The sequence below is a fragment of the Silene latifolia genome, chromosome 10, assembly GCF_048544455.1.
Source record: "Silene latifolia isolate original U9 population chromosome 10, ASM4854445v1, whole genome shotgun sequence".
In the NCBI taxonomy this organism is placed as follows: domain Eukaryota; kingdom Viridiplantae; phylum Streptophyta; class Magnoliopsida; order Caryophyllales; family Caryophyllaceae; genus Silene; species Silene latifolia.
This window is the reverse complement of record NC_133535.1, coordinates 13,506,241-13,578,329: the sequence shown is the minus strand read 5'-3', so window position 1 is coordinate 13,578,329 and position 72,089 is coordinate 13,506,241. Positions and strand designations below refer to the sequence as shown.

General features: G+C 38.8%; 5 protein-coding genes and 1 non-coding gene across 6 annotated transcripts; 1 reads left to right on the top strand and 5 right to left on the bottom strand.

Annotated features, from left to right (window-relative positions):
• The first annotated feature begins 1,112 nt into the window (after window positions 1-1,112).
• Window positions 1,113-3,147, top strand: LOC141607497 (3-ketoacyl-CoA synthase 11-like). Its single transcript, XM_074426851.1, has 2 exons — window positions 1,113-1,200; window positions 1,703-3,147. The coding sequence occupies exon 2, from the start codon at window positions 1,732-1,734 to the stop codon at window positions 3,139-3,141; it is 1,410 nt and encodes a 469-aa protein (XP_074282952.1). The 5' UTR covers window positions 1,113-1,200; window positions 1,703-1,731; the 3' UTR covers window positions 3,142-3,147.
• Window positions 3,148-4,280: 1,133 nt separating this feature from the next.
• Window positions 4,281-6,978, bottom strand: LOC141607128 (glycerol-3-phosphate acyltransferase 7-like). Its single transcript, XM_074426488.1, has 2 exons — window positions 6,427-6,978; window positions 4,281-5,213 (listed from the first exon to the last, which is right to left on the bottom strand). Exons 1-2 carry the CDS (start codon window positions 6,964-6,966, stop codon window positions 4,281-4,283), a joined length of 1,473 nt encoding a protein of 490 aa, XP_074282589.1. The 5' UTR covers window positions 6,967-6,978.
• An 8,970-nt stretch (window positions 6,979-15,948) lies between these two features.
• Window positions 15,949-16,055, bottom strand: LOC141610377 (small nucleolar RNA R71). Its single transcript, XR_012528285.1, has one exon. It is a non-coding gene; the product is annotated as a small nucleolar RNA R71 (small nucleolar RNA).
• A 14,016-nt stretch (window positions 16,056-30,071) lies between these two features.
• On the bottom strand, window positions 30,072-57,916 carry LOC141607127 (uncharacterized). The gene is made up of 7 exons (XM_074426487.1): window positions 57,679-57,916; window positions 56,376-57,325; window positions 31,475-31,667; window positions 31,183-31,386; window positions 30,954-31,050; window positions 30,648-30,828; window positions 30,072-30,557 (listed from the first exon to the last, which is right to left on the bottom strand). Exons 1-7 carry the CDS (start codon window positions 57,914-57,916, stop codon window positions 30,072-30,074), a joined length of 2,349 nt encoding a protein of 782 aa, XP_074282588.1.
• Window positions 57,917-58,018: 102 nt separating this feature from the next.
• LOC141607125 (uncharacterized) lies at window positions 58,019-58,501 on the bottom strand. Its single transcript, XM_074426484.1, has one exon. The coding sequence runs from the start codon at window positions 58,499-58,501 to the stop codon at window positions 58,019-58,021; it is 483 nt and encodes a 160-aa protein (XP_074282585.1).
• A 4,774-nt stretch (window positions 58,502-63,275) lies between these two features.
• On the bottom strand, window positions 63,276-63,923 carry LOC141607124 (uncharacterized). The gene has a single exon (XM_074426483.1). It carries the CDS (start codon window positions 63,921-63,923, stop codon window positions 63,276-63,278), a length of 648 nt encoding a protein of 215 aa, XP_074282584.1.
• Between the last annotated feature and the right edge of the window lie 8,166 nt (window positions 63,924-72,089).

Sequence of the window (72,089 nt, the reverse complement as noted above, 5' to 3'; positions counted from 1 at the left end):
CTCTCAAATCCTCCTAAATCAGCCACCACTTGCATATATGACATCCTAAGGCCTCGTTGTTTGGTTGCCCGTTGGAATACAATTTTACCGAAAAATAGAATTCATGAAAATTAAACTCCCACGAGAAATTCATGTGAATTACCAAAATTCGTTTGGTTGACGATGTAGCAATTCAATTACACCGAAGTTTACAATTACTTAGAGGGACCTAGGTAATCCAACTCCTCCACAACTTTTCCATTGTGGAGGAGTTGAATTTGAACTCTCATTGGAAAATGAAATGAAGGCATATAAGCGAAAAAAGACAACCAAATAAGTTCCAATTTTGTAATTTATGGGATTTTCCAACTCCTATAATTTATAAGGGGCAACCAAACAAGCCCTAAAAAATACGTGTATTGACTCTCTCTTCTAAAAAAAAAATGATAAATCGAATTCATGAAAATTAAACTCCCACGAGAAATTCATGTGAATTACCAAAATTCGTTTGGTTGACGATGTAGCAATTCAATTACACCGAAGTTTACAATTACCTAGAGGGACCTAGGTAATCCAACTCCTCCACAACTCTTCCATTGTGGAGGAGTTGAATTTGAAAACTCATTGGAAAATGAAATGCCTATATTATGGTGAAAAAAGGCAACCAAACAAATTCCAATTTTGTAATTTATGAGATTTTTCAACTCCCATAATTTATAAGGGGCAACCAAACAAGCCCTAAAAAATAGTGTATTGACTCTCTCTTCTAAAAAAAATGATAAATCCTCCTAATCCACAAACGACGTGCTGGTTGCAATCAATATTCGGAGAGTTTGTCACGTAATTCTCACAACTTTGCCACTCCTAATAATTACTCGATCCATTTCGGTTATTTCTTTATTTTATTTTTTGATGTCTCGGTCTATTATTTGTCTTTTAATTTTAAAAATACTGTTGATAAGTAATTTGATTTTCTACATCCAATTCGATCTTGTTATTTAATAATTGACTCTCGCCTCTTTCCAAATTAGTCATTGTGACAAATCAACAATAAACAAATAACCGAGACGGAGGAGCTACTTCCTTTATTTAAAGTAAGTTTATGCTCCCATAAATCAGCATTCCTATAATAACCTGCAACTTTTATTTTGGTCCGCACCAATTCTGTTGATGCAAGTATTGAAAGTTGAAACCAATTTCTTTCCGGCTCGAAACTTTCAGGTTTTGCACTCATTTATTTTTCACCAACAATTTTGTTGTACTCCGTCTTTATTTTGCTACAACAGATTAATACTTTAGGTTTGAAAAAAAAGAATCGTCATTTCCTGAACTCGTAAACACAAACTCAAATATCATTATACCTCCAGTGGTACAATAGCATCGTACAACCAACCCACATCTAACTGAATTTAAGTGTAACTTTTTCTGAGTTTTTTTAAGGTTTATTATTTTTATGTCTAACTAGGTCAGTTCAGAAACTTTATGATATAACTCGAATTCTTTATTTATAAAGCTCGGATTCTACACCACCAGGTGGTATAGTCTACTAACTGAAACACAAAATATGGTTACTTAAAGTTTTCCAGTTGAAAAATTAGATATTTCGCGCAAAGTGTCAAATCTCCAGGATACCATGTGAATTTTCCGTAAAATTTTAAATGGTTTATTTGAATTGTGTTGTATAAATAGACATTTAACATTCTTACTCTGTATTTGATTTCAGATTTGTGATTTCAGACAACAAGAGTTACAATGGCCATACTATACAAAATAAAATCAACCACCACTTATTTATTCCTAATCCTTATCATCACCATGTCAATCGATAATTCCTACTTCCATTTCCAACATCTTCGATTCGACTCGAAATGGTTGATCACTACCTTGATCATCCTTATTTTATTAGCAATCCTCTATTTCCAAACTCAACCTTACCCTGTTTATCTACTAGACTTTTCATGTTACAAACCCGACAACACTTGCAAATGTTCAAAGAAAACCCTAATGGAATTATCTCAATCTTGGGGCACATTCTCGAACGAGAGCCTCGAGTTTCAAAAAAAGGTTCTAGATCGATCAGGACTCGGTGATAACACATACTTACCCGAGTCGCTCTTACGCATTCCTTGTAATCCTTCCTTTACGGAGTCGAGGAAAGAAATCGAGGTTCTTATGTTTGGGGCTATCGACGATCTTTTTGCTAAAATCGATATTAACCCAAAAAAGCTCGGGATATTGGTTCTAAATTGTGGGCTTTATAGCCCAACTCCGTCTTTATCGGCCCAAATAGTGAACAAGTACAAGCTAAGAAGCAACATTATGAGTTACAATCTTAGTGGAATGGGTTGTAGTGCTGGAGTAATATCAATCGATCTTGCGAAGGATCTGTTACGGGTTCACAAGAACTCGTACGCGTTGGTTGTCAGTGTCGAGGCGGGGTCCACCAACTGGTACTTTGGGAATGAGAGGTCAATGTTAGTTTCCAATTGTGTGTTTCGAATTGGTGCAGCTGCAATCCTGCTTTCGAGCAAGAGGTCCGATAAAAGGTGGGCCAAGTATGACTTGGCCCACACGGTAAGGGCCCACAAAGGGGCCCACGATGAGGCCTTCGATTGTGCCTCTCTGAGGGAAGATTCTCAAGGGAAGGTAGGGATACGTTTGTCTAAGGATTTAATTGGTGTAGCTGGGAGTGCTCTTAAAGCGAATATGACCGTCTTAGGCCCATTGGTATTACCTTTGTCGGAAAAATTGATGTTTTTCGGAACTTTGGTAATAAAAAAAGTATTCAAAACGTCGAGGGTAAAGTCGTATATTCCGAATTTTAAATTAGCATTTGAGCATTTTTGTGTTCATGCTGGTGGCAGAGGTGTATTAGATGGAGTCCAGAAGAATTTGGGGCTCACAGATTGGGATATGGAGCCTTCGAGGATGACGTTGTATCGATTTGGCAACACGTCGAGCACTTCGATTTGGTATGAGCTTGCGTATACCGAATCAAAAGGGCGAATTAAGAAGGGTGACCGGATATGGCAGATTGCATTCGGGTCGGGTTTTAAGTGTAATAGTGTTGTTTGGAGAGCTTTAAGGAATGTGAATCCTACCCAAGAGAAAAATCCATGGATGGATGAAATTGATTCTTTTCCTATTGATGTTCCTATGTAATCTTTACATTAATACGAAGTATACTACTAGTTCACTTCTTTTTGGCAATGAGCGTATTATGTCGTGGGTGAGAATTGAACCTCCAACTTTATGGCTGGGATAAAAAAGCTCTTACCATTTGATCTAACTCTTGTTCTCCACCTGTGATTTGTTTACCTCATGAAAGAAGCCTTTATACTATCTGAATTACTCTTCATACTATCTGAATTACTACGTCTTAATCATGGGTCTTTTGTCAAAATAGCCATTCAATCTAAAATATATACCAAAATACCATATGTTCCCAAAATGACCATGTTAACTTAGTAATATATGAATATAAAGGTTGGGTTCTATATGGGTTTTTTTGTTAATTATGTGGCTTGATTTGGTCAACAATTTAATATGGTTATTTTGAAAAATATAATTTTGTATTGATTATTTTGGTAAATAGTTTGGAGCAAATGGCTAATTTGGCAAAAGACCCCTTAATCATCTATTTACTTTGATATTTCAATCAAAGGTGGACAAATGATTGGATGAAAGAAATATTTATTAAATAGAAGCACTACATTCTTCAAGCGTAATTAACGTGCGTGTCATGTCATGAAACCAAAGCTTAGTTTAAGTTGATGGTTGGAGTCCTAAGATCGGTTTTATACTCTAACACGTCCCCTTACACGAATGTTCTTTGGGCTTAAATTGTGGATGCAACTGCACGCCTCCCCATACCTGGTGCTAATATTCCACTTTGGAATTGAGAGGGTGAGATTCGAACCTGTGACCTTTTGATCACACTGGCTTTGATACCATATCATGAATAAGTTAATGGTTGAAGTTCCAAGATCGGTTTTATATTCTAACCGTGTGACGCCTAAGGGTTAGCAAAATTGCATTCAAGATAAAGTTTTGCAAATTCTATCAACATATGATTCTTAAGGTCGTGATACGACACGGTTTAATACTTCGTACGTGTCTTACCTGTGAAACAATCCAGATGGGGTTCAATTGATTTTGGATAATGAGTTTCTATATAATATCGCTTAACGGTCATGGTGGTCTTAAAAATCTAGATAAAATAATTTGAAGAAAAAATGGACAATAAAAGTGGAACGGAGAGAGTATAAAATTAATAAAATGCGTACAAAGTATAAGAAATATCACGGTCGAAAACTCCAATGCCTTACGAACTTCCTTAGAGCAAACCACCAAGAATTCGTAGTACTTGGCGATGGAACAATTCCATCATTCTCGGCTAACATTCTATATTTATCCTTCCGTGTGTAGTCCGTACATTGAAACCCCAATGCGTTACCCAATAAAGATTGAACATAATTAGCGACTTCGTACGGAGTTTTACCACGAATATCTTTAGCTTCCAGCTTGTCTAAAAATGTTACCTCATAGAGGGTTGTAGGGTTCATGCAATAGAACATTAAATCCATAGCCTTCCACCCTCGAGCCGTTGTCGAGTGAAAAAAATAAGGATGATAAATTAACCCCACAGGCACAATTTGATCAGTTAGCTCAGCGAATAAGGCACTAAACCTTAAAAGAAAGGGTTCACGACAAGTAGTTCCCTCAGGACAGATCACCAAGTCACCTTTCTCCAACTCTTTTCTCATTATCTCGCCGTCCATAAGGCGATTTCTAGTTAGTCGCATGGTGGGGAACGGTGCCAAAACCTCGGAAACACGTGAAAGCGAGTATGTTACAGCAGTGATCTTCCGGTGGAGGAGGTGGGATATGATGGCAGGATCGACTAACGTACGGTGGTTGCAAACAAAGAGGACCCCGCCACCTGACGTGGCAGCATTATGCCGTTGGGATGGCACGGGTCCCTTGACCTTGAAATGTGTGCCAGCAATTATATGTTCGAAAGGAAAGACACCCATTGGTATAATTAACGCGCATATAATACGAATTATTCCAATTAACACTCCCAACGGAAACCATAATATAATTACGAGGGCTGTGCTTGGTTTTGGCTTCTTAGCAAGTCGACCGTCGTGAAATATTACGGGTCGTGGTTTACTACTAGCGCCTTCAGCGTGGTCTTCCAGCGGCGGATTTTGTGCTGCTGCTGGTGCTTCCTGTTACAAATAATAGAAGTCATTAGGGTTGATAATGAGACGAGATATCCAACTATAATAGGAGGGTAGTATTAGGTGGGTAGTATTAAAACGCAAAATGATGTTGATATCATGACTTTGTTTAGATAATGAGACGATACAACTCACGAGCAGCTCAAGCTCAAGCTCGGATTGGTTAAAGCTCGATCAAAGCTCGGTTCTTGAGAGCTTGCGCTTGTCTCGATAACTTAACGAGTCACGCCAAGTTAACATTAATTCGGCTCAAAAATCCCGCGAGTAGCTCGAACTTATCTGAAAATATTACCTTGCTCTTATTTTATAAAAATATTTATCATGATTATATCTTTATTTATAATCATATCAAATATTTTCATTGATTTGGCCAATATTTTATATATAACATCTGAATCCTGTTATATGTTCGACATAGTAACTTTACGAGGGAACCCCAATGACAAATACTCGCGAGCATGGTAATAAGCTCGGGTGAGCTCGAGATCGACTCGAGCTCGAGTTTTATTTCATGAGCATAAGCTGAGTAAGGTCAATCTCGTGCTCACCTCGGCTCGTTATCACCCCTAGAAGTCATGTTATCATGTGGTTGATAATAGAAAAAAAAAAAGTGGAAATTGGAATACTCACATAAATTGCAAGAAAGTGAGCTGTATGAATGTTTGATTGCATTATTCTCAAGGAAAAAACTTGTTAAAGGATTAACCACTATATGTCCGACATTGTGACTTTATAAGGGAACCCACGATCGCTATTTTTGGTGTGCATTGGATAAACCCTCGGATACACGTAATATACTGCAAACTACTTATTGATTTGTGTTTATTTATATACAGAGCAATTTCACCATATAGGACATCGAGTTTGTTCTTCAAACCTACATAAACTCATTCTCTACAAATAGGTTCACCCATCCCCATTTACAAATTCTTATTTATTTGTGCATTAAAACACCATCCAAATTGTTCGAAAATATATGGAAAAGGATAATGATAAGGCGACACCCGGTGGCGTCGGAATTTGGGGTCACCCTCTCACCCGGTCACCACTTGGCGCCACTGGGTGACACCCAATCTCGGCGCCACTCTCTCAAATGCAATAAGTGGGAACCCCTTTAATAAAGGATGCATGTGAAAGGGTGACACCCAATTTTAGCGCCACCGAGGGCTGACGCCTTATCATTATCCAAAATATATCTGACCTGAAATGTAGTAGAACCAAAGAGGCAAGATCTTCCCAACAATAAGCAAGACTGGTGATCACCAATAACTTTATCAACCCGGCTATCGTACGAACCAACTTGCATGACAAAACCCGTGGCAAAACCAAACCGGTTCACGACTAACTCACTCCCAATAACATGATCAACCATCAAATGATCCTTAACAAACCTCTCAACCATGACCCTTGGGGTTCTAGTCACCACAACTTTATTACCATATTGGCTAAAAACTCCCCATGCACTCATATCTATATCTTCCATATAAAACTTGGGTAAAATAGCCCGACCCACGTATTCAATCTCGGATATCTGAATCCCGGCTACCGCGATAAATATAGTGAGTCTCAGCGCAACGTCTTGTTTACCCAACATGTCAAGCAAACAAATGATGGGCCAAAATAAGAGAAGTATTGCGAACCGGATTGGACCCGAGGCCTCGAATGCAATTAGCATGAAGTATGCAAATGGGTCCGGATCTTTCAAAATTGTCCTCTCTAGCTCCGCCACCACAAACCCCATTATAATTATCGTATTCAAATACGGTTTAGTTAACAAATGGGTATTCCAATTTTGAATAATGTAAGAAAATTTTAAATGGCTATGCCTACATTCATCTACGAGTATGAAATAAATGGTTTCTTAAAATGAAATTAATTTTAAGAAATTGGAATTAGTTCATGGAGGGATAATGCTGATTAATTAATTATATCAGTCAACAACAGCTAGTTATTATCATCAATCATGCGATAAATAAATTATTAAAGAGAATAATATCGAAAATAGTCGTGTTAGGCACGACTGACAATGTCTTCTAACATTATGGATGTCGTAGTAGTTTACTAAGTCAATAGGAGGGTTTTGAATGTAAAAACCATGGAGGTGCAATGATTACCAAGCAAGTCATTATACTCCAATAGACGGTATTTACTCGTGGGTTTCTACATTCATCTACCATCATGGTCTTCATCTTGTTTGAGTTTTCGGATTTTATTGTTAGAAGTAATGCAAAGGCTAATAATGTTATCTAAATATATTACTCCCTCTGTCCCGGTCATTTGTTGTCCTTTTTCATTTTTGGGTGTCTCAGTCATTTGTTGTTCTTTCTATTTTAAGAATGAACTTGATAAGTAATTTGATCATTCTCATTCAATTTGTTCCACTTGTCATTTAGTTATTGGTCCTCTCCTTCTTCCTTGGTTTTTGTGCCAAAACCAAATGACAACAATTGACCAGGGCGGAAGAAGTACATCATAGAGAAACCTTCCATTTTTCTGGTAACATAATTTCTACACTTTCTCCACTACTTGCATGATTATAGTCACTAACTCCATATTTTTGGCCCATGTTAATGGTGATGGTTAGGCCACTAACTTTATGGTTATGGTGCTAATTAACCACTATAAATATGAGAAGTGTAGTCATTTGAGATAAACATCTTCTATATCATTTACTACTTCCATATGTTAATTTTGAGCATACCATATGATCGAGTTCTAACTCTTAATAGTTGAGTACACAACTTTTAGGAGTGTTGCGTGACATTGGAGGACGACGCCTATATCGATTTGTACCGTAGTCGGGGCGATTTCGTTTCTCATTCAGTGGCCTCCATACTACGACAGAACAACATATATTCTCTCAATATATTTCGCCCCAATAGTGACCTATATTTCCAACAATTGAGAAACGAAATCTTGCCACTATTATTGTTGTTGTGTTCATCATTTTTGTCATTGGAATTATTTCTATTGGCAAATATATATGTGTTTTCGTGTATAAGATTCTGTCTGCGGTGGGTGAGACAGCACTTCGGTATTTTGGCATAACTTGATCTCTAGACCTTTGTTTGAGGCGGCGTGTAATATGCGTTGGAAAGCTAAGAAGAAGGGCTACAAGTTTGTAAAAGAAGACGTGAACAGATTCGTTGATCTTCTATCCTTAAAATGGTCAGCAAAGTCATGGTAGTATGCTGAAAGTGTATGAAGATTTATAGAAGAATGGTATTATCTATAATTTTATTGCTCAATTCCATTCTTGTGGTTAATGTATGTTCTCGAAGCTTTCCTTTAAAATATTTACGATGATAAATATGAAGGTTCGGTCAAATTATATATGCCTTAATCGTTCGTATGTTTAAGTTACTGCTTTATTTGGTATGATATGTCTATAATCTTGGCAAAATTACTCTTTGATAATTGATTTCAAGAATATGTGAATGAAATTGTTCCAAGATTTTTTATTGACAAGCAACTAGAATGATTCCCCAAGATATTGTTATGTGTATCATATGTATATCAAGCAAAATATTTCATACCTTTGGATTGATTATTTAGTTTTGATTATGAGGTGGATTAAAATTGATACTTGGTTAATGAACCAAATGTGGGTGTTAAATATTTTGTTTTCACTTGATATATTATCTTGGATATGTTTGTATGACAAACAATTAAAAATGATTAATTGTCAAAGCTTCATAAGAGTAAATTATGAAAAATATAAATTGTCATGTACGATTATATGATATCTAAACATTGAGATGATTAATGAATGAATAATGTGTATATTTTGTTTGAACGATTATGTTTGTCAATAATTTGTGGCATGACTACAAGTGGGGGAAGATGTTCAACTTATTTGATAAAATTATTCATCAAGTTTAGAGTTGATATCTCATAAATTATGAAGACTATATATGTATATCTCTGAATGTGAGGGTGTAAAGAAAATGATGATCGTATGTTTTATACGTGACTAATTAAACCAAATGTAGAAGTATTAATTTATTGGCTAATGGCTATAAATAATGGTTGTGTAAGGTTCAATTATTTATGTTACACTTGAATTGACTTATACCACACTATATGAGATTATGATGATTTTATGTGTAAGAAGTAAAATTCTTTTTGTAAAATGTGGATTTTGGGTGCAAAATCGCAAACACTTTGTGTATATTTTTCTCTATGTTATTTTATTAAAAAGAGAAAATAACAAAGAAGATTATTTGTTCTTTTAAATGACGTTAGAGCGGAACTCTATATTTAATTAAAACAACGATGCTTATGAGTTATAAGAGAACATGTTTTGACTATTCTGAGAAGTCTTACGTGTATAATTATTGTTGACTCAATGTAGCTTGTGCATTTAGTAGTACATTGTGTTTGTATACTTATTACCAAAAATGATTATTCACATTTGGTTGACTGCCTAAGGTGCAATATTGAGAATTGCACCGTGTTGGATGTCTAGAAAGATAGTGTATCAAATAAAAGGTAATGATTGACGACACGATGAGATCTATGTTGATTACATTTAATTTTCACCTGTTATGGTGATTTTATTTATGTCTGTTGAGAAGACTATTATAACCTTGTGGTTAAGGCATATTAACCTTGCAGGGTAGATGCATGGTGATAGTGAAGCTATTATTAGTTACTACTCAATTATGGGGGCATTGAGTTTTGTTTAATGTTTATATTTAACATAATGTTAATATCAACTTAATAATGCCAAAATAATGTGTATAGTGACTTGCAGATTTACACATTTTATGCAGATTTGAGATTTGAAATTTGAGATTTGAAAAAGTTGATTGAGAATTATACGCTCACAAATTATTTTTGTGAAATTTGAGTGGAGCATATTTATTTCTAAAGCTAATGGATTAAGAAAGAAAAGAAGTCATAGAATTGTTGAGGGAAATGGGACAAAAGCCTATTAGTTGAGGAATTTGTGGTGGCTACCGAAACTTGCTTATGCAAGGGTGGTCTAAAGAAGCCATAGATAACTCATACTTGTGTACACATCCCATTCCTATGACATGTACACTATACTATTTTGGAAGGTTGAAAAAATAGCTCTTACTGGTCTTATAGCCCAAAATTGGGGGGGGGGCGCGGGGGGATTCACCGCTATGTTGAGAGGTTGAGCCGTAGAGCTCTTAATGATTCTATAGCTCATGCGTGAGTGGTCTATATGGAGATAGACTTGTTTGCTACGTGAGTGTGAAGAATTGGCCTCCTTCTATGAGAGACTAGGTTATCTCTCTAAAGCACTCATGAGAATCCCAAGGTTCATTTTGCCATAAATTTGTTGAATTGTATCGCGGAACTCGTTCGGAACTTAAGGTGAAATATGTGTTTAGAACTTACCCCAGAGTCTAGGAGTTCAAGATTCGTTCACTCTCTAGGTGATGAAAGAATTGTTCAATTTTACTATGTGTTAGTTCAAATTGAAAGATATTAATGCTTAAGTATCAATTCTTATTAATATGCTCAGAATTTTTTTTATCATTTGCATTAGTGGGGGATTGTTGGAAGTAATGCAAAGGTTAGTATTGTTGTCTAAATACATTACATCATAGAGAAGCCTTCCATTTTCCTCATACACTTTCTCCACTACTTGCATGATTATAGACACTAACTTCATGTTTTTGGCTCATGTTTATGGTGGTGATTAGGTCACTAACTTTGTGGTTATGGTGCTAATTAACCACTAAAAATATGATAAGTGTAGTCATTTGAGATAGACATCTTCAATATAATTTACTATTTTTCTATGTTAATTTTGAGCATACCATATGAATTTCAACTCCTAATAGTTGAATACACAACTTTTAGGAGTGTTGTGTGACCTTGGAGGACGATGCCTATATCGATTTGTACCGTGGTTAGGGCGATTTCGTTTCTCATTCAGTGGCCTCTATACGACGACACAACAACATATATTCTCTCAATATATCTTCGCCCTTATAGTGACCTACATTTCCAACATTTATAAGGTTTGATTAATTCGGTTGGAGTTGAATGCTGAAGTTTTTAGGTGAGTTTTTGAATAATGGTCTAGAGGAGTGTTTGATATGACGTTTTGTTAATAAATATAGCTGGTGTTATAATAATCTATCCATGTTTATCGCTTTTGTTAAAATTAAATTAAATAAAAGTAACTAGATATAGTTCATTTGGTAATTAACGGGTCTCTTTTCGTATCAAAAGATAAAAGTTTACATCCTTCTATTATTGGCGATTGGTTACTAGATCGGTAGGATGATTCGAGTTAACAAGGGATGAAGAAATTAGTTATTAACAGCTAAAAAATTCTGATAATAAGGTTAATAGCTACAAGATTGATAATCTTGATAAGTTTATCCTAAATAAATAAAAGATTAATACTCCTGAACTCGATTAGGAGTACTTGAGTTGAGGAAGGAGTTTAGGTCGGATGAATTTTGACGAGTTTGTTATTTATCGGAGTTCAATTGAAACCGAATTATTACTAGTCTGATAATCAACTTGGATACAATGCTTGAGTCTTCATTCAAACTATGTTTTCATATAAAAATCAACTTGGGCAATATTATGAAACGTAAGCATGAAAGTATAAGATGTATTATTGTATTTCTTATTTTGTCCATTACATTGTGTATATGCATCTAGACCTGGCAAAAGTATATCGAACTCGAAAAACCGATCGAAAATACCCGAATTGAAACCTGACCGTACACCCGCAAGGTATAACTGAACTTCACCCCGAAACCTGAATCGACCTGAATTGATTCGAAATTGAACCGAATTTGTAATATCCGAAATAGACCCAAAATCTAATGAACCTGAACTGTTTCAACCTGAATTGTTTTAATCTGAACTGATATATACCTGAACCGATTTCAACCCGTACATTGATGACAGAAACCCAACATTGAAACCCGAAATGACCTGAATGTACCTAGGCGCCACATTTAGGGTGTCTTTTTGTACATGAGTGTCAATGAATTAATTCAGGTCGATTCATGATATACGATTAATTTGCGCCGAATTTCCCTCTTTCTTTACGCATTCCGACTCATATCGAGTCGGTTTTGTGTGCCTTTCCTTGCTTTTTGTGCCCAATCCCCGTACTTGTGATTTTGTGTATCCTTTTACAGGAACCGATCCGAGTATAGAGGAATTGGGGCAAGAAAGGCACCCCATTGCCTTTACATGAAGAAGAGGTGAAGAAAATTGAATGTAGTGTTCGCATTGCGGGAGGCGGCAGCTGCCCACCGGCAGAACACCTCCTCGGCCAAGCCAAAGAAGTTGTTTCGCGGCGGGCGGCGGCCGCCCACCGGTAGAACACAGCGGCAGAAGAATTAATTGAAGTCTTAGAGGAAAAAGAAGCTTGACCTCATTGGGGAGGAGCACTGCAATGGCCAACCGGTATAACACATCTCAAGGAAGAAGAAAAAGACCTGAAGGTAGTGTTCTGCCGGCATGCCGGCAGCCGGTCCACCGGCAGAACACACTTGCCAGATATTTTGTTTAATTTGACGGTTCTGCCGGTAGGAGGACCGGCAGCCGGTCCACCGACAGAACGCAACAGCAGCGGATTTTGGGCTTTTTCTCTTCTTTTCTCCTCTTTTTTTCTTAATCTTATGCAAGCTTATAAATACCCCTCCCTTAACCCTTTGTACACATAACCCTAGATCTGAGAATATTTCCTTTTCCAAGTTTCAAACTTTGTTAATCATTTTGTTAATCATTCCTTAACTAGACTAGTTCTTCAATTAATTAGTAATTGAAATTGGGTTGTAAGAAGATTGAAGGTTCCTCCTTCTTTATTTTTTTATCCTAATTCCTTTCTTGCTATTGAGTTGGTATTATTTCTCTCCCTATTTTCATTTGTTTACATTTGCTTTTCCTTCAAGTTTGTTTGATTGTTTATGTTAAATTTGCATTTTTGTTGTTTGATTGTTGTTGTTTTCACCATTGTTCATCTTTTCATTGTTCATCTTTTCTTTGATTCTCTTTCCTTTGTTCATCTTTTGTTATTTACACCCAAAGATTCAATCTTTGAGTGGATTGTGTTAAAGATTGTGTCTTTTAGTTTGTTCATCCTTGTCCCCACTAAACTAAAAGAATAAGAAAACTCAAATTTTTCCCGCCTAAATGCATTCTCCTATAAATGGGTCTATTTTTTTTGTTATCTTACTTCACTACAATTCAATACATTAGTGGGCCAACGAAAAATTCAACGTGGATGCATTCTCCTATAAATGGGCCTATTTTTTTGTTATCTTACTTCACTACAATTCAATACATTAGTGGGCCAACGAAAAATTCAATATATAAGTATAATTTTTCCTGTAAAACTAGAAACTCGGTGGCCCCCAAACATTGATATTTTATATTAATATTATCTTAATTAATAATAATAGAATTTTCATAACTATTTACGCAATCTTTGCCACAAATAAAATATTCAGTATCCTATATTTCTATACACAGAAAAGTTCTAACTCCAAACACTATAGTGTTTGTATAAAGTATAATATAGATTATAGAGTATAATTAATACAAATAAAATCTCCAAAATTTTATGATGTATAAATAATTTTGATGTATAAATTAATTTTGCCATTTTAAATAACGTATAAAAATTACCTATGATGTATAAATAAATTTTGACATTGAAACTGAGTTTGATTAAAGCTAAGTAAAAAAACCAAGTGATTATATAAATAAAACATGTCAACTTCGCTCTTTTTAATCTTTCCATCTTATACAACTATACAAGCTAACATGTTTTAATGTCCAATATAAAAATGTGATATTATTATTGTTATTTTGTGCTTTTTTATATATTCTTTTCATAAAAAGATATAGGATGTTATCATTATTTTTAATAATAAAAATAGGTTCATACAAAAATAACTTAATATAAAATTCCTTTGAATAATAAACTTTTTTTTATAATATTACTAACATTATAATCAGTACATCACAACATACTATTATAACTACAACATACTATTATAACTACAACTCATTTATGTGAAAATTAAAGCTCAATTAATATAATCCTTACAAATATCGTGCTTTAGCACGAGATCTCAACTAGTTATTAGATTAAACCATCTTTCTTCATAATTATTGTTGGATTGTTGCATGTTTAGAAGTAAAATTCATCCTCCCACCATGTTTATGCTTAAAGACTCCATCTTTATTGTTTATTTTGCCTTTAGAAACATGATTAGTGAGTAGTCTCCTTCTAGGACTCGGTTTGACCCGATATGGGTACTTTCACTAATTAATCATCATTAAGGCTAATTTGTGGGGAAAATTGGTGAGGGTAGTTTAGAGGAATTTGCATGCTTAAGGTTTGGTTTTCGGGTAGTGTCGACTTTTGACCCTTGTCCACCAACGAGAGTTGGTTAGGTCGTTAGTTGGGTATTTGGGAACCGAACCTTGTAGCCGACTAAGGTTGAGAGCGAAATGGAGAACCGAGGGAGGGTGCTTCTAGATTAGTGTTTGAAATCGACCCTCGAGAGAGGGAGTGGGATGACCCGGATTACGATGAGGGTTTAATGACCTTGACCATTTACTTGACCTCCTTGGGAAAATGCATGTTCTTGGGGTTGTCGGGTTTTGAGTTAGGGATACCGGCTTTCGAACCCGAGAGGGGGGTTAGTCGGGGTAGCTAGTGTCCTATTGCGAACCCGAGAGGGAGGTTCTAGGCGAATTAGAGCCATCTCCCCCTTACCTTCCTACCCCTTTTGATTAGCCGAGACGATTAGTATGTGGAATTACTTATATTCGTGGGAGAACCGAGTTCTAGTCCTTCCCATTATTTGATCTATTCTATATCATTTAGCTTGTTCTTATCTTGTCTAGTTTATAGCCTTTAAATTTGTTAGTTTAGTGCTAGTTCGTTACCACCCTCTTTTTTTTTTATCGACTTAGCTAAGCTCGTGAATTAGAACGATTAGTACTCCACCTACTCCTTGTGGGATCGACCCTCTAAAGTGTACAACGATAAAATCGTGCACTTGCGAGGTATTACTTGATACCATCAAGTTTTTGGCGCCGTTGCCGGGGAGTACGGCTTGATATTAATCGTTTTTGTTCTAGTTTAGACTAAGTCCTTTGTTACTAATCCTTTCTTTCAAGTGCTTAGGTCTTTTGCATGAGTAGGCGACGAAGAAGAGGTCAACCAACATATCCACTTGATCGCGAAATTGAAACCACGGCAAGAAGACTTAATTCTCTAAGAAGAAGGGGTTTACTTGATACACCACCTATTGAAGAAGGTAATCACCAAGAAGCTACCGAAGTGTTTGAAAATCCTTTTGGGGTTTTAGAAGAAGAACCTAACACCATGGGTGATCCGGTTCCGATAAGAGAGACTATGGCTCCTAAGCACATAGTCAATCCAAGCATCCAAAGGCCACGAATTCAAGCTAATAACTTTGAGATTAAAAATGCCTTGCTCAACCTTGTTCAAGACAATCAATTTGGAGGAGGTCCCTTGGAGAACCCAAATGATCATCTAAATGACTTCCTTGAAAATTGTGATATATACAAGTCAAATGTGGTATCCGATGACGCGGTTCGCCTTAGGTTGTTCCCCCGTTCTCTTAGGGGTTCGGCCAAGGATTGGTTGAAGAATTGTGACCCGGATTCCTTCAAAACATGGGATGAGTTGGCTTCGGCATTTTTGAACAAATATTTCCTACCCTCAAGAACGGCCAAAGTCAAGAGTGAACTACAAAACTTTACTCAAGAAGAGGATGAGACCTTATATGAGGCATGGGAACGATATAAGAAGCTCCAACGGTTATGCCCTCACCATGGCATCTCCGAGGTCGAGCTAGTGAACAATTTTTACAAAGGGTTGACTCAAGACCTTAGGCTTTCATTGGATGCGGGATCGGGGAAAGGTGCCTTAGACATTTTGGGTCATAAAGTGGCAAAGGAGCTAATTGAGGAGATGGCCTCAAGGACTATGGAATGGGGAAGTGATAGGCAATTGAGGAAGGGGAAGAGCAAGGATTCTAATTCGGTTTTGAATGTGGAGGTTAAGGGTATGCTAGATGAACTCACCCAACAAGTTGCTTTGCTAAATTCAAAACCTCAAAGCTCCGATATGAGACAAGTCTTGTCTTGTGAGTTATGTGGGGAGCAAGGGCATACTCCCATTGGGTGTCCCTTGATTTTACCCCTAGGTGAGGAATGCTATGAGCAAGCAAATGGAATTTGGGAGTCCACAAGTGCAAGGCAAGGGTTCAACAATAATAACAACAACCAATTTGTCAATGGAAAAAGAACTCACCCTTTCTTGTCTTATGCTTCACAAAACATTCAAAATCCAACCACTTCCCAACCTCAACAACAACAAAGGTTCAATCAAAATTCTCAATTCCAAAGACAAATTCCACCCGGTTTCCAAGGGAAACAATTTGTCACCCAAAACCAACAACCATTTGGGGGTTTCAAGGGACAAAATTTCAATCAACAACAAAACCAAAGTTTCCAACCACAAAACCAAAACTTCCAAACCCCTCAAAAACCATCTTGGGAACAAGCCTTTGAACAATTGGTTATTGCAAATCAAAAATCCGACTCAAAGCTTGATAACCACATCACCTCACAAAACCGGGTTAATGATGAAATACGAGCATCCCAAAAGGCTACGGAAACTCATGTAGCCCAAATTTCTCAACAATTGGGGCAATTGGCTCAAAATCCGGGGAAGTTTCCGGGTAATACGGTTAACCCAAGGGAGATGAATGCGGTATTTTTGAGGAGTGGAAAGCGATTGGAGGAGATTGAGAAATCTCCTAAGTGGAAGAGGAAGAGGGTGACTAGTGAAGTAGTGAAAGAGCACCCGGTTGAAGTTGTGGAAGAAGATGAGATTACGGTGGAGAAGTCTAAGGAGGTGGAAATGGTTGATCCTCCAAAGCAAGATGAACCTATTGCAACTAAGGTCAAAGAATGTATTCCACCACCAAGGGAGTATGTAGCACCGGTACCCTTTCCACAAAGGCTTGCAAGGCCTAGGATTGAAAAGAAATATGAGAAGTTTGTTGAGATCTTGAAGGTAATGAATGTCACGATTCCTTTCCTTGATATGATTACCGAAATCCCATCTTATGGTAAGTTTCTCAAGGAACTTGTCACTTTGAAAAAGAAGAATGGAGAGGTGCAAACCATCAACCTCTCTAAGGAATGTAGTGCTATTCTTACTCACACCAACAAGCTCCCAAACAAACTAGAAGATCCGGGTAGCTTCTCAATTCCTTGTTCTATCCAAGGGGTGGCTATTAAAAGAGCATTGTGTGACTTGGGGGCTAGTGTGAGCCTCATGCCTCTTTCAATCTTCAAGAGACTTGATTTGGGAGATTTGAAACCAACTAGAGTTTCACTTCAACTAGCCGATCGGTCGGTTAAATTTCCCATTGGTGTGATCGAAGATGTACCCTTGGTTGTTGGGAAGCTTGTCATACCGTGTGATTTCTTTGTTATGGATATGCCCGAGGACTACAATGTGCCTATTATCTTGGGGCGACCTTGTCTTGCCACCGGTGGAGCTATGATCGATGTGAAGAGTGGGAAGTTATCTTTGCAAGTGGGTGAAGATAGAGTGGAATTTGAACTCCAAAAGTCTATGGAAGCTCCATCTCTAGGTGACACTTGTTGCATTGTAGACATTCTAGAGAATCCCATGGAGGAGCATGACCCAAAAGCTTCCTCTATGGATCCTTTGGAGACTTGTCTTGTTAGTGGGTATGAAGTTGATGACAAAGATGTTGAGACTCTTGCATATGTGTGGATGTTGGATTCCGCTCCAATTCATGAACAAGCTCCCAAATTTGAAGTGTTGGAAGTTGGTAAGAAGGAGGAGAGTTTCACGCCTCCTCCTACGGTTGAACTCAAACCTCTTCCCTCTTCTTTGAAATATGAATTTCTCGGTGATAATTCCACTTTTCCCGTCATCATCAATAGTGCACTTGATGACACCCAAACCTCAAAACTAATTTCTTTGCTTAAAAGGTTTAAGGGTGTCCTTGGGTACACGATTGGTGACCTAAAAGGGATTAGTCCCTCCTTGTGCACTCATAAAATTTTACTTGAAAATGAGGATGCATCCTCCATTGAGGCACAAAGAAGGCTTAACCCCATAATGAAAGAGGTTGTAAGGAAAGAGGTCCTCAAGCTACTTGATGCCGGCATTATCTATCCTATTTCGGATAGTAGGTGGGTAAGCCCGGTTCATGTAGTTCCCAAAAAAGGAGGCATGACGGTAGTGCGAAATGACAAGAATGAATTGATTCCTACAAGGACGGTAACCGGGTGGAGAATGTGTGTGGACTATAGGAAGTTGAACAAATCCACCCGGAAGGATCACTTTCCCTTACCGTTCATGGATCAAATGCTAGAAAGATTAGCTCAACACAACGATTTTTTCTTCTTGGATGGCTATTCGGGATTTTTCCAAATCCCTATCCATCCAAGTGACCAAGAAAAGACCACCTTTACTTGTCCATTTGGCACCTATGCATATAGGAGGATGCCATTTGGGCTATGTAATGCTCCATCTACTTTTCAAAGAGCTATGATGTCAATTTTCTCCGACTTTGTTGAACAACAAATGGAAGTTTTCATGGATGATTTTTCGGTTGTTGGGAAAAGTTTTGAAAGTTGTTTGACAAATTTGGAGAAAGTTTTGAGCAAGTGTCAAGAGTCTCACCTTGTGCTTAATTGGGAGAAGTGCCATTTTATGGTACAAGAAGGTGTTGTGTTTGGACACATAGTGTCCAATCGTGGAATAGAAGTTGATAAGGCTAAGGTTGAGGTCATTGCTAGTCTCCCACCTCCCACCAATGTCAAGGGGGTGAGAAGTTTCCTTGGACATGCGGGCTTTTATCGCCGCTTCATCAAGGACTTCTCCAAGATTTCGAGACCTTTGACCGAGATGTTACCCAAAGATACTCCTTTTGTATTCTCTAACCGATGTCTTGATGCTTTTAATAGGTTGAAGGAAGCTTTGACAAGTGCTCCAATCATACAACCTCCGGATTGGGGGTTGCCGTTTGAGTTAATGTGCGATGCTAGCGATCATGCCTTGGGCGCGGTTTTAGGCCAAAGGAAGGATGAAAAGGTGCATGCAATTCATTATACAAGCAAAACTCTTGATGACGCTCAAACAAATTACTCAACAACGGAAAAGGAGCTCTTGGCCGTGGTTTTTGCTATGGAGAAATTACGGACCTACTTGGTGGGAGCTAAGGTTATAGTGTTCACCGATCATGTTGCTTTGAGACACTTGCTCATCAAGAAGAAGTCCAAGCCTCGGTTGATTAGGTGGATATTGCTTCTCCAAGAGTTTGACATGGAGATTAGGGATAAGAAAGGAGTTGAAAATGTGGTGGCCGACCATTTATCTTGGCTAATCAACCTCAATGTTGACAATGGGCTCCCTATCAATGATTATTTGCCCGATGACCACTTGTTGTCCCTAAGCTTGGGTGAAGCACCATGGTATGCGGATATTGTCAATTATTTGGTCTCCGGAATAATCCCATATGATTATGACTCACATAAGAGGAAGAAATTCTTTCATGATCTAAGGCAATATTTTTGGGATGAGCCTTGCTTATACAAATCTTGTGCGGATGGGATAATTCGGAGGTGCATTCCAAGTGAAGAGGTAAAGCCGATAATTTCACATTGCCATGATATACCAAGTGGAGGGCATGGTAGTTCAAGAAAGACCGCCGCAAGGGTGCTCCAATGCGGTTTCTTTTGGCCTTCCTTATTTCATGATGTAGCAACCTACGTCAAGGGGTGTGATAAGTGCCAACGAAGCGGCAATATTTCAAGGAGGCATGAGATGCCAATGAACTACATTCTAGAGGTAGAGTTGTTTGATGTATGGGGAATTGACTATCAAGGTCCTTTTCCATCATCCAATGGATATGAGTACATCCTAGTTGCGGTGGATTATGTGAGCAAATGGGTTGAAGCTATCCCAACAAAAACTTGTGATGCAAAGTCGGTGACCAAACTCATGGAAACAATCATATTTCCAAGGTTTGGGGTTCCAAGAATTGTGATCAGTGATCGTGGGACTCATTTTCGGGAAAGAACTCTTGATGCTCTTCTAAAGAAACATGGGGTGCAACATAGGCGTAGTCTTGCCTACCACCCACAAGATAACGGCCAAGCCGAAATCTCAAACCGTGAGATTAAGATGATTCTTGAGAAGACCGTGAGCCGGTCAAGGAAGGATTGGTCAACCAAGCTCAACGATGCATTATGGGCTTACCGGACCGCTTTCAAAACACCGATAGGAACTTCACCGTTCCGGTTGGTGTACGGGAAGCCTTGTCAGTTACCGGTAGAGTTGGAGCACAAGGCACATTGGGCAATTCGTCTTCTCAACTTTGACTTGAAGAGTGCCGGAGAAAAGAGACTTCTTGACATCAATGAGTTAGAAGAGTTTAGGCTAGAGGCTTATGAGAGCTCAAGGATTTACAAGGAGAAGACCAAGAAGTTTCATGACATGAAAATTTTGCGAAGAGAATTCGAGGTGGGAGAGTTGGTTCTCCTCTTTAACTCACGGTTCAAGTTATTTGCGGGGAAGCTTAAGTCGAAGTGGTCGGGACCTTTCACCGTGGTCCGAGTTTTTCCCCATGGGGCAATTGAAATATCCGATGGAGATCAAGCTTTCAAAGTAAACGGGCAAAGGCTCAAGCATTACATTGCCGGAACCCCTATCATGAAGAATGTAAGCTCCATCAATACCTTTCTTCCACATAATTGATTGTGATTCATGACTCCGTCGAGCCTACAACATAAAACAAGGGCGCTACATGGGAGGCAACCCATGCATCTTTGTATATAGCATACATTTTAGATTAATAGTGAGAGATTTGGAACCGTACTTTGTCAATTTGGATTGGTGACGGGTGTCACGTTTGAAGAAAACAAGCATTATTTTCGTTTGACCCAAAATCCCGACATGATGCGTCGGTGTAATAGTGGAAAACACGAATCCCGGGTCAACGAGAAAGCTCGAATCTCGAGTTAAAGGAAATTGAGCAAGTTGGAAGAAAACAAGTGAAAAAGAGCTGTGTGTAGTGCCCTGTCGGTAGGCCGGCAGCCGGTGCCCCTACCGGTAGCGAGGCCAAGTTGATTTATTGAAAATTGAAGGAATGTTGTGTTCTGCCGGTAGGCCGGCAGCTGGCTCACCGGCAGGACACACCTGTGCTAGCTGAAAACACGAAGAATTGATGTTGTGGAGTGTGTTTTGCCGGCAGGCCGGCAGCCGGCCCACTGGCTGAACACACGGAAGACTTAAGAAATGTTGAAAACTGGTAAAGAGGAGTACTCTGCCGGTAGGCCGGCAGCCGGCTCACCGGCAGAGCACTCATGCCTTTATTGCTGAGAAGTTGATTTATGAGTGGAGTAGTGTTCTGCCGGTAGGCCGGCAGCCGGCTCACCGGCAGGACACACCTGGTAAAGGGGAATTTCAAGCAAAAGGAGTGTTCTACCGGTGGACCGGCAGCCGGTCCGTCCACCGGTAGCGAGGTCAAAATTTCAAGACAAAAATTCAAAAAATTTGGAAAAGGGGGTGTGCGTTCTGCCGGCAGACCGGCAGCCGGTTCACCAATCGGCAGAACACACTTAACAGACCAGCAATATAACGCACGACCCCTTTATTTTCCTCATTCTTTCTTCTTTCTTCCTCCTTCACTCCTCCATTATTTTCCCCCTTTTTTCAACCCTAACTCCCTCAAATCTCAATCAAACTTCTCCCTACCTTCACCAATATCCTCCAATCTTCACTATGGTCGGAAGAAGAACAAGAGCGGATGTCGCAAGAGACCAAGCGGAGTTGATTGCTCGAGCCGCTAGTGATAAAAATCCCGATCCAGACTTTCCTACGGTTGAGTTTGCCACCCAAACTCAAAAGGGTAAGTTTATTCTCTTCAAAAATCGTCCCCTCACCCCAACTAAGTTTTTACATCATCCTTCCTTGTCGGCCCTTGGGATAGCTAGGGAGACAGAAGCTCTCTTTACGGGGTGTGGTATGAGGGGAATATTTACAATGCATGAATATACTTACCCCCGCATCACTTGAGAATTTTTTAGTAGTCTACGGATTACAAAGCACCGGCAATCGAATATGGTGGCGACCCTTAGCTTTCGTCTCATGAACCGGGAGCACAATATTACTTTGGGTCGGTTGGCTAGCATATTTGGGTTGGAAAATGCCCCATCCCATAACCCGCCCGCTGATTTCCATTATTCCCGAGTATGGAAGGCAATTTCCGGCCTTGATGATAAAGTTGGGGTGAAAAGGCCCGCAATTAGTTGCCACAACCCCGTCATTCGGGTGTGGCATAGATGTATGGGGTGCACCATTCTTGCGGTGGATGACCCGTGGGTGTTTAGGACCCACGAACTTGAAATATTGGGGTCCTACTTGTTCACAAAACCCACCCCCTTTAAAATTAATGTGGCTCACCACCTAGCCCTTCATCTGTCAAAGATTGCAAGTTCTCCGGGGCAAAAAGTCCCGATACATGTGGGTGACATCATCACCCGAATTGCCCGTAATTTGGACCGTCCGGTAGACCTTTCTACCATGAATTGGATACCCGGGGACACTTACTTAACAAAGCATTACTTGACCACCAAGCTTGAGTGGCTCAAAGAGAACCCCGACGACGGCCATGAGTATTGGCAAATTAATTACAAGAACTCTATCCGGCTTCCCAATGTCACCGCCGTTAAAATTGAGAAAGATAAGGACGACTACCTCCTCTCGATTGAAGCGGGGGTACCCGCCGACCAACCTCCACCAAACCCTCCTCGTGTATATTCGCGAGACCGTAGAGTGGACACCCCTTCCTCCCTCCAATACCAAATGCCACAAACCCACCAACCCCCACCTTGGCAATTCCAACAAGGTGAGGGGTCCTCCTCGGGCCAACCGTCCTATCCTCCCTTACCACCTTCTCTTACCGAGTGGATGGAGAAGATGGACATTGCCGCGGCAAAGGCCGCTAGTGAGAGGGATATATTGGGGAGGAAATTGGACCGGATTTACTATGATCAAGCCACCGGTACCTACCCGGTCTACGACGACTTTTGTAGACGGGAGTACGTCCCTTTTGATGCCCCCCACCCTTCCTATTTTACTTGGCCCGACGGGAACTATCCCAAGGACGGGAGTATGGTCCACGGAGGTCTTAACCTCCAACCGGACTACTTTGCCGCCCCTATTTTCCCCCCTAGGCCCGAGTATCGACCGGAGGGGCATGATGCCCATTGGTTAGGGGTTCGACCCTACTTTGCTAGTGATGTGGGTGCGTCGGGATCCGGCGGGGGCTTTACGGGAGGGGTGGCGGTGTGATGAACATGAGTGGAGACTTCACCGGTGGTCTCATGGGTACCGGCGGTAGTGGAGGTGACCACACCTTCAACCCCGATGACTTGATTCCGGGCTCCGAGTTTAGCACCGGAGAGAACTATGATGATGATGAGATGGACTCCTAGTCCCGAGAGGCTGAGTTGGTGGCCTATTCTCCTCCCTTTTCAATCCAAAATGACAAGTATCTTCCCTCCTTTTATCCAAATTCTCTCATTCATGTTTAATTTTTAGCATGCATTTAGTTAGAAATTCACTTAGTTGCATTCATATAGGATTGCATTAGATTTCAAATTTGTAATATATTGTTACATTTAGTAATTGCATTCACTTAGCATAACTTGCATTGTAATTTAGATATCGCATATAGAATAGAGCATGCATTGCATTCTTATTTTAAAATTCACAAAAAAATGAAAAAAATGACAAAAACCACCAAAAACATGTTAATTTATTTCCCTAAACTGCCCTCCCATGTCTATAAACAAGTGTGGGGAGGGCCTAAAAAAAAAACAAAAAAAAAAAAACCCAAAAACATGTCTTTTCATTTTAATTTCCTCCACACATTTATTTCCATTTGGAATTAATGTAAATAAATAAGTGTGGGGAGGAAATTCATATATTAAAAATCACCAAAAATATGTCTTTTTTAATTTTTCAAAAACAAAAAAAAACCCAAAAATATGTTATTTTTCTTTTGAAAAATCAAAGATTCAAAAATATGTTCCTTTCTTTTTCTTATTCACTCCCTATGCTTTTGTCCATTGAGGACAATGTACATTTTAAGTGTGGGGAGGGAAATATCCACTCTTGTGAATATTTGTTTATATTTGTAAATGCTTATAAATTTGATAAAATGCCTAAAAATTGAAAAATTTCTGAAAAATACAAAAATATTTGCATTGTATATATATGTTTTGTCTAACCTTTGGCATAGCGCATTGAACATTTGAGGGAAAAAGGAGCTAGAAGACCGCTTGGTATAATCCTTCCTATCTCTTACTCCTTTTTACTATTCTTTCTTTTTTATATCTTGGATATTTTGAAGGAGAATGGGAATTTTGTTGCCTTGGGTGTCTCCTTGGGAGACCATGTGGATTGTTGGTGTTGATGTGTTGCTAGGATTAGCCAACTTGTTGCACGTTTCGTTTCATGATTGTTTAAATTTCCGCATGCATTTGTTCACATGTAAATATGTGTTGTATTTCCTTCATGTTGCATTAAGTTTGTATATAAATTTTTAAGAAAGAACATGGTCAAGGAAGGGAACCAAGTACCCCCATGATGAGCTATTGTGCCTAATTGTGCTTTTCCCCTCCTCGTGACTCGCACCCGTGGCCTCTTAGTTAGCCGAGGGAGGCGGGCTTGACCAAGGAGTTTTGACCGATCCTGTGAGACCTAGGGCCGTAGACTAGACCTTCGGCTTGACTTAGCTACTCAAAGGTAAGGGTAGAGCCTCCTAGGGTGGGTACATTCATGCCCTGCCCTCATCTAGGTTCGAGAGTAGGTCTCCTCGCGGGGCGTGTCACATCATTACGCATAAGTGTGTCGCATCGTCCTTAGACCGTGAAACTGCATTACATTTTCGTGCACATGATATGAAGCAAAAATCAGTTTTTATGAACCTCACATAGCCAAATAGCCTTGTTTTCTCCCCTACATCATGTCCCTTTTTGATTCACCCCCTTGAGCTTGGCCTTTTCATTTGGCAAACCCACCAAAAGTAGCTACATCCCATAACCACCCTTCCTTAATCAAGAATTGGTCGGTTTTGTAGTTGTGTTGTAGGAGGTGACTTGGGTCGTGATGGTGGATGGCATGCACGTCCACATGGGTCGGAATTTGATGTGAATTTGGCGTTGAATTTAAATAAGAGGTTTTGAAAAAGAAACGAAAAACAAAATAGAAAAGTGAAAATGTCATGAAAAATCCAAAAAACATAATTAGTCGTGTTGTATATATGTTATAAAGAAAAGAAAAAAGGCAAGCAACACCCCTCCTCATCATTAAATGGGGTAGAAAAAGCCGTTGCTAAATAAAAAGGGCAAATTGATGTTTTTCCAAAGATGAGTCGGGTTTACACATTTTTTGCATGGCTTGGGAAACTGAGCCATTGTTACGGTGTAGACGTTACCATTTGTTGAAATAAGAGGAGTTTTATCAAATTTTTCCTACTTGAGTTGGGTTTATGCAATTTTTGCATAGTTTTGGTCATCAATGCTATGTTAGGACATAGACGTGTCTCATGTGTTGCAATAAGAAATGGGATGTGATGTGTCGATAATTCTTGATTTGAGCTCCACATATCCAAACGGTGCTTGCACCAATCCCGTTTCGACCTACTCCTTAGCCCCGTTTTAACCCTTGCTTCATTTTGTGTGAATTCTACCTCTGTTTGCATTTCATCGGATATAGGACGGTTTTACACATTAGATTGCGGGCACGTTTTCGCTAGTTGAGTTAGTTGAGTGATTTTGGTTACTATTGGTCACAAAAATCACCTTGTTCTTTCATTGAGTGACGAGTGAAAACCGTGAGGATGTCGTTGCCTAGGTCCCCTTAGTGATGGGTCCTTTGGTTGAATCTCGTGTCGGTTTTGTAATTCTCAGCGGTCTTGCCCTCTCTCCCCATTCCCCGCTCTTGAATTTGTTTCTTGAGCATTGGTCACACGAGGGTTGCTTTAGTCACACTTAGGGGGTTGGCACCTCAATTGGCACTTCTGAGACGGTACTCCCGACCAAGACCGTGTTTTGTTGTTTGAAAAATCCGGCCACTTAGATGAGGAAAGTGGATCATTTTGTTAGATGCATTCTATTTATTGATTACATGCTTTCATGATGGATGCGTCGCGATTTTGTAGCAAGACCCAACTTGCCTTGCAATAGGGCACTCTTCCCTCATGAGTGTCAAATTGCGAGTTGAAGGGGCGTTGAGTGCGCTAATACTCGATCGGCTTAGGTAGTAGTTTAGTTGAGTGATGCTTATATTGTGCACCCACTCTCCATATCTATCATAATAGTGACTTGTACATTGGATTTGGGACTTACTCGGGGACGAGTAAGGTTTAAGTGTGGGGAGGTTTGATATACGATTAATTTGCGCCGAATTTCCCTCTTTCTTTACGCATTCCGACTCATATCGAGTCGGTTTTGTGTGCCTTTCCTTGCTTTTTGTGCCCAATCCCCATACTTGTGATTTTGTGTATCCTTTTGCAGGAACCGAACCGAGTATAGAGGAATTGGGGCAAGAAAAGCACCCCATTGCCTTTACATGAAGAAGAGGTGAAGAAATGCTGAATGTAGTGTTCTGCCGGCAGGCCGGCAGCCGGCCCACCGGCAGAACACCTCCTCAGCCAAGTCAAAGAAGTTGAAGAAATCACTGAGTGTTGTGTTCTGCCGGCAGGCCGGCAGCCGGTCCACCGGTAAAACACAGCAGGAAGAATTAATTGAAGTCTTAGAGGAAAAAGAAGCTTGACCTCGCTGCCGGGAGGAGCACCGGCAGCCGGTCAACCGGTATAACACATCTCAAGGAAGAAGAAAAAGACCTGAAGGTAGTGTTCTGTCGGCAGGCCGGCAGCCGGCCGACCGGCAGAACACACTTGCCAGATATTTTGTTTAATTTGACGGTTCTGCCGGTAGGAGGACCGGCAGCCGGTCCACCGGCAGAACGCAACAGCAGCGGATTTTTGGATTTTTCTCTTCTTTTCTCCTCTTTTCTTCTTAATCTTATGCAAGCCTATAAATACCCCTCCCTTAACCCTTTGTACACATAACCCTAGATCTGAGAATATTTCCTTTTCCAAGTTTCAAACTTTGTTAATCATTTTGTTAATCATTCCTTAACTAGACTAGTTCTTCAATTAATTAGTAATTGAAATTGGGTTGTAAGAAGATTGAAGGTTCCTCCTTCTTTATTTTTTTATCCTAATTCCTTTCTTGCTATTGAGTTGGTATTATTTCTCTCCCTATTTTCATTTATTTACATTTGCTTTTCCTTCAAGTTTGTTTGATTGTTTATGTTAAATTTGCATCTTTGTTGTTTGATTGTTGTTGTTTTCACCATTGTTCATCTTTTCATTGTTCATCTTTTCTTTGATTCTCTTTCCTTTGTTCATCTTTTGTTATTTACACCCAAAGATTCAATCTTTGAGTGGATTGTGTTAAAGATTGTGTCTTTTAGTTTGTTCATCCTTGTTATTAGATTAAACCATCTTTCTTCATAATTATTGTTGGATTTTTGCATGTTTAGAAGTAAAATTCATCCTCCCACCATGTTTATGCTTAAAGACTCCATCTTTATTGTTTATTTTGCTTTTAGAAACATGATTAGTGAGTAGTCTCCTTCTAGGACTCGGTTTGACCCGATATGGGTAATTTCACTAATTAATCATCATTAAGGCTAATTTGTGGGGAAAATTGGTGAGGGTAGTTTAGAGGAATTTGCATGCTTAAGGTTTGGTTTTCGGGTAGTGTCGACTTTTGACCCTTGTCCACCAACGAGAGTTGGTTAGGTCGTTAGTTGGGTATTTGGGAACCGAACCTTGTCGCCGACTAAGGTTGAGAGCGAAATGGAGAACCGAGGGAGGGTGCCTCTAGATTAGTGTTTGAAATCGACCCTCGAGAGAGGGAGTGGGATGACCCGGATTACGATGAGGGTTTAATGACCTTGACCATTTACTTGACCTCCTTGGGAAAATGCATGTTCTTGGGGTTGTCGGGTTTTGAGTTAGGGATACCGGCTTTCGAACCCGAGAGGGGGGTTAGTCGGGGTAGCTAGTGTCCTATTGCGAACCCGAGAGGGAGGTTCTAGGCGAATTAGAGCCATCTCCCCCTTACCTTCCTACCCCTTTTGATTAGCCGAGACGATTAGTATGTGGAATTACTTATATTCGTGGGAGAACCGAGTTCTAGTCCTTCCCATTATTTGATCTATTCTATATCATTTAGCTTGTTCTTATCTTGTCTAGTTTATAGCCTTTAAATTTGTTAGTTTAGTGCTAGTTCGTTACCACCCTCTTTTTTTTTTATCGACTTAGCTAAGCTCGTGAATTAGAACGATTAGTACTCCACCTACTCCTTGTGGGATCGACCCTCTAAAGTGTACAACGATAAAATCGTGCACTTGCGAGGTATTACTTGATACCATCAATTCACCTTTGACGTCAATGAATTAATATTATATCGTAGTTATGCAAAAAAACATTATTTATTACTTTTTTAAAATAATTATTCGTATTATATCCAATCTTTTGAATAAAGACCTAATCGGCTAATCCCTTGACATCCGATCCGATTATGACCTGACTCGAATCTCATCTGCTCTGATATTGACCCGACTTTAACCTTATTTGCACCGATATTGACCAAACTCGAACCTGAACCAACCCGAAATATCTACAACCGAGTAAAAGTGAAAACTGAATCCAACCTAAATTGAACCGAACTAAAATCGAAAAAAAAAGATAAACCGAAATAACCCGAACCGAAACTGATCCGATTGACCCGTTTGCCACCTCTATATGCATCTATATATACATGACAAATCTTTGCTTATTTACGGAAGGAAATATCGTAAACAATTATGTAATATTTTTTTTTTTGACGATGAGGGGGTTGAATCCCCCGAACCCATGCATTCCCGCACCACCACATGGACCATGTAAGCCACCCCTTCGGGGGATGCAGTAGCCAAGTGAACATCGCCCAAGCTGGTAGTCGAACCCGAGACCCTCAACTCCTACATTTCTAAAAGCTTCAAGGTTTAACCCGAAAGAATCATCAATTCTCTTATATGAAGGATATGAGCCAACGACTCTTTCGGAGGAAGAGCAACGGCTCCTTGTAGGCGTGTTATTAGGCAATAAGAAACCCAAATAATAAAATCCGCAAATCAGTATATATTCTCCTCATTCCTCAACAATTATGCATTATCAACAACAGTTTTCATATAAAAATACAGAAATCTTAGTTGGATAGCTGAAGTTCGAGTCGTCCTTGAAAGTGTTATTGCAAAAGAATGGGGATAATAGGAAGAGGATTGTTGTTCTCCATGGGAGCACTATGGGGGATATATCTTGCTCAGAGTTATCGTATACCCGACATTAAAAAATGTGCAGACGAGTTTATTACCAAAGTTAAACTCCATGAGGAAACTCATCGCAAGCGCAACAATCAAGTCGTAGAAAACAGCAGCTATGTCAAACTTGACCTAACCTCCATTGATGAACATCTTAAGCTTGTATGAACACCAGAGGTAAATAAAGGAAAAGTTTATTGAGAATATTTGTGTTTGTTTTACAATCAGTTAAGTTATGAAGTAAGCTATGCACAAGTATATATATACAAAGTCAACTTGCTCTAACTAACTATACAGCCTATCAAGTACAGCCTGCCAAGTGACAGCTCATCAATCCGTGTGATGATGAGTTTGATAGATTACTGAGCTTGAGCATTTCCACAGTCCCCCTTCAAGCTAGAATATGTCAAAAGCTTTTGACCTAACCTTTCAGACAAATAAGCATGTTGTTGGCCCCCTAAAGATTTTGTCATCAAATCTGCAAGCTGCAAACTGGATTTCACATGCTTGGTAGCAATGAGACCTTCTTGTATTCTTTCCCTGACATAGTGACAGTCTATGTCAAGATGTTTTGTCCTCTCATGAAAGACAGGGTTAAGAGCTATATGTTCTGCAGCTTTGTTGTCACAGTACAGTTGAATATGTGTAGGAACATGAACATTTAGATCCTTGAGCAGCATCTTCATCCACACTATTTCACTTGCTGTGTAAGACATACATCTATACTCTGCCTCTGCATAACTCTTGCTAACAGTCTTTTGCTTTTTTGTCTTCCATGAAATTAGAGAGTTCCCAAGTAAAACACAGTAACCTGATAAAGATCTGCAGCTGAAGGCACATTGTCCCTAATCAACATCAGAGAAAGCAGACAAACTCAGCTCACTGTTTGCAGGATAGAACAGGCCAGCATTAGCAGTATGCTTTAGGTATCTCACAACATGCAGGGCTGATTGTAAGTGAAGTATCCTTGGCTGAGTCAGAAACTGGCTAAGATGTTGGACTGAGTATGAAATGTCTGGCCTTGTGAGATTCAGATATAAAAGTCTCCCAATGAGTCTTCTGTACCTCTCTGGATCAGGTATATGTTCTCCTTGATCAGTAGAGAGCTTCAACCCCCTAGGCATAGGAAACAATGTTTGAGTGAAATTCTCCATGCCTAGAGTCTTAACTATGTCAGTTCATTTCTTTGATTAAGAAGTATGCCGGTATCATTCCTGGCCACTTCCAAACCCAAGAAATACCTCATTAAACCAAGGTCTTTGATGCTGAAGGCTTTATCCGGACTTGTCTTTATTTCTTTTATTTCATTCTCATTATCACCAGTGATGATAAGATCATCTACATACACCAAGATAACTAAGAAGCTACATGTGCCAATCCCTTTTCTAGTGAATAAAGAGTAATCTTGTTTTGGCTGTGAGAACCCTAGACTAGTCAAGTGTCTAATAAGTTGAATGTTTCACTGTCTACTTGCTTGCTTAAGGCCATACAAAGTCCTCTTAAGCTTGCAGACTTCACCATTTGTTGCCTTGGTATAACCCAATGGAGGTCTCATATAGACCTCTTCATCTATATATACATGCAAAAATGCACTATTAATATCTAATTGGTGCAGGGGCCAATTTCTAACTGTTGCAATGGCCAACAATGCTCTCACAGTTGCAAACTTTGCCACTGGAGAGAAGGTATGTTTGTAATCCTTATCCTTTACCTGATTGTACCCATTTTGCTACCAATCTGGCTTCGAACCTTTAAATTGAACCATCTGATCTGTGTTTGATCATGTACACCCACTTAGATCCAATTGCTTTCTTACTTGCAGGAAGTTCAGTGATTTCCCATGTCTTGTTTGCCTCAAGAGCCTGCAATTCTTTGTCCATTGCTAAGACCCATCTTTCATCCTTTTGAGCTTCAGAAAAATCAGTAGGTTCATGCTCCTGCAGGACATCAGAGACCTGATATATGATGAATCAAAATTGGTAAGATTCTTGAGAAGCTGAGCATGGTATGCCATGGTAGTTGTTGAAGCAGAAGTTGAAGATTGGAAGGGCAGTTTAATAGGGCAATGGAAATCTTTCAGTCTAGAAGACTGATAGGCTATCGCACACCTATGAAAAGATAATATTTATACCCCAGCAAAACAAATGAATGTAGTACGTATGGGTCGAACCACAGAGAGACGGGAGTTGTTAATTAGTTGTTATGGGTTGAATTATATAGAGGTCGGTTACGTTTGATTGATTGGTTTGGTTTGATGATTAGAAAATAATAAACTAAATGATAAAAAGAGTCTAGGGAAGTTGGGTCACACATGCAAATTATGTAAATTCTTAAATTAAACATAGGAGTTGATGAAACGTTAATTGTTTAGGCTTAGAGATACCCACCTTACGGCATTAGTGTCAACCATAGACCGGGTCCTAGAGAAACTCTCGTCCATGACTATGTCATCCTACTACACATGCTTAGTATAATTCAATTACGTGCCTCTCGACTTTAGAACGAATGAACAAACTTAATCGATGAATAAGGCCTTTAAACAAAGATTAAACGTGACGATGAAAACATGTGATAGAAACAATTACACAATATTATATCAATCTAATTTAACGTTTTACAAATACTTTTTATGCATGGTTCCCTTCATTCCCTAGACAAAAGAAACTACTCTAACATGATGGAAATATAAATTAAACTAGTGATAAATGAAAACATAATGAAAATATGAATAAGAAATTACCTTGTAATATGGAAATGAACTAGAAATGGAAGAACAATGCTTGCAATGAAATAACTTGAAATGAAACTTTGGAATATAACTTGAATGGAAATTGTATTGAAATGTTTATAACATAAAGTAAATCTAAACTAAGCTAAGCTAATAACTAAACTAATCTAACTACTAAACTTAGAGAGAATTATGAGAAATTGTGTATGTGAATGGTGTGTAAAAGTGTGTGATTAACAACCCTTATATAGAAAATAAGAGAGTGAAATTTGTAGAGAAATCCAAAATGGCATCCTAAGCACACTCTTAATTTTCTCTTCAATTCTTGGTTTAATGCTCAAGGTATCCAAAGTTGGTGCTTTAATGCCTTGTTTATGAGTGCGATTAAGAGCATTAAGGAGGGCATCTTAAGTATTTTGGCATCCTAATCTCTTCTTTAGCATCCAAATTTTCCACCACATTTTGGACTTGAATTCTTGGGCTTTGACTTGCACAACGACTTTGCTTGCATTTTCATTTTGATCCAACACTTTCTTCATGCAAAATTCATGCACTTCCAACACTTAGTCCAATCTTGCTCTCATACTTAGTCTTGCTTCTAGTGTTAGCACATTTTATAGTACAAAGAGACGGGAGTTTGTTTTAGGAGCAAATGGCGATAATACATATAAAATGGAGCTAATCTAAGGGGTAAAAGTATGTAAATTATGCACTTATCAAACTCCCCCAAGCTAAACCCTTGCTTGTCCTCAAGCAAGAAACCATATCCCATCAAATGTAATACCCTAAAACAAGCTAAGCATAATGATTTAAAAACCCGAATCAACATGGGCAAGGGACAAAGCAAAACATGGATGAGATTTACATGACGGCGTAGCATGAAAAACTTGAAATGAACCTTTAAGCTCTTGCATGATCTTTTGACTTATGGACTCTCACGGGGCACTCAAACTCTTTTATATGTGAAAGGACAGTTTTGTGAATGAACACTCAACTATCCTCGACTTATAATAATGTGTCCGCAATCTAATATGGTAAACAATCAAAACTAGTAAGCCAAAACAATCAAATGCAAGCATGATAAATAAGTCAAATGGGTAGGAAGAAGGCAATATGTAGTGGGTAAGAAGGAGGAACAAATGAAGGGTAATGAATTATGGATTGTGGAGCTAATGTCAAGCTAGCAACAATCAAATGCAAGGATGCTCAATCCCAATTCTAACCCAATTTGCAATTCAAATCATAAGAAAACTCCAAAATAATATGAATAATACATGAGAATTTCTCACACCTTCTCCTTCTTCTCTTTTTTCATTTCAATGCATACTTCTTTTTTCTTACTTTTTCTTTTTTTTTTCTCATTCATTTTTTTCATCTTTTCATTCTCATTTTTTTTTCATTTCAACTCTTCAATTTTTCATTTTTCTTTTTTTTTTCTCCTTCTTTTTCTTTGAGCATTAAGACCAAGCTCACATGATTTCCCAAACTTTGAAATAAATCTCAATTGAGCACCCAAGCAAAAACAAACAAAGCTACTAGCTCAACAAGGTAGGCAAGTTATAATGTAGCTAAGGAAAATATTTGTGAAATGGGTCAAGAAGGTAATTATATCATGTGAATAGCTCCAAAATGCTATAACAAATGAATGCATGTTTACAAAGAAATGACATGAGAACCATACTTGTGCGTTTTGATGAAACAAACATCATAAGGAGACCTACACTCACCTAAGAGAGACCGGATATAGATGCGTCGGTCTAAAGAGGCCCTACCGTACCATTTTGTAGCTTGCCAAAAGTCAAGATCAAGCCTATTTGGTTCATTTTCCATCTCTCACCTACTATGTCAAGACATCCCCATGTAGCTATTATTCCATCATAAAAGAAGAAATCATTAGCTTAAGCAATCATCAGGATATGCAAGAGGGCATAAGTAGGACAAGCAAATAATTAGAAGCAAAAATTCTCACAAATTTTTCAAAAATTCTCACTAAATCTATACTAACTAAATGCAAACTAACTAATATGCAAACTAACTAATATGCGGATGCAATCTCCCCCCAAGCTAAATATAACATTGTCCTCAATGTGCCAACAATTAAATTACCTAACTAAACCATAAAAATGGCGCAAAGCACATAAACAAGAAAGACAAGAGGTCATATTTAATGGGTTGCGAGAAATAAACTAAAATGCAAAACAAAGAAAACTTACTAGACTAGCGAGCCTCCCCCAAGCTAGCATGTGTTCGGGGGGGACTTCCATTCATCAAAAATTCAAGAAAAAGGCTAAAAATTGAAATTTTGAAGAATGAACGATGTTTGCAAGTGATTAGGCAATTTAAAAAAAAAAAAAAAAAAAAAAAAAAAAAAAACGGAAAAAGTTGCGTCCCCGATCGGGGTTGACCACATCTTACAAAATTTTGACTTTTTCTGCATTTCTTTTAGCTCCTCCGTTTGTTGAAAGTTACGACCCCGAACGGGGTTGCATGCATGGGGAAGCGTGATTTTTCTCATTTCCTTCATTTTTCACCTATAAATCATAAAACAAACATCGTCAAATCTAGTATTTTATTCCTAATTCTACGAAAACATTAAATTGCGGAAAAAAAATTGAAATAAAACAAAAACAAACTAGTTTTTTTTCCTAATGGATTCTCCACCGTCCTCTAAAAAGCACGTCAACGCCCTTAGAAGTAAATCATATACATGTGCATGGGCAATACAAAAGCATATATACGCAATTGATAAGATATTAGCTTGAAAGATCAAAGATAAAGTAGGATAAATCTTATCATAATGCGCATCCGAGATTTCAAAGAAAACCACTGTATCACTCCACTCATCAGCAAGAGATGGAGCATCATGCTTAAGCCCATAAAATAAATCATTAGAGCACAAATTATAATCATATATGGTCTCAAATGGGTGGCATAAAGAATAAAATAGGAGAGGGTCATCAAAAATAGGGGGTTCATCCCACTTAATTTCCATATCAAAATTGCTTAGCCCTCTAACTTTCTCGAATGGATCAACAACATCCTCTACAAATGGATTGTCAAGTGGGTTAAAAGACTCGGGAAAAATCTCATTAGAATCACAAGGAATCTCGACTAATTCATTTGTAGAAGGTGACTTATCTACTATGGGGTTAATGTCATCAACATGAGTCTCTACATTTTCTATTTGAATGACACTAGGGGGATTTTAAAAGATAAAATTGGACCATCATCATCATCCAATAAATCAAAATCATTAGATTGAAAAGACTCACATTGGGGAGGTGAAAAAGCAAAATGAGAGAAGATAGGCTCACGCCGTCTCGGTTTCTCTTGAGAATTTTGTCCCAAACAAGCCTGTAACATTTTAAGCTCCTCTTCGATTCACCATTAATGGAATTAGCGTGCTAATTCCCGACATTCGGAAGCCATGAAATTTAAGAAATTCCAAAGTTCCGGCCCAATCATGTTGTAGAGATTCCCATAACTCAATTTTAGAGCCAATCCACGGGTCTCGGAATCCATGCCGCCAAATACGAAATGACCCAAGTAATCCCCATCAAGGACATGTCCAAAGGAGATGAGACTATCGCAAAAGTAGTAGAATCGGTCAAGATAGTCAGGAAAAGGCTCATCTATGAGTTGTGGGATGAATTTGTAACTCATTATGTAAGGCCAAGCTTTATTACCTACAAAATAAGCACTAAAATTACAAGAAAATGGTGAGATGAATCTCAAGGAACAAGTGTTCCTCGAGACAAAATAAAAAGATAAAATTCAACAACTAATAACAAACAAAACCATGTGAAAATGCTCATTCCAACCCAAAATAACCCAATTAGAAGACAAATGACTTCTTACATTACAAACCTTAAGAAATTCTCCAAAATATACAATTTTTTTTTTTTTGGTGACGAGGGTTTTAATCCCTCCCGGGCCCGGGCATTCCGGCGTCACCACCTGGACCATGTAAACCACCCCAATTGGGGCCGCCGAGATAACCGCATGCAATTGCTCATCCGTGGGTTCGAACACGGGACCTCGCAATTCTTGCCTTTGCAAGCTTTGAGGTTACCCAAGTCTACCACTAGACTGCAAGCACTTGGTTAAATCTTAACTTCTTCTTCTACCACTTATTATTAACATCAACTTCATCAAACAAATCTTTTCTTGTAGAGGAATCCAAAATAGCATACTAAGCACACTCTTAATTTTCTCTTCAATTCTTGGTTTAATGCCAAAAGGAATCTCATGCGAATCCTTAATGCCTCTTTAATCACCTGGTTAAATGTGATATTAGCATCCAAAACTTCACTAAGCATCCAAAGTTTCCACCTTAATTGGACTTCAAATCTTGGGCTTGACTTTACATAAGACCTTATTTTGTATTTCTCAAATTAATCCATCACTTTATCCATGCAAGTCCATGCACATCTTCCATGTTGGTCCACATCTCTTCTTTAGCTTAGCTCATGCTTCTAGTATTTTTACTTGAGTAGAATTGGGCTCATTTTAGCTCATTTTCCTACAAAACATAAGAAAACATACAAATGGAACTAGAAAGCAAATATTAACTCATAAACACAAAGGTAGTGCATTGATGCGTGTTATTTATATGATGTTTTACATCCCATTTTACACGCATTTCAGAGCTCATTTTGTAGTTTGTGCTACATTTCTCCCTATTTCCGTCTACTTCCGTATTTTGTACATTATTGCAGAAATGTGAAGAATTCAACGGGAAATCAAGCCAAATCCATCCCCGAGTAAACTGCATTGCAAATGACGTAAAGGAATCACTTAAGGAACGAGCTTGGTGCGCAATCCAAAGCCCAAAAGACAAGTCCACGAGTTTCAAGAAGTCGAGTAGCAGCTCCATTAGTCGATCGACCATCACCCTCGATCGATCGACCAATGTTCGGGTTCGAAGCTACTTTTCTTTGAGGAGCGATCGATCGACCACCTTATCGATCGATCGACGATTGCTATTCCAGACGAGAATTAGAAGACCGAGAAAGCGCAAGCCCATGATGCTAGGTTTAGGAAATAAGATGTTACGTTTTTTGCTATATAACGTAACATAAAACATTCAGTTTATCATCCAAGTTTTTTTCTAAGTTTCACACAGTAACTTTCAGTTTTATTCATTCGAGTAATTAGGGTTTGGATCATCGTTTTAGCATTGGAATTCTGTTCTTGTTCTTAATCTTTCCTCTGAAATCTCGGTATTCCTTCTGCCCTAATTCCAGTTTATTGTTTTATTTTCATCATTAGTATAGATTTGCTAGTTAGTATCCCGAAAGCCAATTATCGTATTATCGCTGTTTGTTATTTACTTTAAGCATGAATTCAGTAATCGTTATTAGTTTTATTGTTGTTATCACTTTCATCATGAGTAGCTAATTCTTTAGTGCTAGGATGTAGGCGATTTATGGCATAGGCGGCAATAGATTTTACACGGACTGTCTCGCGTGTTGGTCGATCGACTGACATTGTCAGTCGATCGACTGACCTCGTAGGGTTTTCCTTCGTTTTAATTGAATTTAATCTTGTGTTTAACGAATCGAATGCATGCGACCAGTTAGATACCTATTTTGTGACCGACCCATTAGATCGAAAGATAGGGAAAGTTATTTGACCATCAATTAAATCGACTAAACTGTGCTAAGATCGAAAGATAGGTATAGTTTAGACCGTTAGTCACTTTTCAGGACGAAAGTTAGTATTAGTGACATTAGGGACCTATAGCGAGATCGAAAGATGCTATTTGTTAAGAGTAGACCGAGAGGATCTCTTTATCTCCCGCCTTACCTGTGTTTGATTCGGACCAACTTAGTTTCTTTCGCCTGAAGCTATAATGAACCGACCATCCTAGTACCCTTCTTTTATCTGTTTAAATCGTTTATTTAGTTTATTATCTTTGTTCACTTTTAGCTGTAGACCAATTCAATTCAACCCCCACGATAGTTACCTCAGACTGAACTTAAAACAACTAAAATTTACATCTGCCTCCTTGTGGTTCGACCCTGTTACCACTAGCCTAGGTTAGTCTTAATAGGAGATTATAAATTTTATCTTTGGTACTCACAACGACGGGTATCAAATTTTGGCGCCGTTTCCGGGGAGGCAGCGCTAGTTTTAGTTGTCTTTAATTTTAGTCTTTGTTTCTTTAGTCTCAGGGAACTTCGGTTCCTTGAGACCGTTCTCATGTCGTTCCTTCTGAGTTTTCCGCAGGAAGAGAACGAAATCTTTGGTGTTTATTTAGCCAGACTTTGGGAGTTTATTGAGCCCAGACGAGATGCCTTCTCTGATCTCCAAATATGCTGCACCATTTTCCGGCAAATGAATGACCCTACGCGAGCATACCTCGAGTCTATAGGTAAGTGGGATTTCGAAGGAATCCCCGTCATTGAGGTATTAGAATTCTTTAATTGGTTTGCTACTGAATCTCTTAAACCTACTTTTTCTCTTCATGTTGACTCAGATGAGGGGGTGGGTGAGACCTTAGAAACCGATCTAGGAAATGCTGACGGAGACATAGAGGAGACCATTAGCGTGGTTGACAATCCTTTTTATGAGGACAGTTTAGAACCCCTTTATGATTCTGGCACTGATAGTGAGGTCGATTTGGAGGATCTCTTTGAGAATCTCCAGCTTGACGAGTCTAGCGATAAGGAGAGTGAGGAGGAAAATTTTGACAGTCTTGAGGTTAATTGGGATGTGTATGACGATATTATAGATGAACCTATTATAGAGGACCCGATTGAACCATTTGACTTTACCGTCCCATGCATTTGGGATGATTATCCACCTTCTCCCTTAGTTGACCAGACTCCTCCACCTCACATTTCTTACCCGTCTGAGCATCTGGATTCTACTCACGTTGTTTTTGAGTCAAATGCTACAGAGCTCCTTTGTTTATCACCTGCGGTTAACTTGAGCTTTTATATTCCGCCCTTAGCTGGAGGGCAGAATAGCTTTGTGGACAATTTTAGGAGCTGCCATAGGAAATTTGTTAGGCTTAAATGTTTTTACATTTTAATTTCCTATGTTTTTACTATATTAAGGTGCTACTTACAGTTTTGTGTAGCACATGCGCAGCTATTTGATAGGTTGCTGAGAGCCTTGGGTTGTTTTGATTGGGCTCCATTAGAGTGAGCTGCTGAAGAAAAAGAGGTCGAGCGGGACCTGTCTGAAACCAGCGCTAGCCGGGAGGCAACCCGGATGTGTTTTGTTTTTGTTTTGAATAAAACCTCATAGTTGTTTAGAAATAAAAACTCTTAGTCGTGTGCTTGTTTTTCTTTTTAAACACTATAGACTGTTACTTTGGGTTTTGCGCAATTTTTGGGCGCGTTATTATGTGCTTTTGCAGGTTGAAGACCATGATAGCTTAATTTATTGAGCTAATTAGACGAAATCGAAAGTTCAAAGAGATTAGTTGATCGATCGACCGCAAGTATGGTCGATCGATCGAGCTGCGCATCTCAGGAGTTTCGGTCTGTTCACTTGATCGATCGATCGGGTGATGTGGTCGATCGACCATTTGCCATTTCAGACCTATTTTCGATCATTCCCCTGCTGTGTTTGATCGTTTTGCGGAATTGAGGGAGTCCTCCCTCCACTTTGTTTTCCGTCTTATTTCTGATTTCTTCCTTTTTCGTAACTTTGCACATAATTACCATCCCAATTTTGCTTTCTCGATTTTATGCGCGGTACTCTGTTTGTCTTTTCAGGTATCAAATTTTGGCGCCGTTATTGGTAGCACTGCTGGCTACTGAAACCTCCTAGCTCACGCTGGTTTGGGGAGGTTTCCTCTGCTGCGCTTAAAGTCTTGTGAGTTCCATATCTTTCCTTCATGTCTTGTCTGTTTTATTTTCTCGCAAATTCCCATTTCTCTTCTCTTCACTATATGATTTTGCACAATGGGGACATTGTGCGATTTGGTTTGGGGACGGGTTTTGCGTCGCATATCATTTGCTTGCATTCACGTTTAATTATTTCTTGCATTGTTGTTTATTTCTTCATATACATCAAAATTCAAAAAAATTGAAAAAATTCAAAAAAATTCCATAAAATGCATGTTTATTTTAGCATATAAGTCAAGTTGGAACGGTAGTATTTCTATGATGATTTTGCATTTGCACCTGTTTTGCCTGAGCCTTGCTAGATTAACATGTTATTAGTAGAATCGTAAATGCATATCTACGAGTTTTCGTTACATTCTTGCTGAACTTGAGACTTGACTTTGATTTTCGGCAAACTACATCATATTTCTGAGAATTAGAGCCTATAACTGGTGACATTCATGACCGGTTTAATTAGGAATGTGAGTAGTACTCCTTATGAGACATGTTTCCTTAATTTGCATGAATATGAATTTGATCTACTTAATACCTGTATGCATTCGGTTTGTGGTTTGTTGACACATGTGGTAGAGGTTGCCTTTTCTCATTTTACCCATAAGCTTCACACTGCCAAAAACAACCTTTTTGTCCCATTACTACGTCCTACATTTAGCCTGTCCCTTGTCAAGCTAGTAGTCTGTGTTTTTGGGGTTGTTACTCGTTTTTGGTGACATTTGCTTTGTTGAGATGATGATTGGAGAATGAAAAAAGGAAAGAAAGAAAAAAATGAAAAAGAAAGAAAAAATGAAAAAAAAAATGATTCGAAAAAGAAATGAAAAAAGAGGTTCTGTACTGTTTAAGCAGTCGATCGACTGCCAAATATGGTCGATCGACTGAGATTCAAGGAAGAAGTCAATTCGCATAATTTAATCCTTATCTTTTGGCGATTTTTGCTCCCATGTTTCATTGATATCCTATGGGGAGTTTATTGATTTGATAGTTTGGAGATTGTGAGTTTTGTGCTTGCTATAGCACTGTTTCGTTTGATTTCGAGCAAGAAGTTGGATGTTGCCACTTGGTTCCGTTTTGGTACTAGCTTGATCACCTGTACCTCCACTTTACCATAAAATGTTTTGCCTCTTCTTACCCATACCTCACATATCCCATATATACCTCGGCATGTGTCATTGGTCATCTGTTTGGTTGGAATGCGTATGTACGGTCGTAGAGGTCATTTTCATATTTTATTGTTGGCATGTTTTCATAGGTCGTAGTTAGGTGAGAGTCACTACAAAATTAATTCTTTCTATCTTACATATATATCACATGTGCTTATTGAGTGATTTGAGCGACCCGCGAGAGTCCAATTTGATAAGTCTCTGCAGTTGACGGCTCAGCAGTCTTTAACGACCTCATAACTCGTTTGCATGATTCACGTTACTAGTTGATTGTTGGTTGTGCATTAAATTTGTAACACCCCCATACTCCAAGTGCCTTACCAGGACCACTCAGGTATAAAGACATCACCATCTCGGTCGCCCGAGGTATGATAATCAAATAGACAAAACAGAAACAACATCTATTATAAATAGTTTAATGGAAAAATACAATCCTCAAAACCAAACCAAAGTACGATACAAGATTCTCAAACTATCTGTTCTCAACTGAAATATAAATAAATGCTAAGCTACAGCGGAAGACTCTATCGTCATGTCGTGGCCATCCCAGCTATCCCAGTACTCATCTCTATACCTGTTCAATATCTGCTCACCATCCCCGAATGGATCACCGCAGGTTTACAAAACAACACCGGGGTCAGTACTAATCACACAATCAACATAGATAATGATAATAAAAGGCAGGTGCATAACCGTGAATCACACACACACACACACACACACCACCAATCCCATCATCTCAATACTGACTGTCCACTGGACCAGCCCTGCCAGTGGGGGACCGCAGCCGTTCCCACCTAAGCCCCGCTCATCGTACGAGCGATAACCCTGTCCCATTAATGTGCACATCCCCTTCCGTGGCGGGTTCCACGAAGGGCGAAACTAGGGCGTGAAGTCACTCCCGCAAGTGACCCCACTCAGCCGAGAACGCATCTCGAGAGCCACAGACAGCCAATCACAATCACAATCACAATTACAATCATCAGATCAAACAACTAACTACAGCACATCACCAATATCCCATTATGGGACTAATACTGAGTAGGAAATCCTACCTGGAAAGCACAACACGCAGATGGTATCTACAGCTGTATCAAAACGGCTCCTCTACGAATTCTCCTCCTATCATACAACACATAGATGCTACCTGTGGACAGCGGGCCGCCCACGGGGGCGCTTGGTGAGAAACGGGGAACAAGCGTTTGCATTTTGTAAGGAGTCGCCACCAATTTTTATGGGAAATTGGAACCGTTCGAATACCTCATGTCATGTCAAGACACAAAGTAGTGACATGAACACTAAGCAATCGTTACCCTTAGCATTCTATGTCTAGAATGACTCTCGTGGATGCCAATGAACACGGGTGTTCACAGATATCTGGAGTAAGGGGTGAGGGTACGTATTAGGAAGCTCTTTTGATCGAACACCTAATCCCGCCCGCCTCGATAGCGGCCTCTACTAATGATTAGGGAAGTTGTCTATACTCGATATATCGTCGGTTATATGCATGCAATGCAACATCCATTGTTTTGATCCTAGCATGTGAAGATTAATACTAAGTCGGTTGACAAGTAGTTTAGCAAACAATTTGGGTCGAAGTAGGATTTAATGCTCAATTACATGTGAAAAACATACAAATGATAAAAGAAATACAATAATTATAAATTACAATAATGAAAATTACATTAATTACATTGGGATAGGCGATTTATGTCGAAAATACCTTTAAAACGGATAATTTGAGAAAAAGGAATAAAAGAACAAATTAACGAACATGAATTAGCGTGATATTACGGATAATAGTTAATTAATACGCTTACTAATTAATTACGTCAAGGCAGAAAAGGAGTTCGAGGCGAAATCACCTCGAACAGTAGCAAGAGATCGCGCCCTTTGGAAGAGGCGCAGCGATTCTTGCGTCTGTTTCCAAGGGTGAGTTTCAGGCGTGGCGGTTTAAGCGCAAATCGTTAATGTTAATTGTTAATTTTAAGGATTGATTAGATTATTTGACTCGGATGAAAGTGATTAACAGGTTATTTAACATATGAATGGGTCGTAAAAACAGTAAAACATGGGTGAGACGGATGCAAATGAATTAATTTACATGAATGAACGATTAATTGGTGAAAGACATTAATGAGTCCTCTATTGAAATTAATAACTAGTCTAAACATGATGACGTATGACGAATATATGATGAACAACAGGTTAGAATGTACCAACGACGAATTCCAGAGATTCAATATGAATGAATCGAACCTCTACAACCCGGGTTTGAATTGAATGACGAAAACCCGCAAATATGAATTACTTGGGATTTAAGTCGGATTTATGATGATTAAAACATATTAATGAATGATGGATTATATACATATGATTATTAAACTACCATGTGAACGAAGAATTAATCAAGCAAACAAAATAAACAAAAGCAAGACGAAATTTACAGAGGACGAAGAAGAAGAAAAGAAGCAAGAACTGCGGCAGCCTCACGAAGAGGCGCAGCAGGAACTGCGCTCCTTCGAAAGAGGCGCGCGATTCTTTGCGTCTTTTCTCGACTGTTAGTCTTCTGAAAATCCGTAAAAAGAGGTTTTAAAGACGGTTTTAGAAATCGGTTTTAATGAGGTATTTTCGACATAAATCTTACATGAGTGATACGATAATTAAAAGTACAAAAATACAATAAATAAAAGAGGATTATACACCCTCAGACTTACATGTTGACGGAACGAGATGAACTAAGAATCGACTAGTGAATGCTCGACGCGAATGCAAGGAAAGAGTGCCCTCGTAAGAGGAAAACGATTGAAACAAATTGATTAATTAGATTGATTGAGTGTAGTTGGTCAAATTGGTCGGTCATGCAACGGAGAGGTGGTACCGGAAGATCCGAGCTTACGTGGTCGGAAGTCCAAGCACGTAGGCGCCAATTAGTAAGAACGAAGTCTAGAATGCAAAGGGAGAAGAGAAGGGCGGACACTCGCGTGAGAAATATGAGGAACGAAGGCTCCTATTTATACTAATTCACGCGACGGAATTATGGTAAGACTAGGATACGGAAGGAAAGATCCGGAAACAACCGACTTAGGTTAAACGCGGAAACTTAGACAAAAAGAAAGCCCTGGGAAAAGGCGCAGCAGAGCTGCGTCCCTTGGAAGAGGCGCAAAGACCTGCTTGCGTCCTTTCCGGTAGGTTCCTCTGCGCGTAGAAAACGCGTTTGACAGCCTGTCGTATTTTAGGCATAACTTTCTCTATAAGACTCGGATTAAGGTGATTTCGGTGGCCTTGGAAAGCTAAGAAAGAGATCTAGAACTTTCTGTGAAATAGGCCTGACCCAAAAAAGTCGTTATCACCTCGTAAAATGGGCCTAAAGGTCGGGTTATCATTTTAACTAAATGAAATGCACATTTTGTAATGTAAACTTTTAGTTTAGCCTAAAGAAGTGACATAGGACTCAAAATGAGATATAATCTCAACATTTTATGACATCCTAACCTTAGGTAGACAAGCCCATTGCTTTGACTCGGGATTTGACGGTTTATAGGAAATGAAGACGGTTTTAGGCCCGGACTCCAAATGTACTCTAATTACTGCCAAAACGACCGTATCGGCGCGTAGATGACAACTAAGAGGTAGAAATTAATATTTGAGCAATCACTTGACGATAATCTTACGAACTGTCACAAATCGTTCCGCGTACCAAACATGCGGCCCAATCATCACCGGGTGGTTTGCGGGAGGTGCAGAAACGAGGTGTCTACACTACCATTCAAATACTACTCATAAAAACCCCCAATTCCTAAATTAGGGTTTCACCAATCTTAACAAAACATTATAGAAATTATATTAAAAGCTTACCCTTGACGCAAGGAACTCAACGATACGAACTACGACAAGAACTGACCGTCTGAACTCCGAGAATTGTCAAGAATGCGATTAGGAAGAAGAACTAGTTGCTTTCTCTCTTAAACAGGTTTTAGGTTTTGTAAAAAGTGATTTAAAACAATGACGAATATGTTTAAATACCTTAATCGCGTAATTAACAAAACCCGAGAAAACTCCCCCGTAAAACCGGACACTCGATCGAGTACCCAAGGTACTCGATCGAGTACCCCCTTACTCGATCGAGTACCCCAGCTACTCGATCGAGTGCCCAACAAGTCAGAAACTATTTTGCTTCGCCACTTACCCTTACTCGACAAGAGTAAGGCCTACTCGATAGAGCACCCCCAAGACTATAAATACGGAGTATTACAGTCTTCCCTCCTTAAAAGGAACTTCGTCCCCGAAGTTCAAACCACTACTAAAACAAAGGTACTCTAAAACATTCCCGACTCAACAACCAAAACAAAACTCAATATAAAACACGCTACTTACCCAACTCATCCCGACAACCTACCGACGCAACATATAAAAAGGTGTATAAAACTCTTAGAAACTGCTCGCGATCATCTCCTACCCCCTAAAAGAAACAAGGTTACGTCCCCGTAACCATACATACCTGATCAAAAAGGAAGGGGTAACGCTCTTTCATAGCTTCCTCTGGCTCCCATGTAGCTTCCTCGGTCTCGTGGTTAGACCAAAGGATGTTGAGCAAAACTGTCTCACCACCCCTAGTCTTTCTAACCTTTCGGTCTAGGATCTGCTTAGGTACCTCAAGATATGATAAAGACTCATCAAGCTCTAAGTTCTCGGCCTCTAATACATGTGAAGGGTCACTCACATACTTCCGCAGCTGCGATACATGAAACACATTATGCACCCTCTCTAACGCAGCTGGTAAAGCCAGACGATAAGCCACTTCCCCAACTCGGTCTAAGATCTCATAAGGCCCTATAAACTTCTGGCTTAGCTTGCCTTTCTTCCCAAATCTCATAACCCCGCGCATAGGAGACACTTTCAGAAGAACCTTGTCCCCAACCTGAAACTCTATGTCCCGACGATGTAGATCTGCATAACTCTTTTGTCGATCCCGATTTGCTCTCATCCTTTCCCCGATCATCTTAATCTGTTCCACCATCTCATGCACCATCTCTGGTCCTAAGACCACCTTTGCCTCAAGACTATCGTCCCAACAGATTGGACTCCTACATCTCCTCCCATACAAAGCCTCAAACGGTGCCATACCAATACTAGTGTGATAGCTGTTATTGTAAGAAAATTCTATCAAGTCCAACCTCTGCTCCCAGCTACCACCAAAATCCATCACACAAGCTCGCAACATATCCTCAAGAGTCTTGATTGTTCTCTCGGTCTCCCGTCGTCGCAGGATGAAAAGTGTACTCATCTTGATTTGTCCCCAACGATTCCCGCAACTCCTTCCAAAACCTCGATATAAACCTCGCATCTCTGTCGGACACTATGTCCTTAGGGACTCCATGCAACTTCAAAGACGTTCTTTCGATAGGCCATAGCCGATTGTGCCTTAGTCCATGTATCTTTCATTGGAACAAAGTGAGCTGACTTGGTCAGACGATCCACTATCACCCAAATCATGTTGTTACCTTGTTGACTCTTAGACAAACCCACAATGAAATCCATGGAAATGGATTCCCACTTCCACTCAGGCACCTCCAAAGACTGAATCTTACCTTGTGGTCTTCTCTGTTCCCCTTTAACTCTCTGGCATGTCAAACAACGGGACACAAACTCATTTTTGTCTCTTTCTTCATCCAGGCCACCAAAACGTTTTCTTCAAATCCTTGTATAACTTGTCTCACACTGGATGAACTGAATATGGTGTGCAATGCGCTTCTGTCATGATCGTCTTTTTCAACTCCTCATCATTAGGAACACACCACCTACCATCAAACCTCAAGCTACCATCTGTATGAATGGAAAACCGGGACACTGTCCCTTTCTCTACTCCAGCTCTCCACTCCACTACCTTAGGATCCAAAGCTTGCTTATCCCGAATGTCATCATAAAACTCCATATGTACTGTCATATCACCCATAGCATCTCCTTTCTGCATCATATGAATCCCAAAGCTTGCTACCTCATCCCTCAGCCTCATCAAAGATAGAGCTGTACACAGAGAATGTACACTCTTTCTACTCAAAGCATCAGCAACAACATTGGCCTTCCCTTCATGGTAGATGATTTCCATGTCGTAATCGCCAATCAACTCCATCCACCTCCTCTGTCTCATGTTCAACTCCTTCTGCGTGAAGATGTACTTGAGACTCTTGTGATCAGAAAATACCTTAAAGATTGCTCCATAAAGGTAATGTCTCCAAATCTTGAGAGCAAACACCACTGCACCCAACTCCAGATCATGAGTAGGGTAGTTCTCCTCATAAGGCTTCAACTGCCTAGAAGCATAGGCAATCACTTTACCATTCTGCATCAACACACATCCCAACCCATTCTTCGAGGCATCTGTATAAACCTCAAAATTCTCGCTCCCTTCAGGCAATGCTAGGACAGAGCTGTGGTCAAACTCTCCTTTAATGTTTGGAATGCCGTCTCACAACTCTCATCCCAACGAAACCTGTTCTCTTTCCTCATCAGCGCTGTCATCGGTCTAGCTATCTTGGAGAAATCTTTCACGAACCGTCTGTAGTATCCAGCTAAACCCAAGAAACTCCTAACCTCAGCAACATTCTTTGGTGCTTCCCACTTTTGTCCCGCCTCAATCTTCGCCGGATCCACAGACTACCCCATCTTTAGAGATTACATGCCCCTTAAAAGCAACTTTCTCTAACCAGAACTCACACTTGGACAGATTAGCATACAACTCATGATCTCTCAAAGTCTGCAACACGATCCTCAGATGCTCCTCATGCTCCTCCTTAGTCTTAGAGTAGACTAAGATATCATCGATAAACACCACCACGAACTGGTCCAAGAACTGTCTGAAGATTCGGTTCATCAAATCCATAAACACTGCCGGCGCGTTAGACAACCCAAATGGCATCACCACATACTCATAATGGCCATACCTCGACGTGAAAGCTGTCTTCGGTATGTCCACCTCTCTAATCTTCACCTGATGGTACCCCGACCTCAAATCAATCTTAGAAAAGACTGTTGCACCACTCAACTGATCAAACAGGTCATCTATCCTTGGCAAAGGATACTTGTTCTTTATCGTCACTCGGTTCAGCTCCCGGTAATCTATGCACAACCTCAAGCTCCCATCTTTCTTCTTCACGAAAAGAACTGGCGCTCCCCAAGGCGATACACTTGGTCTAATGTATCCCTTCTCTATCAAATCATCCAACTGCTTCCTAAGCTCCTCCATCTCCTTAGGACCCATACGGTACGGTGCTTTAGATATTGGCCCCGTCCCTGGCTTCAACTCAACGGTGAAATCTATCTCCCTCTTCGGTGGCAACCCCGGAATCTCCTCCGGGAAAACATCTGCAAATTCTCCCACCACTGGTATCTCATCAACTGCTGGACTTTCTATCCGGTCATCTCTCACATGGCATAAGATCAACGGACATCCCTTCCTCAGATACGACTTCAAAGTAACAGCTGCAATCAACTTAACTTTGGGTTTGACTAGAAACCCACGATAAGACACACTAACACCCTTAGGACCTCTTAGGGACACTTTCTTTTGATGACAGTCTATCTTAGCCTTATACTTTCCTAACCAATCCATCCCAACTATCATCTCAAAACCATTAAAAGGAAACTCTAGCAAGTCTACAGGGAAATCGACTTGCCCAACTATCAAAGATACATCTCTAAACAACCTCCCGCACGATACAGACTCACCCGAAGGTATGAAAACTTGCTCCCTAACAGACTCATATACTCTCAAACCCAACTGTTGTACATGACTCGAAGACACAAACGACTGAGAAGCCCCCGAATCAAACAAAACAAACGTATGAATACCATTAACAAGGAATGTACCGGTGATAACGTGCGCATCTTCCTCAGCTGCCTTCTTGTCCATCATGAACAACTTGCCACTGGTCTTCTGTCCACCTCCCTGGACAGTACTGGCTGATGCGGTCGGCTTAGCACCCGACCCTTGATTGTTGTTATTGTTTGTCGGTGTCTTCTGATAAGAATTACCGCCGTTGCGATTGCCTCCACTCTGGTAGCTCTGACCTCCCCGGTTTGGCCATGATCCACCGGGTCTCATTGCTCGCAAAGCTCGTGCGGGTCTCGACAGATCCGGTGCACTCGTGCACTCATGTCTCTTGTGGCCTACACCACCACAACCAAAGCAGGTCACTCCCCAACTATTACTCACACTCCCTCGGCCTCGCCCAAAGGAAGTCCCAAAGACTAAATCCGGACCCGAGGAAGAAAATCCTTTAGACTGATTGTAGTTGCCTTTCTTGAAATTAGATTGGCCACCACCCTCGCTCTCAGACTTCCTCTTCTCTCCACCTGACCTCTCCTGAGCCATCTCCACTAGCCTCTCAGCTCTCCCAGCCCTCTCATACGCTTCCTTTACATCAGTAAGGACTCCCACGGGTAACTTATCCATAATTTTCGTGGTTAGCCCTCTCTCAAACCTCAAAGCCAGATTCTCCTCACTCAAACCCATATCCTCAAAGCATATCTAGATTTCTCATTGAACGCCTGTAGTACTCACCCACAGACATCTCGGCGGTCATCTTAAACTTATCGAACTCCTCTCTCAACTTACTCCTCACATGTTCTGGTACGAACTCCTTCCTCATGACCCCTACGAAACTCCTCCCAAGGTATAGCAGGTAACCCTTGGTTGGTATATATCTCCTTGGCACTCACTTTCACCGAATCCCACCACTTGCCATTTGCCTCCCTCGGATAGAATGCAGCCTGATCCACTCTCATCTCATCAGGACAGTGAACTAAATCTAGTATGTTCTCCATCTCCCTCAGCCAACTATCAAGAAGGTTAGGCTCCTCAACTCCCTTGTACTCCTTCGGGTTAAACCTCGCAATATAGAGGCTGACTTTAGCATGGTCAACCTCCTTCTCCTTATCCTTATTCTTGTCCTCATTCACTTTCTTTAGGGTCTTAGTAAGAGCATCTTGGTGTTCTAACATCTTTACGATGTCATCCATGGTCATAAGCTCTGCTCTCGCGTACAAAGCATTTCTCTTTGGCGGCATCTTGAAACTATACATATATAAGAAAGGGTAGATATGAACATACGTACTAAACTTCAAAACACGAAAACACGCTGCCCAGAACCTACTCGATCGAGTATCCAAACCCACTCGATCGAGTAACGGGCTACTCGATCGAGTGCCCCCATGTACTCGATCGAGTACCCAAACTCCAGAACCAAACAGACCTTCTGATCTCTAACCCACTCGATCGAGTATCTAGGCTACTCGATCGAGTGACCCCCTAATCGATCGAGTACCCCTAGTTACTCGATCGAGTGCCCCAAAACGCGATTCTGGACTCAAAATCGCCAAAAACCCACCCGATCGAGTCAGCCCCACTCGATCGAGTATCACTAATACGTAAGAGCTACCCGCATGTTACGTCATACACTAACATGCTAAACTTTATAAAACCACATGATATCATAATAAATATGCTACGCGTCTATTCTGCTATCAACAAGATCAATTCATCATGCTATTAGAGCCACATTGTAAACATCCAACATGTTATTCCAACATCAAGTCTACACATATATTACTTTTCTTTCACACTCTCAACTTCTCCTCCAACATCCAACAATCACACACTTCATCACATTGTTAACAAGTTAACCAAGTACACATATGACTCGACAAGCACTTTCCCATGTGACCGGTTCAAAGTTGTAGGGTGACCCCCGCGACTTTAGGACGTCTCCCAAGCCTTTGCACTAGCTCCTACAACTTTTACCCCGGGTTCATTTTAATTGACTCCCTATGTTCATTAAGTTCATTGGTTACAGGTTTCAGGATCGTCGCTCTGATACCATTTGTAACACCCCCATACTCCAAGTGCCTTACCAGGACCACTCAGGTATGAAGACATCACCATCTCGGTCGCCCGAGGTATGATAATCAAATAGACAAAACAGAAACAACATCTATTATAAATAGTTTAATGGATAAATACAATCCTCAAAACCAAACCAAAGTACGATACAAGATTCTCAAACTATCATTCTCTCAATGAAATATAAATAAATGCTAAGCTACAGCGGAAGACTCTATCGTCATGTCGTGGCCATCCCAGCTATCCCAGTACTCATCTCTATACTGTTCAATATCGCTCACCATCCCCGAATGGATCACCGCAGGTTTACAAAACAACACCGGGGTCAGTACTAATCACACAATCAACATAGATAATAAGTAATAAAGGCATGACAGACAATTTGAACCGTCACACACACACACACACACCACCAATCCCATCATCTCAATACCGACCGTCCTTTGGACCAGCCCGCCGATGGGGGACCGCCGTTCCCACCTAAGCCCCGCTCATCGTACGAGCGATAACCCCGTCCCATTAATGTGCACATCCCCTTCCGTGGCGGGTTCCACGAAGGGCGAAACTAGGGCGTGAAGTCACTCCCGCAAGTGACCCCACTCGGCCGAGAACGCATCTCGAGAGCCACGATGACCAATCACAATCACAATCACAATCACAATCATCGAGATCAAACAACTAACTACAAAGACATCACCAATATCCCATTATGGGACTAATGCGAGTAGGAAATCCTACCGGAAAGCACAACACGCAGACGGTATCTACAGCTGTATCAAAATGGCTCCTCTACGAATTCTCCTCCTATCATACAACACATAGATGCTACCATTCAAATACTACTCATAAAAACCCCCAATTCCTAAATTAGGGTTTCACCAATCTTAACAAAACATTATAGAAATTATATTAAAAGCTTACCCTTGACGCAAGGAACTCAACGATACGAACTACGACAAGAACTGACCGTCTGAACTCCGGGAATTGTCAAGAATGCGATTAGGAAGAAGAACTAGTTGCTTTCTCTCTTAAACAGGTTTTAGGTTTTGTAAAAAGTGATTTAAAACAATGACGAATATGTTTAAATACCTTAATCGCGTAATTAACAAAACCCGAGAAAACTCCCCCGTAAAACCGGACACTCGATCGAGTACCCAAGGTACTCGATCGAGTACCCCCTTACTCGATCGAGTACCCCAGCTACTCGATCGAGTGCCCAACAGGTCAGAAACTATTTTGCTTCGCCACTTACCCTTACTCGACAGAGTAAGGCCTACTCGATAGAGTACCCCCAAGACTATAAATACGGAGTATTACAAAATTGGTTTAGGCTTAACAGTTTGCATTTCGCTCTGAGATTGAACTCGTTCCATTAGGTCATTAGATCGAGTCTAGTTCTTGCTTGGGGACAAGCAAGGGTTTGGTTTGGGGAAGTTTGATGCGTGTTATTTATATGATGTTTTACATCCCATTTTACACGCATTTCAGAGCTCATTTTGTAGTTTGTGCTACATTTCTCCCTATTTCCGTCTACTTCCGTATTTTGTACATTATTGCAGAAATGTGAAGAATTCAACGGGAAATCAAGCCAAATCCATCCCCGAGTAAACTGCATTGCAAATGACGTAAAGGAATCACTTAAGGAACGAGCTTGGTGCGCAATCCAAGGCCCAAAAGACAAGTCCACGAGTTTCAAGAAGTCGAGTAGCAGCTCCATTAGTCGATCGACCATCACCCTCAGTCGATCGACCAATGTTCGGGTTCCGAAGCTCTTTGTTTCGAGGAGAGCGATCGATCGACCACCTTATCAGTCGATCGACCAGATTGCTATTCCAGACGAGAATTAGAAGACCGAGAAAGCGCAAGCCCATGATGCTAGGTTTAGGAAATAAGATGTTACGTTTTTTGCTATATAACGTAACATAAAACATTCAGTTTATCATCCAAGTTTTTTTCTAAGTTTCACACAGTAACTTTCAGTTTTATTCATTCGAGTAATTAGGGTTTGGATCATCGTTTTAGCATTGGAATTCTGTTCTTGTTCTTAATCTTTCCTCTGAAATCTCGGTATTCCTTCTGCCCTAATTCCAGTTTATTGTTTTATTTTCATCATTAGTATAGATTTGCTAGTTAGTATCCCGAAAGCCAATTATCGTATTATCGCTGTTTGTTATTTACTTTAAGCATGAATTCAGTAATCGTTATTAGTTTTATTGTTGTTATCACTTTCATCATGAGTAGCTAATTCTTTAGTGCTAGGATGTAGGCGATTTATGGCATAGGCGGCAATAGATTTTACACGGACTGTCTCGCGTGTTGGTCGATCGACTGACCTCGTAGGGTTTTCCTTCGTTTTAATTGAATTTAATCTTGTGTTTAACGAATCGAATGCATGCGACCAGTTAGATACCTATTTTGTGACCGACCCATTAGATCGAAAGATAGGGAAAGTTATTTGACCATCAATTAAATCGACTAAACTGTGCTAAGATCGAAAGATAGGTATAGTTTAGACCGTTAGTCACTTTTCAGGACGAAAGTTAGTATTAGTGACATTAGGGACCTATAGCGAGATCGAAAGATGCTATTTGTTAAGAGTAAACCGAGAGGATCTCTTTATCTCCCGCCTTACCTGTGTTTGATTCAGACCGACTTAGTTTGCTGCCGCCGAAGCTATAATGAACCGACCATCCTAGTACCCTTCTTTTATCTGTTTAAATCGTTTATTTAGTTTATTATCTTTGTTCACTTTTAGCTGTAGACCAATTCAATTCAACCCCCACGATAGTTACCTCAGACTGAACTTAAAACAACTAAAATTTACATCTGCCTCCTTGTGGTTCGACCCTGTTACCACTAGCCTAGGTTAGTCTTAATAGGAGATTATAAATTTTATCTTTGGTACTCACAACGACGGGTATCATGCATAATAAATATGATTAGCTTAGCTTGACCCGGGTTTTTAAATCATTATGCTTAGCTTGTTTTAGGGTATTACATTTGATGGGATATGGTTTCTTGCTTGAGGACAAGCAAGGGTTTAGCTTGGGGGAGTTTGATAAGTGCATAATATACATACTTTTACCCCTTATATTAGCTCCATTTTATATGTATTATGCACTACCTTTAGTGTTTATGAGCTAATATTTGCTTTCTAGTTCCATTTGTATGTTTTCTTATGTTTTGTAGGAAAATGAGCTAAAATAAGCTCAATTCTACTCAAGTACAAATACTAGAAGCATGAGCTAAGCTAAAGAAGAGATGATGGGCCAACATGGAAGATGTGCATGGACTTGCATGGATAAAGTGATGGATTAATTTGAGAAATACAAAATAAGGTCTTATGTAAAGTCAAGCCCAAGATTTGAAGTCCAATTAAGGTGTAAACTTTGGATGCTTAGTGAAGCTTTTGATGCTAATATCACATTTAACCATGTGATTAAAGAGGCATTAAGGATTTGCATGAGATTCCTTTTGGCATTAAACCAAGAATTGAAGAGAAAATTAAGAGTGTGCTTAGGATGCCATTTTGGATTCTTCTACAAATTTTACTCTCTTATTTCCTATATAAGGAGTGCTAATCACACACCCTTTTGACACACGATCTTTTACACACTTTTTACATAGAAATTCTCTCTAAATTTAGTAGTTAGTTTAGGTTAGCTTTTAGTTTAGTTTAGTTTAGATTTACTTTATGTTATTTACATTTCCTATTTATATTACAAGTTATATTCTCAAGTTTCATTTCAAGTTATTTCATTACAAGCATTGTTCTTCCATTTCTATTTCATTTCCATATTACAAGGTAATTTCTATTTACATTTCTATTATGTTTATCATTTCATTTGTCATTAGTTTAGTTTACATTTCCACCATGTTAAAGTAATTTCTTTTGTCTAGGAAATGAAAGGAGTCATGCATAAAAAGTATTTGTAAAATGTTAAATTAGGTTGATATAAAAGTATTTGGGTCACACATGCAAATTATGTAAATATTATACTTTGACAATTGCACTAGAAACACAATATTAGCTCTAGAAACACTTTGATAAGTGCTAAATGATATGTAAAATCAAACTAATATAAGGGGTTAAAATGTATAAAATATGCACTTATCAAAGACATTTGTTTGTCTCTTTATGATCTTCTCTGAACAGGAGCTGTAGTCTCAGAAGTTGGACCTGAAGTAGTCCTTAGACTCATTGTTGTGTTCTCAGATGGAGTAGTATTAACAGTATTATTGTTGTTAATGTCGATATTGTGTGTATTTTCAGATGAAATATTATTATCTGAGTTATTGATGTCATTGTTTGATGGATCAGTGGGATTATTTTGTATTATTTGAGTAGTATTATTTTCACTTGGCTGTGTATTTTTTTGTATATATTCATATAATAGAACTGATTGTTGTCTGCAACATGTTGAACAACAGAGGGTGTATTGTTATTTCCTTAGACATAAGGAAATACTCCTTCCTGAAAAACTACATCCCTGCTGGTGAAACATGTGTGAGTTTCCAAATCATATAGCTTGTACCCTTTCTGCCCAAAGGGATAGCCAATGAGGATGCATCTCCTTGCTCTTTTGGCAAGCTTATCTCTATGTGTGATAGGCATAGAGGCAAAACACAAGGACCCAATAACCCTCAATTCTTCATATTTGGGTTTCTCATTGAAAAGCATTTCAAATGGGGTTTTCCACTGTAATATAGGAGTAGGCATCTTGTTTATTAAGTAGGTTGCAGCTAGTAGACACTCTCCTCAGAATTTCAAGGGTAAGTTTTCTTGTAACCTCAGAGCCCTTGTGGTCTCAATTAAGTGCCTATGTTTTCTCTCAACACACCCATTTTGTTGAGTTCTAGCTACAGTGGATGTTTGATGAATGATACCCCTTTTATTGAACATGCCTTTACAAGGACCTTGTACAAACTCTGTGCCATTGTTTGTCCTTATGATCTTGACCTTAGCATCAAATTTGTTCTCAATATGCAAAAAAAATTTTAATAAGATGAGGAACTTGTTCCTTGGACTGTATCATGAAAGTCCAAGTTGTCCTAGTATAGTCATCAACAATGGTCAAAAACGATTTTGCACCAGATAGTGCCCTGACTCTATAAGGACCCCATACATCAAGATGAATCCATTCAAAACATGTTTTAGCATGTGAATTACTATTAGCAAAAGGTAGCTTATGATGTTTAGCCAACATACAGACATGACATGTGAACCTGCCATCATTATGCATATGATAACCTGGCAAATGTTTCAGCTTATCAAAAGAACTATGTCCTAACCTCTGATTCAGCAACTTTACATCAAAAAATTGAGTACAACTGTTTGAAAGATGACATGTTACATCAACAACAGTGTCATTTACTACATTATTTGCAGAAGTAAAACAATTGCAGTGGCTACTTCCTCTTCTATTCTGCAATTGACCCTTTATTAAGTAGAGATTGCCATGCTTCTTTGCCTTTGCCACAATCAACCTACTTAAATGGTCCAAAAACCAACACTCATGAGCAAAGAAAATGAGTTTCAGGCCAGAATATTCTAGCAATCTTCCTACAGATAAAAGGTTCTCTTTAAATTCTGGTATAATCAAGACATTATATAAGGTGATATTATCAGTCAGATATATTGTTCCTGTTCTGTGAACTAGTTTAGTACTACCATCAGGAAGGCCAACCAGTATAGGGTGAGACAGGTGAACAATATCATGTACTAATGAGACACAAGAAGTCATGTGATCTGAACCACCTGAATCTACTATCCAGGTATTAGTATGTGCTTTGCCAGGTTGAAATACTGAACCAGAAGATGAAGATATACCTGCAAAGCTGGTGGAAGGAATGGTAAAAGCAGCATTAGACTGTGCATTGCCATCAGATAATGCTTGTATCACCTTGTGCACAACTTTGTCAACCAGGCCTGAGATCATGTCTGGAGCAGAAGAAGAAGCATCATCTGCATAATGTTGGTTGTGGACAGATGTTGTACTCTAATACCCTTGTTGATCATCATCAAAAGGTGTCATGTCTTCATAATCATCATACCTTGTCCTTATAGCATCAGCATTATTGGTAACTGGTCTCTTGTAGATATTGTTACCTTTCCTGTATGTGGTAACTGTTTGAACGACCTCTGCCTCTTCCCCTACCATAGCTAGACCGTGCTCCCTTTGGTAAGACCCTTGGCTAAGTAGCATTAAAACTCAACATGATCAAAAACATTGCACAAAGGACAAGTCTGGAGTTTGTAACATTCTGTGACATCATGGCCTTTCTTGGTGCAGTGAGTACATTGTTTGATTGGCTTACCCTCATCATCTAGCTTGGGTTTCTTAGAATAAGGTTCTGGCAGAGAGGGAGACTGTTTTATGCTTGCATAAGCAGTAGCCTCACCCATGGTCTCCAAGGAATCACTAATTTTTTTCTGCTTTTCTGCCTTTTGCAGCAAGCCTAAGGCTCTATTAATGGTAGGCATTGGCTTCATGGTCAATATGTAGCTCTTAACAGTCTCATAACTAGGGTTTAGACCCATGAGCAATTGTATCATCTTAGACTGTACCTCCCTGTCAACTAGACGCTTTAGGAACAAGCAAGAACAGGAATTCAACACACCACAAGTACATTGGGGAATTGGATCAATGGAATCAATTTACTCCCATGTCCTTTTCAATATACTGTAGTACTCAATAACAAGAGCATTATCCTGAGAAATAGAACCTAAATCCTTCTTTAATTGGTACAGTTCTAAGCTATTAATCTGACCATATCGCTCAATTAACTCGCCCCAAAGCTGAATGGCAGAATGACAGTATGAAACATTATCACGAATGCTTCTGTCAAGAGAATATAAGATCCATTTCCTAACAAATTGATCACAACGAAGCCACTGATAGTATTTTTTATCAGTTTTATCAAGCATGTTACAAGTTCCAGTGATAAACCCCTTCTTATTTTTCGCCATTAATGCGAGCATAACCTCACGTTTCCAGTTCATGAAATCACGACCATCAAACAACACATCAACAAGTCCATTTGTAGGTTGATCATAGTTGGAAACATAAAGAGGATCATCATAAAAAGCATAAGGTGAAGAAGTCTCAACAGTATTAACACCAGAATCTTGAGTAGACATGTTGAGTGAATAAAAATCAAGAAATTACGCAAGAAAAATGAAAATGCGATTGAAAAATGACGAAGAAATCAATGAAATCTGAACTTCGACGGAAGTATGCAGATGAATAACTCTGAAATTCGACGGAATTATGCAGAATTGAAGCAAGAAAGCGATTGAATTACGCAGTAATTGAAAGTAGCGGAAGTAATTAAGAAACAGATGATCATAACCTGAACGTCTGATACCATGTCAAACTTGACCTAACCTCCATTGATGAACATCTTAAGCATGTATGAACACCAGAGGTAAATAAAAGAAAAGTTTATTGAGTATATTTGTGTTTGTCTTACAATCAGTTAAGTTATGAAGTAAGATATGCACAAGTATATATATACAAAGTCAACTTGCTCTAACTAACTATACAGCCTATCAAGTACAGCCTGTCAAGTGATAGCTCATCAATACGTGTAATGATGAGTTTGACAGATTACTGAGCTTGAGTATTTCCACAAGCTCCATCTCTTCCAATACCTCTAAACCATAATTCATCTACTTCCCTTTTATTTTAAATGTAATTAAGATTTTTCGCCACATTATATTATTTTCTTGTTTTTTTCCTCGTGCGACAGTAATATACAGTATTTGTGTTCATAATTAACAGCAGAATTATTACTTTTTAATAAAATTGATATAGCATTTAACCCGTTGGTGTGCGGAAGCGTGAATATCACCGTGTTGGGCCTCTGTTGTATCTGTGTCCACTGTCCATAATAGTACGATATTGTCCGCTTTGGGCCAAGCCCTCACGGATTTACTTTTAGGGTCCATCTTTATTCTATCGATATGGGATAAGGCACGTGTTTCTAGCAATTCACATGGCATTATCAAATGATACAAGTCTTGGATAAGAATCTACAATGCACTAGAACGCCCTTGTTGATGATCCTTTACTCCAACAGCATTTAAGGTTCCTCGAACAATATGATATCTCACACCGGGTAAATCCTTAACCCTTCCCCCTCTTACTAAGACTACAGAATGTTCTTGTAAATTATGGCCAATACCGGGTATATAAGTAGTGATTTCAAATCCAGAGGTTAATCGTTGATAAGTCCATTTTATATACACTCTAACCCCATATTTTAGCTCTATTTTACATGCTAATTTGCACTAATCTTAGTGTTATTGAGCTAATATTGCATTCTAGTTGTATTTGCATGGTTTGTCATATTTTGTAGGTATTTGAGCTTTTAGGAGCATAATTCTATATATTTTGCAAACACTAGAAGCAAGACTAAATAGAAGAGCGTGATGGACCAACCAAGAGATGTTGCATGGATTTGTATGGTAAAAGTTATGGATTAAAATGAAGAAATGCAAAACAAAGCCAAGTGAAAGTCAAGCCCAAAATGCAAAGTCCACAAATGCTACTTAGGATGCTCAACTTAGGATGCTCTTTGGAAGGTCTTAAGGTGCTAATTATCACATTTAATCGGGTGATTAAAGAGGCATTAAGGATTTGCATGAGATTCCTCTTGGCGATTACACAAGAATTGAAGGAGAATTAAGAGTGTGCTTAGGATGCCATTTTGGATTCCTCTACAAATTTTACTCCCTTATTTCCTATATAAGGGGTGCTAATCTCACACACTTTTTTCCCACACAATTCCCATTATGTTCTAGTTCACAAAAATCCTCTAAATTTCAGATTAGTTTTAGTGATTACGTTAGGTTTAGATTAATTTAGTTTTTATTTATGTTATTTACATTTCCCTTTAAACATTTACAAGTTATTTATATTACAAGTATTGTTCTTCCATTTTCATTTCCATTTCCAATTGCAAGGTAATTTCTTATTCATATTTTCATTATGTTTTCATTTATCATTAGTTTAAATTTCATTTCCACCATGTTAGAGTAGTTTCTTTTGTCTAGGGAATGAAGGGAGCCATGCATAAAAAGTATTTGTAAAATGTTAAATTAGGTTGATATAATATTGTCTAATTGTTTCTATCACATGTTTGCATCGTCACGTTTAATCTTTGTTTAAAGGCCTTATTCATTGATTAAGTTTGTTCATTCATTCTAAAAGTCGAGAGGCACGAAATAGAATTAGACTAAGCATGCGTAGTAGGACGACCTAGTCATGGACGAGAGTTTCTCTAGGACCCGGTCTATGGTTGACATTAATATCGTAAGGTGGGTGTCTCTAAGCCTAAACAATTAACGATTTATCAACTCCTATGTTTAATTTGAGCATTTACATAATTTGCATGTGTGACCCGACCTCCCTAGATTATTTCTTTATCATTATTGTTTTCTTCCATAATCTAACCAACCAATCAACAAACGATAACCGACCTCAAGGTAAAATTCACTCAATATCGACTAATTAACTTCCGTCTCTCTGTGGTTCAACCCCAACGTACTTCATTCATTTGTTTTGCTAGGGTATAAATATTATCTTTGCATAGGTGTGCGATAGCCTATCAATCGTACTCTGGCAACTTTACGTAAGGCAGAGTTTGTTTTTTTGGGGGGTGATAGTGGAAATGTTGTCAGATAAGTCACCCTTACTGCCACTCTACAAAACCGTACATGAGATTTTCACCTCATACGGCTCCTCGCTCAATTCTTTCGAAGCAATTTGAGATTCCTTCCATAATTCTTTAAGTCTCATAGGTTTGATCCTTGATAAATTGGAGATTGTATATAACTTATATTGCATAGAATGAATAATCGTGTGTTACATGGCTGAGGAATTAGCTATTTATACAAGATATGTAAGCTATGTAATCTATCCTATTTATGGTAAAAATTCACAACAGCTATAATATATCACAAAGTAGAAAATAATATAATTTCCTTGATTGCATAATAAGAGCCAACGGCTCTATTGAGGTTGGTGGCAACATCTAGTTATTGCGGAATTTTCCGAGTTGCTATTACCCCCCCCCCCTCCCCCTCCCCAACCAAGTTGGAGCGCGTAGTTTGGAAACGCCCAACTTGGATAGAAGCTCGTCAAAAGGTATACGCCCGAGGGCCTTCATAAATATGTCTGCGAGCTGGGATTTTGTATGCACATATTTGGTTGTGATTGTGCCTTTTTGTATTTCGTCTCGGATGTAGTGACAATCAACCTTGATATGTTTTGTCCGTTCGTGGAAGACCGGATTGTTTGCTATGTCAAGGGCGGATTGATTATAGCAATGTAAGTGAATAGGCTTGGCGTGAGAGATACCCATGAAGTTGATTAAGCCCTTGAGCCATTTTAATTCACATGTCGTATATGCGATAGCGCGATATTCGGCTTCGATGGATGACAGAGAGACAGTGGTTTGTTTCTTTGTTTTCCATGATATGGGCGATAAACAGAGAAAAACGATGTAGGCCGAGAGAGAGTGGTGGCTTGTTGGACATGCGATGTAATCTGAGTCACAATAGGCATTGAGTCGAAGATCGGAGTCGGAACGAAGTAAAATACCTTGACCCAGAAAACCCTTTAGATAGCGGATGACTTGGAGCGCAGCAGCCCAATGATCCTGCGTGGGGGAATGCATAAATTGGGCTAAAATATGAACGGAATAGATGAGTTTCGGCCGAGTAATAGATAAATAAACCAATCGGCCCACAAGGCGACGATATGGTTGTGGGTCATTCAAAGGAGCGGCCCAGGAGAGTCCCAATTGATGATTTGGTTCCATGGGGATATGAGCGGGTTTTGCCCCTAGAAGACCTGATTCTGTAAGTATATCAAGTGCGTATTTGCGTTGAGATACAAAAATTCCCGAACTGTTTCTTGCAATTTCAAGACCAAGAAAATATTTGAGGAGTCCTAGGTCCTTCATGTGAAAGCATCAGCGTAGATAATCTTTAAAGTTCGTAATTACCTCGTTATTGTTGCCACAAATGACGAGGTCGTCAACATAGACGAGGACATGAATTTCCGAGTTGGATGTGGTCATCGAAAAAAGAGAGTGATCGCTCGGACACTGTTTGAAGCCATATTTAATTAATGCGGAAGCAAGTTTAGCGTAACCCGACGGAAATAGAAGCAATAGATCGAATATTATAAAAATGAGTTAGTGAACCTGACATATGATTAAATACTCCGGTATCGATAATCCAAGATAAAAGCGGAGTGTTAGAAATATTACCATGACTGGTAGACGGAGTAGATTGGTGCTCCTGCCATAAACGAGTGATTGTGGCGAGGTCCGTGGGATTCAACGAGTTGAAATCAACGCTATCCATTACCGGCAGAGAGAATGAAGAAGAAGCAACAGGGGCCAGATTTCCTTGCTGACCAGAGACCATATGGGCTCTCGGTTGAGCAGGGCCATCATTATTCTGACGATTTCTTTCATAGGCAGCCTGGCCTTGAAAATCCGGAACAAAAGTTGCTCGACTAAGGTCTATGTCACTGAGTTTGACATAAATTCGGTCTCGGGGACGATCGCTCCACCAGTCGGGGAATTTTCCCGTTACCCGATAACAAATTTGAAATTTATGACCATGTCGCTTACAAGCAATACAGTAAGGTCTCGGGTTTTCGGTCTGGTTATTGGTCGAAGTAAAATTCATAATAGCAGCATTCGAATTATGATGCGAATGACCAGAACCCTGTCCTCCCCCATTGTGTCGGTCCGAGTTTCGACTATAACTACGGTCAGAATTATGATTGGAATCAGAGACACGAGATGCAAAGGCCATAACATCGGGTTGGACTCAGTATTAGGACGAGATAAAGATCGTAAACCTTCTTCCTACAAAAGTCTATTATATATAAGATCTAAATTAGGAAGAGGGGTAATACCGATAATTTGTGATCGTGCGTATCAAACCGTGCATCCAGACCCATGAGAAAATCCCGAGCCCGTTTCTTCTCTCGTTGAGCATCCATTTTGGTTACCCAATAGCAATGGTAGGGATTACAATCACATGTAAGCAGGGGATCAAACATGAGGATATCGTCCCATATTTTGATCATTCGACCATAATACGACATCAAAGTTTCAGTCGAGCCTTGACGACACGCAATTAACTCGGCTTCTAATTGAAAAACGCGTGAATCATTGCCCTGACAGAAACGATTCTTGATATCGAGCCATATTTGCTTCGCTTCTGGTCGGGTCGAAATGGTGCGTCGTGTGTTTGCTTCGATGGAATTGAATATCCATCCTGTGACCAAGGCATTCGTGGCCCTCCAGGTGGAGAAATTAGCAGCGGATTCAGCAGGTTTAACGGTGATTCCGTCGATGTATCCCTCCTTCCCTTTTGCGATGAGTGCAAGATGGAAAGAACGGGACCATTCATCGTAATTAGACCCATTGAAAGCGATTTGTGTGATATTCGACCCGGTATTTTCGACTTGAATGATCGAAAATTGTTGTTGTTGTTGAGCAGAATTGATAACTTCCGATACTTCGGAGTTCGTCATTGTTTGAGAAAGAGTCGAGTTTTATTTTGATTTCAATGAAGAGGCAGAGGAAAAAAAATTTCTACCCTGATACCATGATAAATTGGAGATTGTATATAACTTATCAGTCTGTCTCATTGAAGACGGACACTATCCGTCATAAGCTGAAGACGGATAGTGGTCCTCTCACAAAATGCAAGTGGGGGTATCCATTTCCCCCCACTTGCACTATCCATTTGCATTTTGTGAGAGGGACACTATCCGTCTTCAGCTTGTGATGGATAGTGTCCGTCTTCATTGAGAATTTGTAATCAATATATATATATAAAAGAGGCTTTTTTCAGGCAATTCTAGAGTCTCCAACTATTCTAAAACACCTAAATAATTTTAAATTAAATTAATAAATTAATATTATTAAAACTAAATCTTAAAATTATTTTAAAAGTTAAAAATAAATCTTAAAAGATAGAGACTTTGATAAGACGTCATATTTTTAGTGAGATAGAATTCTACATTAACTTAAATTGGTTATATATGCATAAGACTAAGGAGTCGTCCCTATTATATAAACCTGGTTATGCAAGATAACGTCATATGGCTTTAATTTTCCCTAATGCATTATTTTTTTTTTATTTTTTTTTTGTTTGTGTGTTGATCTGGAAACAATGTCAATGTCGTACACCCACCCACCCACCCAAAAATTTGATGATTTTCCATCATTCTACAATAGTTCTCAAAGCCGTCCTCGCCTAGCAGAACACCGATAACAGTCACAGTGCTTCCAGATTCTATCACGATCAAGACAACGAGGGCAATCACAACGCTTAGGGAACTGCACTCTTACAGAGCCAACAGTCCCACCAAACTTGGAATCCTTTTCATTGTGTGAACACCCACCATAACAATAACCAAAATTTCTCGGACGCACATCCTCATCATCATCATCAGATGTCCCTGGACATTCACCAAGCTGAACATCCTCAACCTTTTCACCGACTTCTTTGTTACAGTCCTCTGTAGTTTTACCCAACTGAACATCCTCGACTTTTCCTTCCTTTTCTTCGTTACACTCCTTTAGGACGTTATCCAACTGAACATCCTCAGCTATTGTGACACCATCCTGGAAAAACTCCTTCAAGGTTTTAGCAAACTGGGCAGTTTCCTTTACGGTTTTGGTAACATAGGCATCATCAATCTCAGAAGACCCTGCTGTGAGGCATCTTTACTCGCCATGCTTAACTTCTCATACTTATTTAAAACAGTATCCCCATTCAAAGTTTCCAACTGCTCAGGAAGAAACGTGAGATGATTTTGTAGGCCTCTTGTCAAATGTAGACCAGAAGGACCATTATCAGTAGCCAAGCCATCAGTCACATCATGGCACAAGCTCTCTCCAGACGGCACACAATTAGGGTTCACCAATGATGTTTGTGTCTCCTGTTTTTTTAAAAAGCAATATCAGTTAACAGCGTATTTGCAGCAAGGTGGTTCAGATGTAACAAGATTATGAACGAAACCTGGATTTCAAGAGCATTTGATGCCTTCCTATAGCCGATGACAAGTTTGCCTCCAGGATCTATCCTGCTAAATGTAAGGCTTCCTCTTTTTATTACTCCATATAAGATTATTTTGATTATCTATAAGTTTCTCCTTTGTTTACTACTTCCAGTTTACGTTCCTTTGTTTCTACATTCAATATGACGGAATATGAACGAATTAAGCTGGATCATGATTACTCGTGAATGGATCCGCAACGGGCTCGGTTTACGGTGTTAAGAGTGACTTTGAATCCGAGTTCTTAAAAACTTAAATAGGAGATGGATAATATTTGTAACAAATATGAATTGTATTATTCCCTTCAAGCAAGTTCGATTTCGATTCAGATTTTGAACAATTCAGATTATTTCTATGTCTTTTGTCGTGAAGAGTATACCTGTATATGTATTATTTTAATCACACATTATAGAATAAGATGGTCTAACATTAATAACAAACTATAATTGTCTTTTTTATTGATTTTTTATAGAATGAAACCGTCTTATAGTGTGAAGCCGTCTCACACAATAATTATTGACGTAGACTCGGAGCATTACTCTGCATTCTGCATACCAGTTGACTTCATTTCAGGGTCTACTTACCAAAGCCGGTGTTGATTGTTGGTGCACGAACACAATTTTATGCGATCGGTAATGATAGTCTCTTCAACAGTAACTCAAAACGACCTTGGACAATTGCTAGGGATTGAGCGCTTTAGAGAGGTTTTTGATTTTTGTTAATGGTCCAATGCTTAGTTATTTATGTTGCTATGCTTCGTTTTAAATTTTTAATTAAGGTTTGCATTTACATATAATGATGAATTATATACAAATTTGGGTACGGCTAGAACTTAGAAGTACTATATTGTCGAGTTCCAACTTTTATCTTTTAGGGGAGTGTTTTCTAAAATTTTATCTTATACTCCGTAGTAAAACTAAATGGTTGTATGCATATGAAAAAACGCAAATTCTTATTTCAGACGGGCTGTTTTCCCGTCTGAAATAAGACGAGTAAAATGTTGCCATTTTTTAAGAAAATGTAACTATTTAATCCACAAAATGTTGTGACTAAAGGTGTCATTTTTTACCCTGAAAATAATGTGAAAAATAATGGTAACATATTATCAGAAAATAACAACATTTTATTGTAAAATGATGACATATTGTCCGTCTTATTTCAGATGAAAATCAGCCGTCTCAAGAAAAACGCACTGATGAAAAAAAGATTTACTTAACAAATATATTACACTCCTTGCTAATTTAGACTCCTCTCCAATAAGAATCCTAACTGGTATATTGTATTGTAATCATTATACATTATAAAGAGTATAGAGTTGAAGTAACGCACATAGTAAAATAGAGTTATTTTCGAACATCTTTTCTATCCTCTTTCTTCTTCAAAATTCACTTTTAATTTTTCTAAAATACGCTTCTTGACGTGGATGGGGACGGAGCCCAAGTTACAAAGTTGTACCACCAAATGCTTCACACCAAACAGGGGAGGCCTAACATTTGTACAAGTTCACTTACAAACAGAACACTATTTAACTTTTATATACACAAAGCATAAAAAAAATGTTAATTTATTTGTATATACTCATATTTTTAAAAATATATTTCAATGTATTTGTATATACTCACATCCTCGCGAGAAAACTAATGTTAAGAAAGTAAACCTATCTTCTCAATTGCGAAGATACAATTAAAGACGAAACAATATTATAACCCGTACAACGTACGGGCACAAAATCTAGTAACTTATATTGCATAGAATGAATAATCGTGTGTTACATGGCTGAGAATTAGCTATTTATACAAGATATGTAAGCTATGTAATCGATCCTATTTACAGTAAATATTCACAACAGCTATAATATATCACAAAGTAAGAAATAATATAATTTCCTTGATTGCATAATAAGAGCCAACGGCTCTATTGAGGTTGGTGGCAACAACTAGTTGTTGCGGAATTTTCCGAGTTGCTATTAATCTTGTCCCGTTATTATGTTCTTCCGTTAGTCTGATAAGGTCAGGATCTACAATGGAGAGGATAGAGTTGCTATTAATCTTGTCCCGTTATTATGTTCTTCCGTTAGTCTGATAAGGTCAGGATCTACAATGGAGAGGATAGAGTGTCCTCTTAGCACTCTCTCTTCTAAGAGGACATCCTCTTTATTGGGAGACATGCTAAATGTCCTCTTCACAAGAGGAAGGTAGTCACTTCCTCTAATTTTAGAGGAAAACACACATTGGCCCTCGTATCCATCCAGTAATCACATACTATTTGCCATATGGATTTACTTTTTTCTTTTATAAAAGTTGTTAGAATAATTAAAGTAGGAGATTAATCATAAAAGGATATTCTCTATTGTGTGAAACAATATATAGGAAATGATGAATGTAGTGGAAATGAAGGTGGGTTATAGAAAAATTGATGTGTCGAAAGATAAAATAAGAGGATCATATGATCCTCTCTATTGTTGATGCTTTTATAAGTTATAACTTTATAACCCGTTATTGTATTCGTATGGTGGCGGTCAGACTAATCACACATTCACTTATATGAGTGCAAGTTCTGTAGTTTTTATTTTAAATACGATTACAGCAAGTCCTGTAAATTTCAGAGATATTTATTGCAAAGACGCATACTTTTACGAAGTGGTTTACGAGTTGGTGTAGTGGTTACTTTCGAAATTTCCATGATTGCTTCAAACATAGAGAAACATGGAGAATTAATAAACTTGGGATAAAAACACCCGACATTAATCATAGATATAATTAGAAATTATAAATTTAACATAATAATAATAATTAAAGTATAACAAGAAGACTATAAAAGTGCCTATCAGTCTAGCTAGACTAATAACTTTTCCTAATATCACCATGCATTAGCTACGTGATTTATTCAACTATATTATTACTGTAACGAAAACTCTTTATTTAGATTATAATAAACTCCATTAATCAATCCAATGCTTAAGAACTCGGAGCAGAAGCGGCAGAGCATAATTGGGAAACAAGTCTTTGGACAGGCGGGATCTTGACATCCTTAAGGGCAGAACAACAATCAGAACTCATGGAGGGCTTGTGAGTCGACAAGAATGAACGGAAATCATCGACACATGGACTCAAGTTACCGTGAGCGGGAACTTGAGGAGCGGAAGTTGGCGACAGAGACGGAAAATGTGGGTGTGGAAAGTGAGGATGATGGAAATAAGGGTGGTGTCTGAAAAACCATTGTTGTTGATCATATAAATCGTTTTGTGTTTGTGCATCGACTTGTTGTTGTGCAAAAGCCACAGATGACATGGCTAGAATAGCCAGGATTACCATCATCGTCTTCATCTTTTTTCGAGTTTTCAGGGTTTTAGGCTAGATGATTATGATGAACTCGGTTGAAGTTGTTTGCTGAGGTTGTGGGATGAGTTTATGAAGGGTGTAGAGGGGTTTATATAGTGATTTGAAGAGATCAGTGTCTGAGACGAAGTATGTTACTGGTGTTTGTGCTATATTCATCCTCTATATAGGAGCATTAGATATAGTTTTTTCTTGTACAAAAGTATCAAAAGATAAAATTTTACACCCGTTATATCATTGGTGATTGACGATTAGTAGATGGGTATTATGAGGATTCCAGTTGAAGTTTTGTTTGGCTCAAGATTGAAGTCTAGTATCCAAGTTGATTAACAATTTAATAGGAGCTAGTAATCGTGTTTGACACTCAAACATTTTATTTTAGACTAAAAATATGATTTTTTTTTCATAAAATAGCCGATTCCGGCACTTGGACACACTTCTACATCGGATACTTCTACCCGAGTCCAAACAACATAGATTAATCTTTGTCAAAATATTTTAAATAATAATTTCGATTTTTAATTTGGTTAATAACTTAATGTTTTAGTTATTAACTAATCTTCAGGGGAAAATGTATGTTCCACGTTTAGTTTAAACGATTGTTTAATCACCAGTTTATTTTGGTCCAATTTGAGATCGGACCGGACCCGCTCTAAGATCGAATTTTTTGTTTCCCTTCTTCAGTCCACTTAATTTTTCTTTTTGATCATCGGTCACCCCTTCCTTAGTCAAACTTGAATCATAGGATTTTTGTTCCTTTTCGTAAAAATTACTCCCTTTTAAAATCTAGTTTTTTAAAATTATTATCTTATATAATTTTTTCCTAACCTTACTCCCTTAAAATGCACTTTTATCAAAAATTGCTTCAAAACACCAACTTAAGTTACTTATTCCGTCATTTTATGAACTTATTTCGTTTGTGTCTTAACCAATTTATATTTTAAAACGTATAACAATGTCCAATATACCTCAATCTTGACCACTAGGCATTACAATCTAAAACACAAATTAACCTTTAAATTATGGATCTGTTACTTCCATGTGTCGATCCTAAGATTGAGTGTCGAGTGTCTAGACAAGGGTTATATTATTGCGTAAGAATGGGCATATAATAAAAATGTGCAGACGGAGTTTGTTACGAAAGCTAAACACCTTGAGGAGTACTTGATTTGAGGAAGGAGTTTAGGTCGGATGAATTTTGACCAGTTTGTTATTTATCGGAGTTCAATTGAAACCGAATTATTACGCGCCAATTATGAACCTTATTAGATCAATCAGAAATTAAGAAGCTAGAAAAATTCAAATGAATAATACTCGTAACCACTTCCAAATTTTTCCGCCTAAATGAATTTGACTATAATTGGACTTTCATTATATCATATCTGTAATTAGGCTTTCATTATATCATATTGTAATTGAGGTTTCATTATATTATTTTTACAACTGGAATATACTAAATTTTTCCTTTTACACCGATTAATACAAAACATTAATAATAATAAATTTTACAATTAAAATTTAAAATTGAGAAATAACAGTTGTATAATTGTTATTTTCTTTAATATTCCTACCTAAAAAATGCTCGCGGGATCGACACTAGTTAGTTTCAAACTCAATTATACTCGGTTTTAAGCAAGACCGATTGACTTACTAAGCTAAGAAATGGAAGTCTTGGAGAAGGGGAAACATAGGAATTGATCATTTGTTTGAAAATTGTGAAAAGTCAACTTGGGCAACAAGAAACCCAAATAATAAAAAAATCCGTAAATCGTTATATATACTCCTCATTCCACAACAATTCAGCATTATCATCAACAGTTTTCAAAATAAAATACAGAAATCTTAGTTGGACAGCCGAAGTTCGAGTCTCCGTATCCGTTGAAAGTGTTATTGCAAAAGCATGGGGATAATAGGTAGAGGATTGTTGTTCTCCATGGGAGCAGTATGGGGGATATATCTTGCTCAGAGTTATCGTATACCCGACATTAAAAAATGCGCAGACGAGTTTATTACCAAAGTTAAACTCCTTGAGGAAACTCATCGCAAGCGCAACAATCAAGTCGTAGAATACAGCAACTCTGACTCTGTCAATACCTCTAAACCATAATTCATGTAATTGTGATTTTTCCGCGACATTATATTATTTACTTGTAATTTTATTATTTACTTGTAATTTTTCTGGTGCGACAGTAATATACAGTATTTGTTGTGTTCATAATTAACAGCAGAATTATTACTTTTTTAATACAATTGATCTAGCATATAACCCGTTATTATGTTCTTCCTTTAGTCTGATAAGGGTGCTTATAAGTTATAACCCGTCATTATATTCGTATGGAGGCGGTCAGACTGATCACACATTCAGTTATATGACTGCAAGTTCTGTAGTTTTTATTTTAAATACGATTACAGCAAGTCTTGTAAATCTCAGAGATATTTATCGCAAAGACGTAAACTATTACGACGATTGGTGTAGTAGTTACTTTCGAAATTTCCATGATTTCTTCAAACATAGAGTTAATTATAGATATAATTAGAAATTAGAAATTTAACATAATAATTAAGTATAACAAATTAACAATGCAAGAAGACTATAAAAGTGCTTATGAGGGTAGGTAGACTAATAACTTGTCCTAATATCACCATATACTAGGTAATTTATTCAACTATATTACTATAATATAAATTCTTAATTTAGATTATATAAACTCCATTAATCCAATGCTTAAGAACTGGGAGCAGAAGCGGAAGAGCATAATTGGGAAACAAGTCTTTGGACAGGCGGGATCTTGACATCCTTAAGGGCAGAACAACAAGCAGAACTCATGGAGGGCTTGTGAGTCGACAAGAATGTACGGAAATCATCGACACAAGGACTCAAGTTACCGTGAGCGGGAACTTGAGGAGCGGACGTTGGCGACAGAGACGGAAAATGTGGGTGTGGAAAGTGAGGATGATGGAAATAAGGGTGTGGAATGAAATAAGGGTGGTGTCTGAAGAACCATTGTTGTTGATCATATAAGTCGTTTTGTGTTTGTGCATCAACTTCTTGTTGTTGGGCAAAAGCAATTGATGACATGGCTAGAATAGCCAGGATTACCATCATGGTCTTCATTTTTTTCGAGTTTTCAGGGTTTTAGGCTAGATGATTATGATGAACTCGGTTCGAGTTGTTTGCTAAGGTTGTGGGATGAGTTTATGAAGGGTTTAGAGGGGTTTATATAGTGATTTGAAGGTAGTGTCTGAGACGAAGTATGCTACTAGAGTTGGTGTTATATTCATCCTCTAAATAGAA

What these genes read in the sequence shown, in the direction of transcription:
- LOC141607128 (XM_074426488.1), bottom strand. Translation starts at nt 6,966, where the DNA reads ATGGGGTTTGTGGTGGCGGAGCTAGAGAGGACAATTTTGAAAGATCCG. An exon ending in TTGGTTCTACTACATTTCAG is followed by an intron (nt 5,214 to 6,426) that starts GTCAGATATATT and finishes TATTTGTAACAG; the next exon opens with GAAGCACCAGCAGCAGCACA.
- LOC141607127 (XM_074426487.1), bottom strand. Translation starts at nt 57,916, where the DNA reads ATGATACAATTGCTCATGGGTCTAAACCCTAGTTATGAGACTGTTAAG. An exon ending in ACCCAAGCTAGATGATGAGG is followed by an intron (nt 57,326 to 57,678) that starts GTAAGCCAATCA and finishes AACATTATGCAG; the next exon opens with ATGATGCTTCTTCTTCTGCT. An exon ending in TACAATCAGCCCTGCATGTT is followed by an intron (nt 30,558 to 30,647) that starts GTGAGATACCTA and finishes GATGTTGATTAG; the next exon opens with GGACAATGTGCCTTCAGCTG.
- LOC141607125 (XM_074426484.1), bottom strand. Translation starts at nt 58,501, where the DNA reads ATGTCTACTCAAGATTCTGGTGTTAATACTGTTGAGACTTCTTCACCT.
- LOC141607497 (XM_074426851.1), top strand. Translation starts at nt 1,732, where the DNA reads ATGGCCATACTATACAAAATAAAATCAACCACCACTTATTTATTCCTA.
- LOC141607124 (XM_074426483.1), bottom strand. Translation starts at nt 63,923, where the DNA reads ATGACGAACTCCGAAGTATCGGAAGTTATCAATTCTGCTCAACAACAA.